The following is a 71,838-nucleotide window of genomic DNA, read 5'->3' on the forward strand; positions in this document are numbered from 1 at the left end:
TACTCTATGTTTATTATCTATGCAGTCACTTACCCCTTACATGTACAAATTTCCTTGACTAACCTGTACCCCCGCACATTGACTCGGTACCGGTACCCCCTGTATGTGACCTCGGTATTGTTATTTTATTTAGTTAGTAAATAAATAAAAAATATAGTTTATTTCATAAATATTTTCTTAACTCTATTTCTTGAACTTCATTGTAGGTTAATTAAGGGCTTGTAAGTAAAAATGTCACATGTAGGCTTAGTGTGGGCAAACCTGTGCTGGCCTTGGTGTGGGGAAACCTGTGTTGGGCTTGGTGTAGGGAAACCTGTGTTGGGCTTGGTGTGGGCTAGCCTGTGTTGGGCTTGGTGTGCTCTAACCTATGTTGGGCTGGTGTGGGCTAACCTGTGTTGGGCTTGGTGTGGGCCTGTCTGTGTTGGGCTTGGTGTGGGCCTGTCTGTGTTAGGCTTGGTGTGGGCTTGTCTGTGTTGGGCTTGGTGTGGGCTTGTCTGTGTTGGGCTTGGTGTGGGCTAACCTGTGTTGGGCTTGGTGTGGGCTAACCCGCGTTGAACTTGGTGTGGGGCAACCCGTGTTGGACTTGGTGTGGGCTAGCCTGTGCTGGGCTTGGTGTGGGCTAGCCTGTGCTGGGCTTGGTGTGGGCTAGCCTGTGCTGGGCTTGGTGTGGGCTAGCCTGTGCTGGGCTTGGTGTGGGCTAGCCTGTGCTGGGCTTGGTGTGGGCTAGCCCCTGTCCACCTTGCCCACCAAATACCCACATGGGGCCAATGGTGTCATGTTTGCTGGAAGTCTCCCGGGTGAGAGAGAGCTTTCTGTTCTTCCTTAAATTATTCAGTTTCTGTAAATGGCATGGAATCAGGAATAGAGTTTTCACTTTCATTCCAAACCAGACGGGCTCAGGCCAGGCAGGGCCTGAATTTCTGAGTATTGAGTGGGGCCGGTTTTGAGCTTGAACAAAGAACAAAAGGGCAATGCTACAGTATGCGTGTCACTAAAACCACATGTTAGCATACAGTTGCTTAGCATACACAAATGACAAACAAAGTAGCCTTCCACCACCTTCCATGTTACGTCACAACCACAGTACAATATCACCTTCTGTAGACATCTGTGTAGGTGCAAGGAGTCACCAGGCTCTCTGGTGAGAGAGAGGTGTCAGTTCTTACCTTAAATGATACATTTTCTGTAAATGGCATGGAATCATGAATAAACGCCACCTCATTTGTTGTCCGTGGTAAAATAAAGCACTTTGGACGTAAAAAAAATAAATATGTTTTAATGTTTTAATGTAGAAGCACCCAAATGATTGTCTTGTTAGTTTTGGTTGATTTCCAACATGGTGGCTCACTGTCTGGCTTGGAACTGTGTGGAAAGAGTCTTTTCCCTCTCCTTAGAAAAACCTCATAGACAGTCACATGCAAACGCACACATGAAGGCTGACAGACTGGCAGGCCAGCAGGCAAACACACGTGCATACACGCACACACAATCTGAATAGCTTCATTGTGGCCTGCACAATAGGGAGGTGTCATCATTTAGTAATATAGCAGGATCAAAGGAAGAGATGGGAAATACACTTTTCTTAAGTCACTATCAAAATAAATAAGTGTAACTGGTTCTGTACTGGTACCTTTCTGTGTTGTGTTCTGGTGAGGTGGAAGGGAAGAGAAAGTTCTGGACACAATTACATGACTGCATGTGTAACAGATGTATATTTTATTTTAACTTTTATTTAACTAGGCAAGTCAGTTAAGAACAAATTCTTATTTTCAATGACGGCCTGTTCAGGGGCAGAACGACAGATTTGTATCTTGTCAGCTCAGGGATTTGAACTTGCAACCTTCCGGTTACTAGTCCAACGCTCTAACCACTAAGCTACTATGTACTCTCCATGCGTTGTGTTTTCTCAAAATGAATCACTTCGGCCAGTGGTCCCAGTTGAGCATTTATTTCTGTTGTTAAATGGGAAACAGCACGTTAGTTGTGCAGGGCTGAACAGTATTGATAGCTGTCGATGGTAAAATCTGTAGCATGAAGAAAACTGTGTTAGCAGTGGGCTTATGTGACCATTACATCGGTGTATGCTAGCTAACACACATATTTACAGCAATCATATGCCAAAGCACATCCCAGAAAGCCCCCCAATCCCTAACAGGTACCATATACCCACACATGTATAAATCAGTAACGTATAGCAAACTTGTACACATTGTAAAATATAAATATAGAATACAGTATTCAGAACGTGACCTACCCCTTGCATCACATTTTCATACTGGGGAGACCTGACGTTCGCGATCTCCCCCTATCTGCAAGCGGGGCCAATCACAACACACCTTATTGTCATCAGAGTTGAACTAACCAATAAGAATGCTTGAACATTAAATACACATTTCTTTAGAGGCAAGTGGAAACATAACCAACCCTGTTACATTCTCCCCTGCTGAATTACACTTGCATACTACAAAGAAACATAATGATGTATGCAATACCTTGCAATACATATGTCACCAAACATTCCAGTGCAAAGACTATTCTCTAAAGAGAATTATGGGGAATTCAAAGACCCTGTAGGTAAAAATGCCTGTTACATGTTCAGTACACTCAGTGACAATAAGAACCTCAGACAGAAAAACCTTGGCCTACATGACCTCTGACCCATTACCTCAATGGGGTCTCTTGAAAGTTAAAAGTTTAAAAAAACGTTGGGGGGGGCTACAGGCTTGGATTCTAATCCTACACCCACACAGGTACTCTAATGAATTCTGTATGAAAAACCATCTGTGTCTGCATAGTCTCCATGAGTCTCACTGGGCGTTTCCTAACCCAACCAGCCCCTGACCTGACAGTCCTAACAGAGTTATCATTAAGTTTAACCTGTTCAACTACAACCAACATTGATGGGTCACTGTCCACAGTCGGTGGATAGTCAAGGTCAAGGGTTCTGTGACTGTTGCTGGAACTTGTGCCACCAGCGGCATCTTCAGAACGCCATCTTCAGATGGAGAGACGGAGCATATTGAATCAGTATACATGCATGGGGTGAATGTTATTTACTGCTGATATAGGGGGAGTAGTGCTGTTCAGGGGTTATGATATTTACTGTTGGGTTAGGATATTTACTGTTGGGTTAGGATATTTACTGTTGGGTTAGGATATTTACTGCTGATGTAGGGGGAGTAGTGCTATTTAGGGAGCTGAGACCAGTGAGAGCTGAGACCAGTGAGAGCTGAGACCAGGGCCACTGGGTTCCTGCCAGTCTCTGTGGTGTACCTCCAGTCCTGTTCCAGTCAAGTGTCTTTACCTGGGAGTGTCAAACTCAATTTAGGCCACACATGTAGATTACATCTCACATTCCAGTGTTCCTAATGGAGGTGTAGATTACATCTCACATTCCAGTGTTCCTAATGGAGGTGTAGATTACATCTCACATTCCAGTGTTCCTAATGGAGGTGTAGATTACATCTCACATTCCAGTGTTCCTAATGGAGGTGTAGATTACATCTCACATTCCAGTGTTCCTAATGGAGGTGTAGATTACATCTCACATTCCAGTGTTCCTAATGGAGGTGTAGATTACATCTCACATTCCAGTGTTCCTAATGGAGGTGTAGATTACATCTCACATTCCAGTGTTCCTAATGGAGGTGTAGATTACATCTCACATTCCAGTGTTCCTAATGGAGGTGTAGATTCCATCTCACATTCCAGTGTTCCTAATGGAGGTGTAGATTCCATCTCACATTCCAGTGTTCCTAATGGAGGTTTAGATTACATCTCACATTCCAGTGTTCCTAAAGAAGGTGTAGATTACATCTCACATTCCAGTGTTCCAAATGGAGGTGTAGATTACATCTCACATTCCAGTGTTCCTAATGGAGGTGTAGATTACATCTCACATTCCAGTGTTCCTAATGGAGGTGTAGATTACATCTCACATTCCAGTGTTAACTAAAATGTGTTAGTCATGTGATATCTCATTTGGTCCAATGGGGGGCACTGCATCATTTGTGGGGAATGAAATGTTGACTTTTGACTTGTTTAAGGTTAGGGTTAGGCATAAGGTTGGCAGAGTGGTTAAGGTTAGGGTTAAAATCAGATATTAATAGAGAAATTGTCAGAGTTTCTGACTGTGGCTATGGTAACTGGTGAAGATCCAAGCTTGTGCTTTGGCACAGTAGGCTAATACAGTTTTGAGGTGAGCTGACGACCCAGGTTCAGTTGGTACTGTGACTAATTAGAATCAATTTAATTTCATGAATTCCTCCTTCAAAAAACAGTTCCTAAACTTTGTCCTACCCTGTTGCCATAGTGATAGATGTTACATGGCACATGTTTGTTTGAGTAAGATAATAACTTTATGAGAATGTCTACTCCTTTTTGCATACCCCTGTTTGGAAACAGAATATGAAAAACAAATTCAAAGCAATGAGTATCAGTTTAAGATGTATATAGGACCAAGCAGGGGAGATAGACACAGAAGGAGAGAGAGATCTGGAGAGAGCAAGATAGACGGAGCGAGACAGACTTTCCTACAAACAACAGGTTGGGCCATGTTTAAAATGTATAATATTTTTAGCATTAATGTAGAGAAATTAATGTAACCCAGTTTTTTTTTCAATCATTCTGGTTACATTTCAGATGTAATTGGTACCTTTTGAAATCTCTTGGAACACAACTCTAAACTGAGTGTAGGAGTCTCTGATCACATCTTTAGCCATATTTCCTTTCAATTTCACACTGATGGAAACGTCTTTGTACCTCACTCTCCTAATCTCAGGTCAGTTAGATGTGAGTGTGTTTGTACGTGTGTGTGTGACACGTGTGTGAGTGTGCGTGCGTGCGCGTGTGTGTTTGCACACCAAGGTGTACTGTACTATATGTTAACAGATGCGAAGATAGTGTGGTTGGGGGTGAAAGGTTCATGGATAAAATGTCCCTCATGAATCATTATTCTGTTCACAGGATTCTACACACCTTCCTCATGTCTTCATCAGTATCACTTCATTACCAACTATATGAACTGGACTGATGCCCAGAGTTACTGCAGAGCACATTACACTGATCTGGCTACAGTAGATGACATGGAGGACCAGAACAGGCTGAGTACCAGTGTCAGTTTTGATGATTCGTTCTGGATCGGACTGAAGAAGGGAGACTCAATGAAGTGGCACTGGTCTCTGGCAGACAGACGTTTCTACAGAGAGGGGGAGACTGAGTTCAGAAACTGGGACACTGGGACGCCCCAAAATGGTAACTGTGCATTAATGAGTACATCTGGGCTGTGGAACAACGCCTCCTGTGATGACCAGCATCACTTCCTCTGTTATGATGGTGAGTGTTTACATACTAATGATGAAGCCTGTTCTAAGTGCTGGAGCTGCCAATGAGTTGAAACATAGACCCATGATAGCTTTAAGTTGTTAATCAGTTATTGATCTGTTATCAAATCAATCAGAACATTTACTATAGATGATCAGTAGATGATATTTCATTGGATATTTGTATTGATTATTACATTTGACTTTTGCAGGAAAACAAGTCACCAACCTAACATACGTCTTAATTCAGGAGAACAAGACCTGGATAGATGCTCAGAGTTACTGCAGACAGTATCACACAGACCTGGTCAGTGTGAGAAACCAGACTGAGAACACAGAGATAAATAAGAAGATAACACTGATGGGACTTCCTGTGTGGATCGGTCTGTTTCTAGACTTCTGGAGATGGTCAGACCAGAGTGACTCCTCATTCAGAAACTGGTTGCCAGGACAGCCTTCAACAGATCAGAAATACAGTTGCACGACAGTGTCTTCTTATCCCTTTTCTTATTATTATTCTAAATGGATAAATCCTCCCTGTGAAAACTACGAGCCTTTCATCTGCTATGGTAAGTTACCATATTCTCCACCTGATCTACCTGATATAATGATGACAGGAGAACTGTAATGTTGCCCCCATGATTTACTTCAGTCATTTGAATCCAAGATGGCGTAGCAGTCAGACGTCTTTGTCTTTGTCTTGTCTCGTCCCATGTTTTTCTTTGCGTTCTTTTAAATATATTTCCTAAACCTCAACTTCAAAATACTCTCCTGCAAACCGCCTCACCCAATGTGTTGTGGATCTGTTTTTTTCCCCCCAAAGTATTTCTATTTACCTCCGAACTGGAATACCTCTAGTGAAGCTAGCTGGCTAACTAGCTACCAGCTATCAGTCAGCTAACCACTGCTAGCGGTCATCAGCTAACCTTTAGCTCGGAAAGCTGTCGATAGTTCGTACAACGCGTTTAAAACCAGAGAATAACGGACCTATTTTTCTCTCCATATCCCCGAATTCCTACCACAAACTCTGAACCTTTTCATCTGGATCATCGCAGCTAGCTAACCGCAACCCGGGTTGACTACTCCTGGCTAACGTTTGACTACTCCTGGGCTACAATATCCGGACTCCTTCTACTGCCGGTATGGGGCACGGAACCCCACCGATCCTCTACGACTGGAATACCAACATAATCTGCCCTTGGATTCCAACAGGCCCCTCAGGCGTTACGCCCGCTGAAGGCCCATTCTGCTAAACTGCTAGGCATGCTAGCTACCTAGAGCTACTTGGAACTCTACTAACTCCATGACTGGTCTATTGACGTCACCACAAGAAGAGACAAAAACAGACTTACCCCCATCGCGACGTCCCCCAAAGGCTAACTTGCTAGCCCCGGTTTTCTAACTGCTAGCTTGCCTGCCCCGGTCTGCTAACTGCTAGCCCCTGCTAACTGCTTGCTTTTTAACCCAGGCTGCTTACTGCTAGCTTGTTTAGCCCCGGCCTACTAACTGTTAGTGTACGCATGCCTCTCTCTAATGGCAATATGCCTCGTCCATTACTGTCCTGGTTAGTGATTACTGTCTTATTTCACTGTAGAGCCTCTAGCCCTGTTTAATATGCCAACCAACCATATTGTTCCACCTCCGACATATGCGATGACATCATCTGGTTTAATAAACGTCTCTAGAGACTATATATCTCTCATCATTACTCAATGCCTAGGTTTACCTCCACTGTATTTGCATCCTACCATAACTTTGTCTGTACACTATGCCTTGAATCTATGCTATCGTGCCCAGAAACCTGCTCCTTTGTTCTTATAGCATTTAGCTGTACCCTTATCCTACTCCTCCTCTGTTCCTCTGGTGATGTAGAGGTGAATCCAGGCCCTGCAGTGCCTAGCTCCACTCCTATTCCCTACCTTTCAGAAACAAGTCTCTCACTGTTGCCGCTTGCTATAGACCTCCCTCTGTCCCCAGCTGTGCCCTCGATACCATATGTGAATTGATTGCCCTCCCCATCTGTCTTCTGAGCTCATGCTACTAGGTGACCTAAACTGGGACATGCTTAACACCCCGACCATCCTACAATCCAAGCTTGATGCACTCAATTCCACACAAATGATCAATGAACCTACCAGGTACAACTCCAAATTTGTAAACACGGGCACCCTCACAGTCATCCTAACTAACTCGCCCTCCAAATACACCTCTGCTGTTTTCATTCAAGATCTCAGCGATCACTGCCTCATCCGTAATGGGTCTGCGACCAAACGACCACCCCTCATCACTGTCAAACGCTCCCTAAAACACTTCTGAAAGAGCTGAAAAATCTAGACCCCTACAAATCAGCTGAGCTAGGCAATCTGGACCCTCTCTTTCTAAAATTATCTGCCGAAATTGTTGCAACCCCTATTACTAGCCTGTTCAACCTCTCTTTCGTATCGTCTGAGATTCCCAAAGATTGGAAAGCTGCCGCGGTCATTCCCCTCTTCAAAGGGGGAGACACTTTAGACCCAAACTGCTACAGACCAATATCTATCCTACCCTGTCTTTCTAAGGCCTTCGAAAGCCAAGTTAAGGAACAGATTACCGACCATTTCGAATCCCACCTTACCTTCTCCGCTTTGCAATCTGGTTTCAAAGCTGGTCATGGGTGCACCTCAGCCACGCTCAAGGTCCTAAACGACATCATAACCGCCATCGATAAGAGACATTACTGTGCAGCCATATTCATCAACCTGGCCAAGACTTTCGACTCTGTCAATCACCACATTCTTATTGGCAGACTCGACAGCCTTGGTTTCTCAAATGATTGCCTCGCCTGGTTTACCTACTACTTCTCTGATAGAGTTCAGTGTTTCAAATCGGAGGGCCTGTTGTCCGGACCTCTGGCAGTCTCTATGGGGGTGCCACAGGGTTCAATCCTCGGGCCGACTCTCTTCTCTGTATACATCAATGATGTCGCTCTTGATGCTGGTGATTCTCTGATACACCTCTACGCAAACGACACCATTCTGTATACTTCTGGCCCTTCTTTGGACACTGTGTTAATTAACTAACCTCCAGATGAGCTTCAATGCAAACGCAAGTAAAACTAAATTCATGCTATTCAACCGATAACTGCCCGCCCATCCAACATCACTACTCTGGACGGCTCTGACTTAGAATACGTGGACAACTACAAGTACCTATCTGTCTGGTTAGACTGTAAACTCTTTCCAGACTCACATTAAGCATCTCCAATACCAAACATACCCTCGTAAAACTGACCATCCTACTGATCCTCGACTTTGGTGATGTCATCTATAAAATTGCCCCCAACACTCTACTCAACAAACTGGATGCAGTCTATCACAGTGCCATCCGTTTTGTCACCAAAGCCCCATAGACTACCCACCATTGCGACCTGTACGCGCTCTTTGGTTGGCCCTCGCTTCATACTCGTCGCCAAACCCACTGGCTACAGGTTATCTACAAGTCTCTGCTAGGTAAAGCCCCGCCTTATCTCAGCTCACTGGTCACCATAGCAGCACCCACTCGTAGCACGCGCTCCAGCAGGTATATCTCACTGGTCACCCCCAAAGCCAATTCCTCCTTTGGTCGTCTTTCCTTCCAGTTCTCTGCTACCAATGACTGGAACGAACTGCAAAAATCTCTGAAGCTGGACACTCATATCTCCCTCACTAGCTTTAAGCACCAGCTGTCAGAGCAGCTCACAGATCACTGCACCTGTACATAGCCCATCTGTAAACAGCCCATCTATCTACCTACCTCATCCCCATACTGTATTTATTTATTTATTTATTTATTTATCTTGCTCCCCAGTATCTCTATTTGCACATTCATCTTCTGCACATCTACTATTCCAGTGTTTTAATTGCTATATTGTAATTACCTCGCCACCATGGCCTATTTATTGCCTTAACTCCCTTATCTCACCTCATTTGCACTCACTGTATATTGACTTTTTGAAGAGGCTCTTCAACTGAAGAGACAGGTGGTGAGAGTGAAGATGACACAAAGGGATCCACATCTGAACCTCAGAGATCCTGCTGTTCAAGACGCCATCGTACAAGAGGTGAGTTTCACCCTGTTCATGAAGAACCAACTCAGTAATGATTTAAACTGTACAGACCTCTCTGGTCTGGGTCCTAGTCTGTAGATGACCTTTTCTCCTGACCGTGATCCCGCGCTCTGTGGGTGCCTCAGGGAGAGTTGGGATATGCAACAACAAAAAACATTTCCAATTCACACATGTATATTAAAACACACGTGTACATGTGTGAAACAGGAACGTTATAAGCATCATCTCCTCATAGAGTGAAATGATTGAAGTCAAGAAAGAATAACTATTGAAGAATTAAAAATACTGTGTTTGTGTGTGTTTCTCCAGATAAGGAACAAGCTGAAGGAGCAGGGGTTACCTGCAAACACCAAAGTGACATGGAAAAAGCAGCCTGATGGGAAGGTCTTCCACAAGGAGGAAGAGGGGTCTCCCAAGAAAGAAGAGAAGGAGAAGAAGATGAAGAGTATGCTGACAAAGAGATAACTCTAATTATGTAAAATGTTCTCCTTACAGTTCTCTTTTTATTTACATTAATTATCTGTACTGGTCCAGATTGTCTCAGTTTAACTGAAACAGGTCTTTATCTGAGATACAGTTAATTGTTTTATCATACAGAATATTGTTTAATCATATATTAATTTTGTTTTACAATAGTGTGTGATTTTAAGTTACAAATCTTTAACATTGTTCATTGTTTGAATCTCTTTTGTTAGTTTATATATTAGAACCTAGTTTCAACTGTAGACTTGATGGTTCATTTGGAATATGAATAAACGACATGGTGAGAGATGCTCTTTTTCCTCAGTCATTATAGACAGTATTCAGACTTGAGATCTGATCACTGGAATTTCTGTAGATTGACATCAATGAATGATTCAGGTGAAAGTCCCAGTTGTAAGCACAGATCTCATGTCAGATTACCATCCTGGAAGTTCATTTAGATTTCAAGAAATAATCTGTCATTCATCAACAATGTTTTATGTGAATTACACATTTTTTATGACCAAATAAAGGTTTACATTGGTGTGTTTGTTACATTTGGTTCATATTTCATGTATATGTTAGTCATTAATACCCATCACAACCACCAAACAGGTGTCAACTGTAACCATGACCTGCTGACCAATGATTTGCATTTGAAAAAGACTGAAGTTTTGCATTAATTCACAGTCAATGAAAGGGGAGAGAGAGAGAGTGCAGAACACCCAATGACAGAGGGGAGGGAGGGCAGAACACCTAATGACAGAGGAGAGGGAGGTCAGAGCACCCAATGACAGAGGAGAGGGAGAGCAGAGCACCCAATAACAGAGGAGAGGGAGAGCAGAGCACCCAATAACAGAGGAGAGGGAGGGCAGAACACCTAATGACAGAGGAGAGGGAGAGCAGAGCACCCAATGACAGAGGAGAGGGAGAGCAGAGCACCCAATAACAGAGGAGAGGGAAGTCCGAGAACCCAACGCTGGAGGTGTTTATCTAGACATTTTCAAAACATCAGGACCACCTGCTCTCTCCATGACAGTTAACAGTCATTCACCAGTCAGCAGATATCAATCCAATTGATCATGAGGGATGAGATGGAACGAGCTATTTGGAGAAGAGATCCACTACCAGCCAACTTGACACAACTGTGGGAAGCATTGGTGTTGACTTGGGCCAGCATCCCTGTGGAACGCTTTTGACACCTTGTAGAGTTCATGCCTCGATGAATTGAGGCTCGATTGAGGCTGTTTTGAGGGCAACTGTAGGTGTTCCTAATGTTTTGTGCGCTCAGTGTACATTTTTACCATAGCAACACAATCATTTCCTGAATAACATTCAAATATAAACAGGGTGAAAAAATGCAATGTGTCTTAAAAAAAACAAATTTTCAGAGAGTGAGAGCTGAGACCAGTGAGAGCTTATACCAGTGAGAGCTGAGACCAGGTCCATTGGGTTCCTGTCTGTCTCTGTGTGGTACCTCCAGCCCTGTTCATGACTTTACCTGGGAGTGTCACTGTCAAATAAGGCCTCACTCACTCACCTGAACAATTCTAGATATCACTCAACCCTTTTCTGTACAATGAAGCAATTTCTGGGTAATAGACTAGAGTGGAGGAGTGTGTTATCTCCTTTGAATCAAGAGCAACATCACATGCAAATGTAACTGTTTCCTTCTCTAGTTCTGTCCAACCCCTTATCCAGTGAGATGCATGTCACGTCACAGTTTTGTTTTAACTTGAGATGAATAACAAATTCAAGCAAATGAGGAACAGTGTAAGGTTTAAATATGGATAAACATGGGATAACATGCACACAGTAGGAGGGACAGAGAGAGAGAAAGGGGAGAGAGTAATATAGCGAGAGAGAGTGAGCGTCAGAGCGAGAGTAAGAGATTTCTACAAACAGGTGAGGCCATTTTGGGTTGTGGAATAATTTTGTAATTCTAACATTTTTCATTGTTGAGAAATGTGTATAATATTTTTTAGATACTTTTTTTATTCCTAGTTTTGAAGGTTCCAGTGTAGAATAATCCACCATGTGTTCCTACTCTCTGGAAACGTTATGTTGAGGTTTTTCATCCCTACCCACTTCCAATACTTTAGAAACCTAACCTAACAATCACTGACTGTTCCTGTCTCTGAACAGGTGATAACCCTCTATGTGGGGAGCATTATCTCCACCTGTCCTGCCACGTCATATCAGTAAAGAAGGAGAAAGACAGTTTGTGTTGGTAAAGTGTTGCAACCTTGAAGTGCATTCATTTTAATCATATATCCTTTGAATTTCACAGTGATGGAAACGTTGTTGTATCTCACCCTGCTAATCTCAGGTCAGTTTTCTGTGTGTGTGTCCCAGTGATACGTCCTTGCTAATCGGCTCCATATTATCCCATTGGCCCAGTGTTGCCCAGTGTTGGCAGCTCATATCTGGTGAGGACAGACTTCACTGTTCCTGAAATAAGAAAACTCTTTGGATCAGCTGTCCGTATTGGGCCCATTTGGTTCACAAAATGATCTTGATGACCAACTTATGGCATTTTATCAGTTAAATCTCTTATGTATAGGTATTTATTCATATATCATTTATTTAGTACAAGTTAAATCAAATATTGCTAAATCATTTAATACATTTTTATATTTATGAGCCCTATTTTCTGTTAGGTGTTTTCACATATTTTGGGGTGGCAGGTGGCCTAGTGGGAATACCCATGCAGGGAATGTGCGGTCATGTATGATGGGTGTGTGTTTATGGATGTCGTTGGTGTGTGTTTGTGTGTTTGCACAACATGGCGTACTGTACTGTATGTTAACAGATCAATAGATAGTGTGGTTGGGGTTGAGGAGTTGCTGGAAAAAATATCCCTCCTTAATCATTATTCTGTTAACAGGGTTCTACACACCTTCCTCATGCCTTCATCAGTATCACCTCATTAGCAACAATACGAACTGGACTGATGCCCAGAGTTACTGCAGAGCACATTACACTGACCTGGCCACAGTAGATGACATGGAGGACCTGAACAGGCTGATTACCAGTGTCATTGACTATAAATTAAAATTAAGACACTGGATTGGACTGAAGAAGGGAGACTCAATGAAGTGGCACTGGTCTCTGGCAGACAGACGTTTCTACAGAGAGGGGGAGACTGAGTTCAGAAACTGGGACACTGGGACACCCCAAAATGGTAACTGTGCATTAATGAGTACAGCTGGTCTGTGGAACAACACCTCCTGTGATGACCAGCATCACTTCCTCTGTTATGATGGTGAGTGTTTACATACTAATGATGAAGCCTGGGGCTGCCATTGAGTTGAAACATAGACCCATGATAGCTTTAAGTTGTTAATCAGTTATTGATCTGTTATCAAATCAATTACAACATTTACTATAGATGATCAGTAGATTATATTTCACTGGATATTTGTATTGATTATTACATTTGACTTTTGCAGGAAAACAAGACACCAACCTAACATACGTCTTAATTCAGGAGAACAGGACCTGGATAGATGCTCAGAGTTACTGCAGACAGAATCACACAGACCTGGTCAGTGTGAGGAACCAGACTGAGAACACAGAGATAAATAAGAAGATATCACTGAGGGGACTTCCTGTGTGGATCGGTCTGTTTCTAGACTCCTGGAGATGGTCAGACCAGAGTGACTCCTCATTCAGAAACTGGCAGTCAGGACGGCCTTCAACAGATCAGAGATACAACTGTACTCTGATGTCGTCTTATGTTCTTGAAAATGTATTTTCTTTTTATTATTATTCTGAAAAGTATAAATATCTTAAATGGAGAAATCTAATAAATGTGTCCTGTGACGTCCGCAAACCTTTCATCTGCTATGGTAAGTTACCATATTTTCCACCTGATCTACCTGATATAATGATGACAGGAGAACTCTGTTTCCCCCATGATTCACTTCTGTCATTGTGGGATTGTATTATCTTGTAGGCCCAGCTGTGGAGACCCCTGAGAAGCCCCAACTGAAGAGACAGGTGGTGAGAATGAAAGTGACCCCGAAGGATCAAAATCTGAACCTCAGTGATCCTGCTGTTCAGGACGTCATCTTACAACAGGTGAGTTTCATCCTGATCATGAAGAACCAACTCAGTAATGATACAAACGGTATAGACCTCTTCTCTGGTCTGGGTCCTAGTCTGTTGTGGATGACCTCTCTGGTCTGGGTCCTAGTCTGTTGTGGATGACCTCCTCTCTGGTCTGGGTCCTAGTCTGTTGTGGATGACCTCCTCTCTGGTCTGGGTCTTAGTCTGTTGTGTTTGACCTCCTCTCTGGTCTGGGTCCTAGTCTGTTGTGGATGACCTCCTCTCTGGTCTGGGTCCTAGTCTGTTGTAGATGACCTCCTCTCTGGTCTGGGATCTAGTCTGTTTGTGGACGACCTTCTATCCTGGCCGTGACCCCACGTTTCTCAGAGACAGTGGGATATCCAAAAACACATGACTAATACAGAGTGAAATATTCAAATCAAATCTTATTTTTCACAAACACATGGCTAGCAGATGTTATTGGTCACAAACACATGGCTAGCATATGTTATTGGTCACAAACACATGGCTAGCAGATGTTATTGGTCACAAACACATGGCTAGCAGATGTTATTGGTCACAGACACATGGCTAGCAGATGTTATTGGTCACAAACACATGGCTAGCAGATGTTATTGGTCACAAACACATGGCTAGCAGATGTTATTGGTCACAAACACATGGTTAGCAGATGTTATTGGTCACAAACACATGGCTAGCAGATGTTATTGGTCACAAACACATAGCTAGCAGATGTTATTCGTCACATACACATGGTTAGCAGATGTTATTGGTCACATACACATGGTTAGCAGATGTTATTGGTCACATACACATGGTTAGCAGATGTTATTGGTCACAAACACACGGTTAGCAGATGTTATTGGTCACAAACACATGGTTAGCAGATGTTATTGGTCACAAACACACGGTTAGCAGATGTTATTGGTCACAAACACATGGTTAGCAGATGTTATTGGTCACAAACACATGGTTAGCAGATGTTATTGGTCACAAACACATGGTTAGCAGATGTTATTGGTCACAAACACATGGTTAGCAGATGTTATTCGTCACATACACAGGGTTAGCAGATGTTATTGGTCACAAACACATGGTTAGCAGATGTTATTGGTCACATACACAGGGTTAGCAGATGTTATTGGTCACAAACACATGGTTAGCAGATGTTATTGGTCACAAACACATGGTTAGCAGATGTTATTGGTCACATACACAGGGTTAGCAGATGTTATTGGTCACATACACAGGGTTAGCAGATGTTATTGGTCACAAACACATGGTTAGCAGATGTTATTGGTCACAAACACATGGTTAGCAGATGTTATTGGTCACAAACACATGGTTAGCAGATGTTATTGGTCACAAACACATGGCTAGCAGATGTTATTGGTCACAAACACATGGCTAGCAGATGTTATTGGTCACAGACACATGGCTAGCAGATGTTATTGGTCACAAACACATGGCTAGCAGATGTTATTGGTCACAAACACATGGCTAGCAGATGTTATTGGTCACAAACACATGGTTAGCAGATGTTATTGGTCACAAACACATGGTTAGCAGATGTTATTGGTCACAAACACACGGTTAGCAGATGTTATTGGTCACAAACACATGGTTAGCAGATGTTATTGGTCACAAACACATGGTTAGCAGATGTTATTGGTCACAAACACATGGTTAGCAGATGTTATTGGTCACAAACACATGGTTAGCAGATGTTATTGGTCACATACACAGGGTTAGCAGATGTTATTGGTCACAAACACATGGTTAGCAGATGTTATTGGTCACATACACAGGGTTAGCAGATGTTATTGGTCACAAACACATGGTTAGCAGATGTTATTGGTCACAAACACATGGTTAGCAGATGTTATTGGTCACATACACAGGGTTAGCAGATGTTATTGGTCACATACACAGGGTTAGCAGATGTTATTGGTCACAAACACATGGTTAGCAGATGTTATTGGTCACAAACACATGGTTAGCAGATGTTATTGGTCACAAACACATGGTTAGCAGATGTTATTGGTCACAAACACATGGTTAGCAGATGTTATTGGTCACAAACACATGGTTAGCAGATGTTATTGGTCACAAACACATGGTTAGCAGATGTTATTCGTCACATACACAGGGTTAGCAGATGTTATTGGTCACAAACACATGGTTAGCAGATGTTATTGGTCACATACACAGGGTTAGCAGATGTTATTGGTCACAAACACATGGTTAGCAGATGTTATTGGTCACAAACACATGGTTAGCAGATGTTATTGGTCACATACACAGGGTTAGCAGATGTTATTGGTCACAAACACATGGTTAGCAGATGTTATTGGTCACAAACACATGGCTAGCAGATGTTATTGGTCACAAACACATGGTTAGCAGATGTTATTGGTCACAAACACATGGCTAGCAGATGTTATTGGTCACATACACATGGTTAGCAGATGTTATTGGTCACAAACACATGGCTAGCAGATGTTATTGGTCACATACACATGGTTAGCAGATGTTATTGGTCACAAACACATGGCTAGCAGATGTTATTGGTCACAAACACATGGCTAGCAGATGTTATTGGTCACAAACACATGGCTAGCAGATGTTATTGGTCACAAACACATATATATGGATGGGCCGTGACCAACCGGTATAGACAAGATGCAATAGATGGTATAAACGTGTGGGTCTCTCTGTGTCTTTGTGTTTCTCCAGATAAGGAACAAGCTGAAGGAGCAGGGGTTACCTGCAGACACCAAAGTGACATGGAAAAAGCAGCCTGATGGGAAGGTCTTCCACAAGGAGGAAGAGGGGTCTCCCAAGAAAGAAGAGGAGGAGAAGAAGATGAAGAGGATGATGACAAAGAGAGAACTCTAGTTATGTAAAATGTTCTCCTTTAATTTCTCTTTTTTAGTTATATTAATTCTCTGTACTGGGATGTATTTTTTCACCCTAAATAAATGTGTTTTATTAAATAAATTGTTTAAGTATAAACATTAGTGTTTTATCATGAGATGTTTTTATTGATAATTTTCTTGACTTGGTTGTTTTATTACAGGGTTTGTTCTCAAGATAGACATTTCACACATCATGTCTGTAAATTAGTTATTTGTAGTTATGTTGATATTCAGTGTTGTGAAAAAGTATTTGTCTCCTTTCTAATTTTCTCAACTTTTACATATTTAAGATGAAGAATGTTATCAGATCTTCAAAGAAAACAGAATATTAGATAAAGGGAACCTGAGTGAACAAGTAACACAACAATTACATACTTATTTAATTTATTTCACAACAAAGTTATGTAACACCCAATGTTAATGTGTTAAAAAGTAAACTCAGGGACATTTGTGGGTTTTCAATCATGAACTGCTCATTTCAAGTCCTGCCACAACATCTCAGTTGGTATGATTAGGTCTGGACATTGACGAGGTTATTCCAAATCTACAAATGTGTTGCTTTTAAAAATTTTCATGTTTACTTGATTGTGTGTTTTGGATCATTGTCTTGCTGATACTTGATACTGAGCAGAACTCATGGTTCCTTCTACTAACGTTTTGGACTAGATGGGTCCCATTGTCTCTTCTGAAAACCAAACACTGCATTCCTCTGTAAAACACTTCATATCAATTGTCAAGCATGGTGGTGGTAGTGTGATGGTTTGAGGATGCTTTGCTGAGTTACAGCAGTTCTGCGTGGAAGAGTGGGCCAAAATTCCTCCACAGCAATGTGAGAGTGATCAACAACTACAGGAAGTGTTTGGTTGTAGTCATTAGAGCTAAAGGTGGAACAACCAATTATTGAGTGTAAAGGGGCAAATACTTTTTCACACAGGGGAATTGGGTGTTGCATAACTTTGTTAATTAAATAGACAAAATAAGTATAAATATGGTTTGTTATTTAGCAAACTCAGGTTCACTTTATCTAAATTTAGGTTTTGGTTGAAGATCTAATAACATTCAGTATTAAAATTTTGCAAAAATAGAGAATATCAGAAAGGGGGTAAATACTTTTCACAGCACTGTAAGTATCAATGTGTTTTTCTAATTGGAATGTAACTTTCTTTAATTGAAATGTATTTAGACCACAGTTTACATCCTGCATAGCCAATGTAGTCTCAGCATGTTTTTTATTGGTTAATGAAGATGTCTTTACTGATGATCAAGTAAATACCTGTTACAGATTGACAGTATCGGTCTAGAGTTGTGATTCTTCAAGTTTCAACTTATTTTTATTTGACATATTTTACCTTGATGATAAAGACATCTAGACATAATGTGTAATCAACTCCTCTCTTCAGGACTCTGATACACTGGTATCAGTTAGAACCATGTCCTGCTGACCAGAGCTCTAGTTACATTTTGCATAACTTCCTCAAATTAGACAGAGGGGAACTTTCCACATCAACCAGACCCAGGATATTTCCTGGAACACACAATGATGTGACATCAGTAATGAACCTGGTCTCAGATCTGTTTGTGGCCTCTTGCCAACTCTCATGTGTGTTGTGGTGCTGTGTGGCTCAGTTTGGAGAGCATCGTGCTTTTGTCATGGCCGACGAAAGAAGTAGACCAGTAGACCAAGTCGCCAACAAAACGCTTAACTTCTATACTGCCTCTAACAAAGTAAATTTCCCACACTGAAAGGAAGGAAAAAGGTCTACCTAAGTATGATTCCAAAGAGACAACAATAGACAGCTGTCCCTGATTGAGAACCATACCTGGCCAAAACATAGAAATAAAGAAACATAGAAAACTAAACATAGAATGCCCAACCCACATCACACCCTGACCTAACCAAATAGAGAAATAATACGTCTCTCTAAGGTCAGGGAGTGACAGTACCCCCCCCCCCCCTCCCCCAAAAGTGTGGACTCCGGCCGCAAAACTTGAACCTAAAGGGGAGGGTCTGTGTGGGCATCTATTCGCGGTGGCGGCACTGGTGCGGGACGTAGACCCCGCTCCACCTCTGGCTCACCCCGCTTTGGTGGCATCTCTGGTGTGTGGACCCTAACCGCCGACCCCGGACTAGGGACCCTCGTTGCGGGCTCCGGACTGGGGACCCTCGTTGCGGGCCCCGGAATGGGGACCCTCGTTGCAGGCCCCGGACTGGGCAACCTCGTTGCGGGCCCCGGACTGAGCAACCTTGTTGCGGGCCCCGGACTGAGCACCCTCGTTGCGGGCCCCGGACTGAGCACCCTCGTTGCGGGCCCCGGACTGGGCAACCTCACTGCGGGCCCCGGACTGGGCACAGGAATGGGGGCCGACGCCGGAGGCTCCGGACTGGAGTCCATCGCCGGAGGCTCCCGACTGTATCATCACAGGAGGCTTCGTGCTATGGATCATCACTGGATGCTTCTTGACATGGATCATCACTGGAGGCTTCTTAACATGGATCATCACTGGAGTCTTCTTGCCATGGATCATCACTGGAGGCTTCTTGCCATGGATCATCACTGGAGGCTTCGTGACATGGACCATCTCTGGAGTGGGGAGACACACAGGAGGCCTGGCTCTGGGAGCAGGCAAGGACTCACTAAGCTGGGAAGACATACAGGAGGCTTGGTTTTGGGAGCGGGCACAGGATACGCTGGGCCGTGGAGGTGCACTGGAGGTCTCGAGCGAAGAGCCTGCACAACCCGTCTTGGCTGGACTGTGACTTTCGCACGGCACGTTCGGGGCGCAGGCATAGGACGCACTGGGCTGCGCAGTCGCACCGGCGACGCAGTGCACAGAGCCGGCGCAGGATATCCTGGGCCGTAGAGACGTACTGGCGGCCAGATGCTCTGAGCCGGCACCCTCCGACCTGGCTGGAGCGTGCCTGCTCAGTTGCTGTGACTCCTGGTAGCAAAGTCGTTCCTCCTTCGCTGCTTCAGCCTGTTTCCATGGCAGGGTCTTGTCCCCTGCCATAACCTCCTCCCATGTCCAAGATGTCCTCCATTCTCTCTTCTCCCGGGCCCAGGATCCCTGCTGCTCATGGCCACGCTGCTTGGTCCTTTGGTGGTGGGTAGTTCTGTCACAGGCATCATAAGAAGAAGACCAAGGTACAGCGTGGTGAGTATAGATTTTCCTTTTATTTAAAATGTCGCCAACAAAACAAAAAACGAAGATACAACCGTGAGGCTTAACTTCGGCTATACTGCCTCTAACAAAGTAAACTACCCACACTGAAAGAAGGGAAAAGGGCTACCTAAGTATGATTCCCAATCAGAGACAATGATAGACAGCTGTCCCTGATTGAGAAACATACCTGGCCAAAACATAGAAATTAAGAAACATAGAAAACAAAACATAGAATGCCCACCCCACATCACACCCTGACCTAACCAAATAGGTTATAGCTAGATGGAGAGGAAGTGTGAGCGAGAGTTGGAAGGGACCATTCTGGTTTCCCCCCTCATTCAAGACACAACATCCCTTTCCACATGTGGAGTGAAAAGTTTTATTAGAAATAAAACGGCTCTCTAAGGTCAGGGCGTGACAGCTTTCAATGCCAGGATTGTTGGTTTGTTTCCCCTGAGGCCTCCAATATGGAAAATGTATGCTTGACTACTTTTGGATGAAAGGTTATATTATATTTTATATTATTGTCTGCATTGAATTTGGGAAAGTATTCAGACCCCTTGACTTTTTCCACAACAGTTTTTTTCCCCTCATCAATCTACACACAATAACCCATAATGACAAAGAATAAACAGGTTCTTAGATTTCTATGCAAATGTTTTACAAATCAAAAAGGAAATATTAGATTTACATAATTATTCGGACACTTTATTCAGTACTTTGTTGAAGCACCCTTAGCAGTGATTACAGCCTCGAGTCTTCTTGGAATTGACGCTACAAGCTTGGCAAACCTGTATTTGGGGAGATTCTCCCATTCTTCTCTGCAGATCCTCTAAAAGCTCTGTCAGGTTGGACGGAAGCGTCGCTGCACAAATATTTCAAGTCTCTCCATAGATGTTTGATCGGTTTGAAGTCCGGCATCTGGCTGGGCCACTCTAGGACATTCAGAGACTTGTCCCGAAGCCACTCCTGCATTGTCTTGGCTGTCTGCTTAGACCTGTTGGAAGGTGAACTTTCGCCCCAGTCTGACGTCTTGAGAGCTCTGGAGCAGGTTTTCATAAAGGATCTCTCTGTACTTTTCTCGGCTCATCTTTCCCTCGATCCTGACTAGTCTCTCACAGTCCCTGCCATTGAAAAACATCCCCACAGCATGATGCTGCCACCACCATGCTTCACCCGTTGTTATGATGCTATGTTTCCTCCAGACGTGACGGTTGGCATTCAAGCCAAAGAGCTCAATCTTGGTTTCATAAGACCAGAGAATCTTTTTTCTCATTGTCTGAGAGTCTTCATCTGCCTTTTGGCAAACTTCAAGCATGCTGTCATGTGCCTTTTACAGAGGAGTGGCTTCCGTCTGGCCACTCTACCGCATTGGCCTGACTGGCGGAGTCCTGCTGAGATGGTTGTCCTTCTGGATGGTTGTCCTTCTCCATTTCCACAGAGGACCCCTAGAGCTCTGTCAGAGTAACCATCGGGTTCTTGGTCACCTCCCTAACCAAGGCCCTTCTCCCCCGATTGCTCAGTTTTGCCCGGAAGTGATGCAGTGCCCCCCATTGGACCAAATGAGATATCACATGACTAACACATTTTAGTTAACACTGGAATGTGAGATGTAATCTACACCTCCATTAGGAACACTGGAATGTGAGATGTAATCTACACCTCCATTAGGAACACTGGAATGTGAGATGTAATCTACACCTCCATTAGGAACACTGGAATGTGAGATGTAATCTACACCTCCATTAGAAACACTGGAATGTGAGATGTAATCTACACCTCCATTAGGAACACTGGAATGTGAGATGTAATCTACACCTCCATTAGAAACACTGGAATGTGAGATGTAATCTACACCTCCATTAGGAACACTGGAATGTGAGATGTAATCTACACCTCCATTAGGAACACTGGAATGTGAGATGTAATCTACACCTCCATTTGGAACACTGGAATGTGAGATGTAATCTACACCTTCTTTAGGAACACTGGAATGTGAGATGTAATCTAAACCTCCATTAGGAACACTGGAATGTAATCTACACCTCCATTAGGAACACTGGAATGTGAGATGTAATCTACACCTTCTTTAGGAACACTGGAATGTAATCTACACCTCCATTAGGAACACTGGAATGTGAGATGTAATCTACACCTCCATTAGGAACACTGGAATGTGAGATGTAATCTACACCTCCATTAGGAACACTGGAATGTGAGATGGAATCTACACCTCCATTAGGAACACTGGAATGTGAGATGGAATCTACACCTCCATTAGGAACACTGGAATGTGAGATGGAATCTACACCTCCATTAGGAACACTGGAATGTGAGATGTAATCTACACCTCCATTAGGAACACTGGAATGTGAGATGGAATCTACACCTCCATTAGGAACACTGGAATGTGAGATGTAATCTACACCTCCATTTGGAACACTGGAATGTGAGATGTAATCTACACCTTCTTTAGGAACACTGGAATGTAATCTACACCTCCATTAGGAACACTGGAATGTGAGATGTAATCTACACCTTCTTTAGGAACACTGGAATGTAATCTACACCTCCATTAGGAACACTGGAATGTGAGATGTAATCTACACCTCCATTAGGAACACTGGAATGTGAGATGTAATCTACACCTCCATTAGGAACACTGGAATGTGAGATGGAATCTACACCTCCATTAGGAACACTGGAATGTGAGATGTAATCTACACCTCCATTAGGAACACTGGAATGTGAGATGGAATCTACACCTCCATTTGGAACACTGGAATGTGAGATGTAATCTACACCTCCATTAGGAACACTGGAATGTGAGATGTAATCTACACCTCCATTAGGAACACTGGAATGTGAGATGTAATCTACACCTCCATTAGGAACACTGGAATGTGAGATGGAATCTACACCTCCATTTGGAACACTGGAATGTGAGATGTAATCTACACCTCCATTAGGAACACTGGAATGTGAGATGTAATCTACACCTCCATTAGGAACACTGGAATGTGAGATGTAATCTACACCTCCATTAGGAACACTGGAATGTGAGATGGAATCTACACCTCCATTTGGAACACTGGAATGTGAGATGTAATCTACACCTTCTTTAGGAACACTGGAATGTGAGATGTAATCTAAACCTCCATTAGGAACACTGGAATGTAATCTACACCTCCATTAGGAACACTGGAATGTGAGATGTAATCTACACCTTCTTTAGGAACACTGGAATGTAATCTACACCTCCATTAGGAACACTGGAATGTGAGATGTAATCTACACCTCCATTAGGAACACTGGAATGTGAGATGTAATCTACACCTCCATTAGGAACACTGGAATGTGAGATGGAATCTACACCTCCATTAGGAACACTGGAATGTGAGATGTAATCTACACCTCCATTAGGAACACTGGAATGTGAGATGGAATCTACACCTCCATTAGGAACACTGGAATGTGAGATGTAATCTACACCTCCATTAGGAACACTGGAATGTGAGATGGAATCTACACCTCCGTTAGGAACACTGGAATGTGAGATGTAATCTACACCTCCATTAGGAACACTGGAATGTGAGATGGAATCTACACCTCCATTAGGAACACTGGAATGTGAGATGGAATCTACACCTTCTTTAGGAACACTGGAATGTAATCTACACCTCCATTAGGAAAACTGGAATGTGAGATGTAATCTACACCTCCATTTGGAACACTGGAATGTGAGATGTAATCTACACCTTCTTTAGGAACAATGGAATGTAATCTACACCTCCATTAGGAACACTGGAATGTGAGATGTAATCTACACCTTCTTTAGGAACACTGGAATGTAATCTACACCTCCATTAGGAACACTGGAATGTGAGATGTAATCTACACCTCCATTAGGAACACTGGAATGTGAGATGTAATCTACACCTTCTTTAGGAACACTGGAATGTAATCTACACCTCCATTAGGAACACTGGAATGTGAGATGTAATCTACACCTCCATTAGGAACACTGGAATGTGAGATGTAATCTACACCTCCATTTGGAACACTGGAATGTGAGATGTAATCTACACCTCCATTAGGAACACTGGAATGTGAGATGGAATCTACACCTCCATTAGGAACACTGGAATGTGAGATGTAATCTACACCTCCATTAGGAACACTGGAATGTGAGATGGAATCTACACCTCCATTAGGAACACTGGAATGTGAGATGGAATCTACACCTCCATTAGGAACACTGGAATGTGAGATGGAATCTACACCTCCATAAGGAACACTGGAATGTGAGATGTAATCTACACCTCCATTAGGAACACTGGAATGTGAGATGTAATCTACACCTCCATTAGGAACACTGGAATGTGTGATGTAATCTACACCTCCATAAGGAACACTGGAATGTGAGATGGAATCTACACCTCCATTAGGAACACTGGAATGTGAGATGTAATCTACACCTCCATTAGGAACACTGGAATGTGAGATGGAATCTACACCTCCATTAGGAACACTGGAATGTGAGATGGAATCTACACCTCCATTAGGAACACTGGAATGTGAGATGTAATCTACATGTGTGGCCTAAATTGAGTTTGACACTCCCAGGTAAAGACACTTGACTGGAACAGGACTGGAGGTACACCACAGAGACTGGCAGGAACCCAGTGGCCCTGGTCTCAGCTCTCACTGGTCTCAGCTCTCACTGGTCTCAGCTCCCTAAATAGCACTACTCCCCCTACATCAGCAGTAAATATCCTAACCCAACAGTAAATATCCTAACCCAACAGTAAATATCCTAACCCAACAGTAAATATCATAACCCCTGAACAGCACTACTCCCCCTATATCAGCAGTAAATAGCATTCACCCCATGCATCTATACTGATTCAATATGCTCCGTCTCTCCATCTGAAGATGGCGTTCTGAAGATGCCGCTGGTGGCACAAGTTCCAGCAACAGTCACAGAACCCTTGACCTTGACTATCCACCGACTGTGGACAGTGACCCATCAATGTTGGTTGTAGTTGAACAGGTTAAACTTAATGATAACTCTGTTAGGACTGTCAGGTCAGGGGCTGGTTGGGTTAGGAAACGCCCAGTGAGACTCATGGAGACTATGCAGACACAGATGGTTTTTCATACAGAATTCATTAGAGTACCTGTGTGGGTGTAGGATTAGAATCCAAGCCTGTAGCCCCCCCCAACGTTTTTTTAAACTTTTAACTTTCAAGAGACCCCATTGAGGTAATGGGTCAGAGGTCATGTAGGCCAAGGTTTTTCTGTCTGAGGTTCTTATTGTCACTGAGTGTACTGAACATGTAACAGGCATTTTTACCTACGGGGTCTTTGAATTCCCCATAATTCTCTTTAGAGAATAGTCTTTGCACTGGAATGTTTGGTGACATATGTATTGCAAGGTATTGCATACCTCATTATGTTTCTTTGTAGTATGCAAGTGTAATTCAGCAGGGGAGAATGTAACAGGGTTGGTTATGTTTCCACTTGCCTCTAAAGAAATGTGTATTTAATGTTCAAGCATTCTTATTGGTTAGTTCAACTCTGATGACAATAAGGTGTGTTGTGATTGGCCCCGCTTGCAGATAGGGGGAGATCGCGAACGTCAGGTCTCCCCAGTATGAAAATGTGATGCAAGGGGTAGGTCACGTTCTGAATACTGTATTCTATATTTATATTTTACAATGTGTACAAGTTTGCTATACGTTACTGATTTATACATGTGTGGGTATATGGTACCTGTTAGGGATTGGGGGGCTTTCTGGGATGTGCTTTGGCATATGATTGCTGTAAATATGTGTGTTAGCTAGCATACACCGATGTAATGGTCACATAAGCCCACTGCTAACACAGTTTTCTTCATGCTACAGATTTTACCATCGACAGCTATCAATACTGTTCAGCCCTGCACAACTAACGTGCTGTTTCCCATTTAACAACAGAAATAAATGCTCAACTGGGACCACTGGCCGAAGTGATTCATTTTGAGAAAACACAACGCATGGAGAGTACATAGTAGCTTAGTGGTTAGAGCGTTGGACTAGTAACCGGAAGGTTGCAAGTTCAAATCACTGAGCTGACAAGGTACAAATCTGTCGTTCTGCCCCTGAACAAGGCAGTTAACCCACTGTTCCTAGGCTGTCATTGAAAATAAGAATTTGTTCTTAACTGACTTGCCTAGTTAAAATAAAATATACATCTGTTACATGCAGTCATGTAATTGTGTCCAGAACTTTCTCTTCCCTTCCACAACACAGAAAGGTACCAGTACAGAACCAGTTACACTTATTTATTTTATTAGTGACTTAAGAAAAGTGTATTTCCCATCTCTTCCTTTGATCCTGCTATATTACTAAATGATGACACCTCCCTATTGTGCAGGCCACAATGAAGCTATTCAGATTGTGTGTGCGTGTATGCACGTGTGTTTGCCTGCTGGCCTGCCAGTCTGTCAGCCTTCATGTGTGCGTTTGTATGTGACTGTCTATGAGGTTTTTCTAAGGAGAGGGAAAAGACTCTTTCCACACAGTTCCAAGCCAGACAGTGAGCCACCATGTTGGAAATCAACCAAAACTAACAAGACAATCATTTGGGTGCTTCTACATTAAAACATTAAAACGTATTTATTTTTTTTACGTCCAAAGTGCTTTATTTTACCACGGACAACAAATGAGGTGGCGTTTATTCCTGATTCCATGCCATTTACAGAAAATGTATCATTTAAGGTAAGAACTGACACCTCTCTCTCACCAGAGAGCCTGGTGACTCCTTGCACCTACACAGATGTTGTCTACAGAAGGTGATATTGTACTGTGGTTGTGATGTAACATGGAAGGTGGTGGAAGGCTACTTTGTTTGTCATTTGCGTATGCTAAGCAACTGTATGCTAACATGTGGCTTTAGTGACACGCATACTGTAGCATTGCCCTGTTGTTCTTTGTTCAAGCTCAAAACCGGCCCCATTCAATACTCAGAAATTCAGGCCTTGCCCGGCCTGAGCCCGTTTGGTTTGGAATGAAAACTCTATTCCTGATTCCATGCCATTTACAGAAACTGAATAATTTAAGGAAGAACAGAAACCTCACTCTCACCCGGGAGACTTCCAGCAAACATGACACCATTGGCCCCATGTGGGTATTTGGTGGGCAAGGTGGACAGGGGCTAGCCCACACCAAGCCCAGCACAGGCTAGCCCACACCAAGCCCAGCACAGGCTAGCCCACACCAAGCCCAGCACAGGCTAGCTCACACCAAGCCCAACACAGACAGGCCCACACCAAGCCCAACACAGGTTAGCCCACACCAGCCCAACATAGGTTAGCCCACACCAGCCCAACACAGGTTAGAGCACACCAAGCCCAACACAGGCTAGCCCACACCAAGCCCAACACAGGTTTCCCCACACCAAGCCCAACACAGGTTTCCCCACACCAAGCCCAACACAGGTTTCCCCACACCAAGGCCAGCACAGGTTTGCCCACACTAAGCCTACATGTGACGTTTTTACTTACAAGCCCTTAATTAACCTACAATGAAGTCCAAGTCCTAACTAAATAAAATAACAATACCGAGGTCACATACAGGGGGTACCGGTACCGAGTCAATGTGCGGGGGTACAGGTTAGTCAAGGAAATTTGTACATGTAAGGGGTAAGTGACTGCATAGATAATAAACATAGAGTAGCAGCAGTGTAAAAACAAAGTGGGGTGGGGGGGGGTCAATGTACATAGTCTGGGTAGCCATTTGATGAATTGTTCAGCAGTATAATGGCTTGGGGATAGAAGCTGTTAAGTAACCTTTTGGACCTAGACTTGGCGCTCCGGCACCATACAGAAATCCACCCACCAGACAGGTGTGGCATATCAAGAAGCAAATCAAACGGTATGATCATTACACAGGTGCACCTTATGCTCGGGACAATAAAAAGCCACTCTAAAATGTGCAGTTTTATCACACAACACATTGCCACAGATGTCTAACGTTTGAGGGAGCGTGCAATTGGCATGCTGACTGCAGGAATGTCCACCAGAGCTGTTGCCAGAGAATTGAATGTTAATTTCTCTACCATACGCCGCCTCCAACATAGTTTTAGAGAATTTGGCTATATGTTCAACCGACCTCACAACCGTTGACCATTTGTAACCACGCCCGTCCAGAACCTCCACGTCCGGCTTCTTCACCTGCAGGATTGTCTGACGCCAGTCACCTGGACAGCTGATGAAACTGTAGTTGGCAGAACTGAATAATTTCTACACAAACTGTCAGAAATCATCTCAGGTAAGCTCATCTTCATGCTCTTCATCCTCACCAAGGTATCAACTTGACTGCAGTTCGGCGTCGTAACCGATTTCAGTGGGCAAATGCTCACCTCCGATGGCCACTGGTACGATGGAGAGGGATGCTTTTCACAGATGAATCCCGGTTTTAACTGTACCGGGTGGATCGCATGGCGTCCTGTGGGCGAGCGGTTCCCTGATGTCAACATTGTGAACAGAGTGCCCCATGGTGGCGGTGGGGTTATGGCATGAGCAGGCATAAGCTAGGACAATGAACACAATTGCATTTTATCTATGCCAATTTCAATGCACAGATACCGTGACAAGATCCTGGAGGCCCATTGTCATGCCTTTCATCCTCCACCATCATCTCATGTTTCAGCATGATAATGTACATGCACGTGTAGCAAGGATCTGTACACAATTCCTGGAAGCTGAAAATGTCGCAATTCTTCCATGGCCTGCATACTCACCAGACATGTCACCCAGTGAGCATGTTTGGGGTGCTCTGGATTGACATGTACGACAGAGTTATCTAGTTCCCACCAATATCCAGCAACTTCGCACAGCCATTATAGAGCAGTGGGACAACATTCCACAGGCCACAATCAACAGCCTGATCAACTCTATGTGAATGAGATATGTCTCGCTGCCTGAGCCAAATCGTGGTCACACCATACTGACTAGTTTTCTGATCCATGCCCCTGCCTTTTTTTTTTAAGGCATCTGTGACAAATAGATGCATATATCTGTATTCCGAGTCATGTGAAATCCAAAGATTAGGGTCAAATGAATTTATTTAAATTGACTGATTTACTTTGTTCAAATCAAATTCAAATCAAATGTATTTATAAAGCCCTTCTTACATCAGCTGATGTCACAAAGTGCTGTACTGAAACCCAGCCTAAAACCCCAAACAGCAAGCAATGTACAGAAACTTCTTTAAATGTAAGTCAGTAAACACTTTCAAATTGTTGATTGCTGCATTTATATTGTTGCTTAGTGTAGTTACAGTATATACTGTATACAGTGGGGCAAAAAAGTATTTAGTCAGCCACCAATTGTGCAAGTTCTCCCACTTAAAAAACGATGAGAGGCCTGTAATTTTCATCATAGGTACACTTCAACTATGACAGACAAAATGATGAAAAAAAATCCAGAAAATCACATTGTAGATTTTTTATGAATTTATTTGCAAATTATGGTGGAAAATAAGTATTTGGTCAATAAAAAAAAGTTTATCTCAATACTTTGTTATATACCCTTTGTTGGAAATGACAGAGGTCAAACGTTTTCTGTAAGTCTTCACAAGGTTTTCACACACTGTTGCTGGTATTTTGGCCCATTCCTCCATGCAGATCTCCTCTAAAGCAGTGATGTTTTGGGGCTGTTGCTGGGCAACACGGACTTTCAACTCCCTCCAAAGATTTTCTATGGGGTTGAGATCTGGAGACTGGCTAGGCCACTCCAGGACCTTGAAATGCTTCTTACGAAGCCACTTCTTCGTTGCCCGGGCGGTGTGTTTGGGATCATTGTCATGCTGAAAGACCCAGCCACGTTTCATCTTCAATGCACTTGCTGATGGAAGGAGGTTTTCCCTCAAAATCTCACGATACATGGCCCCATTCATTCTTTCCTTTACACGGATCAGTCGTCCTGGTCCCTTTGCAGAAAAACAGCCCCAAAGCATGATGTTTCCACCCCCATGCTTCACAGTAGGTATGGTGTTCTTTGGATGCAACTCAGAATTCTTTGTCCTCAAACACGACGAGTTTAGTTTTTACCAAAAAGTTATATTTTGGTTTCATCTGACCATATGACATTCTCCCAATCTTTTTCTGGATCATCCAAATGCTCTCTAGCAAACTTCAGATGGGCCTGGACATGTACCAGCTTAAGCAGGGGGACACGTCTGGCACTGCAGAATTTGAGTCCCTGGCAGCGTAGTGTGTTACTGATGGTAGGCTTTGTTACTTTGGTCCCAGCTCTCTGCAGGTCATTCACTAGGTCCCTGGGATTTTTGCTCACCGTTCTTGTGATCATTTTGACCCCACGGGGTGAGTTCTTGCATGGAGCCCCAGATCGAGGGAGATTATCAGTGATCTTGTATGTCTTCCATTTCCTAATAATTGCTCCCACAGTTAATTTCTTCAAACCAAGCTGCTTATCTATTGCAGATTCAGTCTTCCCAGCCTGGTGTAGGTCTACAATTTTGTTTCTGGTGTCCTTTGACAGCTCTTTGGTCTTGGCCATAGTGGAGTTTGGAGTGTGACTGTTTGAGGTTGTGGACAGCTGTCTTTTATACTGATAACAAGTTCAAACAGGTGCCATTAATACAGGTAACGAGTGGAGGACAGAGGAGCATCTTAAAGACGAAGTTACAGGTCTGTGAGAGCCAGAAATCTTGCTTGTTTGTAGGTGACCAAATACTTATTTCCCACCATAATTTGCAAATAAATTCATTAAAAATCCTAAAATGTGATTTTCTGGATTTTCTTCTCTCATTTTGTCTGTCATAGTTGAAGTGTACCTATGATGAAAATTACAGGCCTCTCTCATCTTTTTAAGTGGGAGAACTTGCACAATTGGTGGCTGACTAAATACTTTTTTTTGCCCCACTGTATATGATAGCAACAACTTGGTTGTTTTTCTGACACAATGTAACAGGAAGTCAATCCAAAAGAGTGGGCTTATTTCAGACCAAGTGAAGACTGCCCTTGGGGTCACCTGCCCTGGGGCCAATATGGAGCTGCTGAGCAAAGGTGATTCACCTCATTGTGGGCAGCCTACGTGGGGTCCAGTGTGGGCAGCCGGCGTGGGGTCCAGTGTGGGAAGCCGGCGTGGGGTCCAGTGTGGGAAGCTGGCGTGGGGTCCAGTGTGGGAAGCCGGCGTGGGGTCCAGTGTGGGAAGCCGGCGTGGGGTCCAGTGTGGGGAGCCGGCGTGGGGTCCAGTGTGGGCAGCCGGCGTGGGGTCCAGTGTGGGAAGCCGGCGTGGGGTCCAGTGTGGGAAGCCGGCGTGGGGTCCAGTGTGGGAAGCCGGCGTGGGGTCCAGTGTGGGAAGCCGGCGTGGGGTCCAGTGTGGGGAGCCGGCGTGGGGTCCAGTCTGGGCAGCCGGCGTGGGGTCCAGTGTGGGCAGCCGGCGTGGGGTCCAGTGTGGGAAGCCGGCGTGGGGTCCAGTGTGGGAAGCCGGCGTGGGGTCCAGTGTGGGAAGCCGGCGTGGGGTCCAGTGTGGGCAGCCGGCGTGGGGTCCAGTGTGGGAAGCCGGCGTGGGGTCCAGTGTGGGAAGCCGGCGTGGGGTCCAGTGTGGGAAGCCGGCGTGGGGTCCAGTGTGGGCAGCCGGCGTGGGGTCCAGTGTGGGAAGCCGGCGTGGGGTCCAGTGTGGGAAGCCGGCGTGGGGTCCAGTCTGGGCAGCCGGCGTGGGGTCCAGTGTGGGAAGCCGGCGTGAATCTGATTAAACAGTGTATTGTCAGATACATGATAACCTCCAAACAAGAAACCATATAAGTGTTTTTGTCGTAACATCCAACATAACAGAGTTTTATGTGAATAGGTTTCTCTGCATGTTACGTGTGTGTGTGTGTGTGTGTGTGTGTGTGTGTGAATGAGTGAGTGAGTGTGTTTGCATCTGCTACTTGTGTGTTGGTGCATTACACATCCAGTGTGTGTGGCTGTCTGATTGGCTGTCTGATTGGCTGTCTGATTGGCTGTCTGATTGGCTATCTGATTGGTATTGCCTCTGTTCCTGTTTTTATGTTTCTTCTGTACATGTCATTTCCTGATCTCCAGTCAAACCACAAAGCAACTCTCAAAGCACTAAGGAATCCCCTTCAATTCCAATAGTGACATCATTTAGGTGATTTAGGGCCCTGAGCAGTGACCCCATGAGAACCTGCTCATCTCACTCCTACCTGACTCTCAACCTCCCCATGTTCAGTAACAGACCTGTAAAAACCACAAACAAAGGGATGGTGGATTTGATCCGATGCTATTGATATAGCTTTTATAGTCATTCTTTACAAAGTAGTAGTTGAACATAGGAAGTAGAACTCTCTCTCTCAAGTCAGTTCAATTTGCTTTATCGGTACGATGTACACATTGCCGAAGCTTACTTTGGAGATGTACAATATTAACATAATTAATAATAATAATCAAAATTGTCAGCGGGACAACAATAACCAAGGGTCAATATAACCATACACTGAACAATAAGAATAAACATAGAGGACATGTGCAGGTTGGTTGGTCCGTCAGACACTGTCCCTCATCTTATGGCCGGCAGCAACGCAGCTCTCAGCTTCCTCCCCCAACAGGACAGGTACTCTATCATCATCAGACAGGTCTTTGAAACCTTGAATAAGGGTTTCAAATTTGAGGAAATGACAATTAATTGTTTTATATTTTTGACCTTTGTCACGAAATGCAGCTCTGTCTTGGGTTCTGCTGTTGTGCAGTGGTTGCACAGCCTTTCCTCTACAGGGAGTCAGGTTTTCCTGTGTCTACCCTTCTCAATGGCAAAGCTGTGCTCACTGAGCCTGTACTTTGTCAATTTTCTTCTTAGGTTTTGATCAGTAACCATGGTCAAATAGTTAGCCACAATGATTTAGGGCCAGATAGAACTGAATATTGTTTTGTGCTTGTGTTTCCCAGTAGGTAATGTAGTTTTGTTTTGACTGTGTTGTAATTTGGTTGATTGGATGTTCTGATCCTGAGGCTTCAGTGTGTTCGTAGACCAGGTTCGTGAACCAGCTGAATGAGGGGACTCTTATTTGCTCTGCTCTTGGCATTGCAGGGCTTGGTATTGATATGAGATGGGGTCACTGTATTTTAGATGTTTCTAAAACTTTATTTCTCTTTTGAGTTTTTATTATTAGTGGATATTGGCCTAATCCTGCCCTGCGTACATTGTTTTGTAGCTTTGATCCGGATCTCTCTCCATATGCTGTATTTTCCTTCACTATCTTTATGCAAACTATTTCGCCCTCAATGGCAGAGATCATGATAGTAGAAACCTGACAGGACCTTTTGTACTTTACGAACAGCGATGCTCACCACTAAATGCGATAAGGGACTGTTAACACAACAACAACAACAGCATCAGCAGAGATAGAGTATTGGGCTCATGACCTCCATAAGCCTATTTACAAGCTATTGATTATTACAGAAAAAGACAGACAGAAAATGTTGTATTGCTGTCCTTGTGGGGACCAAATCCAAAATCCTATTTTCCCTAAACCCTAACCCTAAATCCAACCCTAACCTTAACCTAAACATAACCCTATGCCTAACCTTAACCCTAAAACTATACCTAACTGTATTTGTACTGATGTGTATTTATTAAGGATCCCAAATAGCTGCTGCTACTTTTCCTGGGGTACAGCAACATAACCCCAGACCTTAATTATAACCCTAATTGTAACCCTAGACCTAACCCAAGCCTAAAATAGCCCTTTTCCACGAGGGGTGGAAACGATGTCCCCACCTGCCTGAATTTTCCAAGTTGAACTTTCCTTGTGAGGACTTCTGGTACCTACAAGGATGGTTAAACACATTAAACAGAACTGGACTGGAAAAAAGAGTGAACGAGTGAAGCACTACTAAAGTGACATAAACAAACACCTGCAAGGTGAGAGAAAGATGTCATGTCTTTCTGAGAGAGATGGAGAGGGAGAAAAAGAGAGTGAGAACGGAGAGGGACATAAATATAGAGGGACCAGATGAGAGAGAAAGAAAGTGAGAGTGTGGGAGAGAGAGAGAGAGAGTATGGAGAAACGGAGCATATTTCATCAGTACAGACGCAGTGGGTTATGATATTTACTGCTGATGTAGGGGGAGTAGTGCTGGTCAGGGAGTGAGAGCTGATACCAGGGTTGCTGGGTTATGATATTTACTGCTGATGTAGGGGGAGTAGTGCTGGTCAGGGAGCTGAGAGCTGATACCAGGGTTGCTGGGTTATGATATTTACTGCTGATGTAGGGGGAGTAGTGCTGGTCAGGGAGTGAGAGCTGATACCAGGGTTGCTGGGTTATGATATTTACTGCTGATGTAGGGGGAGTAGTGCTGGTCAGGGAGTGAGAGCTGATACCAGGGTTGCTGGGTTATGATATTTACTGCTGATGTAGGGGGAGTAGTGCTGGTCAGGGAGCTGAGAGCTGATACCAGGGTTGCTGGGTTATGATATTTACTGCTGATGTAGGGGGAGTAGTGCTGGTCAGGGAGCTGAGAGCTGATACCAGGGTTGCTGGGTTATGATATTTACTGCTGATGTAGGGGGAGTAGTGCTGGTCAGGGAGTGAGAGCTGATACCAGGGTCGCTGGGTTATGATATTTACTGCTGATGTAGGGCGAGTAGTGCTGGTCAGGGAGTGAGAGCTGATACCAGGGTTGCTGGGTTATGATATTTACTGCTGATGTAGGGGGAGTAGTGCTGGTCAGGGAGCTGAGAGCTGATACCAGGGTTGCTGGGTTATGATATTTACTGCTGATGTAGGGGGAGTAGTGCTGGTCAGGGAGCTGAGAGCTGATACCAGGGTCGCTGGGTTATGATATTTACTGCTGATGTAGGGGAGTAGTGCTGGTCAGGGAGTGAGAGCTGATACCAGGGTCGCTGGGTTATGATATTTACTGCTGATGTAGAGGGGGTAGTGCTGGTCAGGGAGTGAGAGCTGATACCAGGGTCGCTGGGTTATGATATGATATTTACTGCTGATGTAGAGGGAGTAGTGCTGGTCAGGGAGTGAGAGCTGATACCAGGGTCGCTGGGTTATGATATTTACTGCTGATGTAGGGGGAGTAGTGCTGGTCAGGGAGTGAGAGCTGATACCAGGGTCGCTGGGTTATGATATTTACTGCTGATGTAGAGGGAGTAGTGCTGGTCAGGGAGTGAGAGCTGATACCAGGGTCGCTGGGTTATGATATTTACTGCTGATGTAGGGGGAGTAGTGCTGGTCAGGGAGCTGAGACCAGTGAGAGCTGAGACCAGGGCCGCTGGGTTCCCGCCCGTCTCTGTGGTGTACCTCCAGTCCTGTTCCAGTCAAGTGTCTTTACCTGGGAGTGTCAAACTCAATTTAGGCCACATTCACCCCCCCCCCACCCCCACCCCCCTCTTCTATTAACTCTATGCCCCTCCCCCGCTACCACTTTTGGTCAATTTACCTCATATACCCCACTCTCTCTTCCTCCCTCTGTTTTAATTTCCTACAATTCTACACGTTTGGCCAGAGTGTAAATCTGCAGTTTTGTAGCTAATTTTATACAATCCACACATTTAGTTATATTTTAAAAGCTAATTAAAGCGAAGATTAAAGGTACATTGAATGTGAAAAAGGCACTGGATCATGTTTCAGTTGATACTGTGACTAATTAAAATCAATTGATTTTCATGAATTCTTCCTTCAAAAAACTGTTTCTAAACTTTGACAAAACGCTCAGCTGGTGTCCCTGGCTTTGTCCAAACCTTTTGCTATAGTGATAGATGTTACGAGCCATCTGTTTGTTTGAGTAAGATAATATCTTTATGAGAATGTCTACTCCATTTTGCATACCCCTGTTTGGAAACAGAATATGAAAAACAAATTAAAAGCAATGAGTATCAGTTTAAGATGTATATAGGACCAAGCAGGGGAGATAGACACAGAAGGAGAGAGATCTGGAGAGAGCAAGATAGACGGAGCGAGACAGACTTTCCTACAAACAACCGGTGAGGCCATGTTAAAAATGTGTAATACAGTGCCTTGCGAAAGTATTCGGCCCCCTTGAACTTTGCGACCTTTTGCCACATTTCAGGCTTCAAACATAAAGATATAAAACTGTATTTTTTTGTGAAGAATCAACAACAAGTGGGACACAATCATGAAGTGGAACGACATTTATTGGATATTTCAAACTTTTTTAACAAATCAAAAACTGAAAAATTGGGCGTGCAAAATTATTCAGCCCCCTTAAGTTAATACTTTGTAGCGCCACCTTTTGCTGCGATTACAGCTGTAAGTCGCTTGGGGTATGTCTCTATCAGTTTTGCACATCGAGAGACTGACATTTTTTCCCATTCCTCCTTGCAAAACAGCTCGAGCTCAGTGAGGTTGGATGGAGAGCATTTGTGAACAGCAGTTTTCAGTTCTTTCCACAGATTCTCGATTGGATTCAGGTCTGGACTTTGACTTGGCCATTCTAACACCTGGATATGTTTATTTTTGAACCATTCCATTGTAGATTTTGCTTTATGTTTTGGATCATTGTCTTGTTGGAAGACAAATCTCTGTCCCAGTCTCAGGTCTTTTGCAGACTCCATCAGGTTTTCTTCCAGAATGGTCCTGTATTTGGCTCCATCCATCTTCCCATAAATTTTAACCATCTTCCCTGTCCCTGCTGAAGAAAAGCAGGCCCAAACCATAATGCTGCCACCACCATGTTTGACAGTGGGGATAGGGTGCTTAGGGTGATGAGCTGTGTTGCTTTTACGCCAAACATAACGTTTTGCATTGTTGCCAAAAAGTTCAATTTTGGTTTCATCTGACCATAGCACCTTCTTCCACATGTTTGGTGTGTCTCCCAGGTGGCTTGTGGCAAACTTTAAATGACACTTTTTATGGATATCTTTAAGAAATGGCTTTCTTCTTGCCACTCTTCCATAAAGGCCAGATTGTGCAATATACGACTGATTGTTGTCCTATGGACAGAGTGTGTATCAGTGTATTGACGCTGTTCCTGTCTTGTTCCATGTTTGTTCCTAATTAAATGATGACTCCCGGTACCTGCTTCTCAACTCCAGCGTCGGTCCTTACAGAAACAGGACAAATATAAGCCTTATCTCCTCATAGAGTCAAAGGGTTAAAGTGAAGATCGTCTCAGTATAGCAGGAAGGAATGGTAGTTGTAGATCTTCAGAATGACTAATACAGAGTGAAATATTGTGGGTCTCTGTGTGTGTGTTTCTCCAGATAAGGAACAAGCTGAAGGAGCAGGGGTTACCTGCAGACACCAAAGTGACATGGAAAAAGCAGCCTGATGGGAAGGTCTTCCACAAGGAGGAAGAGGGGTCTCCCAAGAAAGAAGAGGAGGAGAAGAAGATGAAGAGGATGAGGACAGAGAGAGAACTCTAGTTATGTAAAATGTTCTCCTTACAGTTCTCTTTTTATTTACATTAATTATCTGTACTGGTCATATTTAATATTGTTCAATCATAGATTTGTAACGGCTTTCGTTGGTGGATGGAGAGGTGGACCAAGGTGCAGCGTGGTAAGTGGTCATATACGAGAAAAAAAAACGACAAACGAACAGTCCTGAAAGGTGAAACAAAACACTAAACAGGAAACATACAAAGCAATCTACAGTCAGGGCGTGAAAATATTGAATTTTGTTTTATTGTATATTAGTATTGTTTTATCATAGGATGTGATTTTAAGTTACAAATCTTTAACATTGTTCATTGTTTGAATCTCTTTTGTTAGTTTATATATTAGAACCTAGTTTCAACTGTAGACTTGATGGTTCATTTGGAATATGAATAAATAACATGGTGAGAGATGCTCTTTTTCCTCAGTCATTATAGACAGTATTCAGACTTGAGATCTGATCACTGGAATTTCTGTAGATTGACATCAATGAATGATTCAGGTGAAAGTCCCAGTTGTAAGCACAGATCTCATGTCAGATTACCATCCTGGAAGTTCATTTAGATTTCAAGAAATAATCTGTCATTCATCAACAAGGTTTTATGTGAATTACACATTTTTTATGACCAAATAAAGGTTTACATTGGTGTGTTTGTTACATTTGGTTCATATTTCATGTATATGTTAGTCATTAATACCCATCACAACCACCAAACAGGTGTCAACTGTAACCATGACCTGCTGACCAATGATTTGCATTTGAAAAAGACTGAAGTTTTGCATTAATTCACAGTCAATGAAAGGGGAGAGAGAGAGAGTGCAGAACACCCAATGACAGAGGGGAGGGAGGGCAGAACACCTAATGACAGAGGAGAGGGAGGTCAGAGCACCCAATGACAGAGGAGAGGGAGAGCAGAGCACCCAATAACAGAGGAGAGGGAAGTCAGAGAACCCAACGCTGGAGGTGTTTATCTAGACATTTTCAAAACATCAGGACCACCTGCTCTCTCCATGACAGTTAACAGTCATTCACCAGTCAGCAGATATCAATCCAATTGATCATGAGGGATGAGATGCAACGAGCTATTTGGAGAAGAGATCCACTACCAGCCAACTTGACACAACTGTGGGAAGCATTGGTGTTGACTTGGGCCAGCATCCCTGTGGAACGCTTTTGACACCTTGTAGAGTTCATGCCTCGATGAATTGAGGCTCGATTGAGGCTGTTTTGAGGGCAACTGTAGGTGTTCCTAATGTTTTGTGCGCTCAGTGTACATTTTTACCATAGCAACACAATCATTTCCTGAATAACATTCAAATATAAACAGGGTGAAAAAAAACAATGTGTCTTAAAAAAACAAATTTTCAGAGAGTGAGAGCTGAGACCAGTGAGAGCTTATACCAGTGAGAGCTGAGACCAGGTCCATTGGGTTCCTGTCTGTCTCTGTGTGGTACCTCCAGCCCTGTTCATGACTGTACCTGGGAGTGTCACTGTCAAATAAGGCCTCACTCACTCACCTGAACAATACTAGATATCACTCAACCCTTTTCTGTACAATGAAGCAATTTCTGGGTAATAGACTAGAGTGGAGGAGTGTGTTATCTCCTTTGAATCAAGAGCAACATCACATGCAAATGTAACTGTTTCCTTCTCTAGTTCTGTCCAACCCCTTATCCAGTGAGATGCATGTCACGTCACAGTTTTGTTTTAACTTGAGATGAATAACAAATTCAAGCAAATGAGGAACAGTGTAAGGTTTAAATATGGATAAACATGGGATAACATGCACACAGTAGGAGAGACAGAGAGAGAGAAAGGGGAGAGAGTAATATAGCGAGAGAGAGATAGACAGAGAGTAAGAGATTTCTACAAACAGGTGAGGCCTTTTTTGGGTTGTGAAATCATTTTGTAATTCTAACATATTTTATTGTAGATAAATGCTTATATTATTTATAAGATACTGTTTTTATTACCATTTTTGAAGTTTCCATTGTAGAATAATCAACCATGTGTTCTAACCCTTGTTGGCTCACTGGAAATGTTATGTTGAGGTTTTTCATCCCTACCCACTTCCAATACTTTAGAAACCTAACCTAACAATCACTGATTGTTCCTGTCTCTGAACAGGTGATAACCCTCTATGTGGGGAGCATTATCTCCACCTGTCCTGCCACGTCATATCAGTAAAGAAGGAGAAAGACAGTTTGTGTTGGTGAAGTGTTGCAACCTTGAAGTGCATTCATTTTAATCATATATCCTTTGAATTTCACAGTGATGGAAACGTTGTTGTATCTCACCCTGCTAATCTCAGGTCAGTTTATTGTATCTCACCCTGCTAATCTCAGGTCAGTTTATTGTATCTCACCCTGCTAATCTCAGGTTAGTTTACTGTATCTCACCCTGCTAATCTCAGGTCAGTTTTCTGTGTGTGTGTCCCAGCGATACGTCCTTGCTAATCAGCTCCATATTATCCCATTGGCCCAGTGTTGCCCAGTGTTGGCAGCTCATATCTGATGAGGACAGAGTTCACTGTTCCTGAAATAAGCCCACTCTTTGGATCGGCTGTCTGTTTTGGGCCCATTTGGTCCACAAAATGATCTTGATGATCACCTTATTGCATTTTATCAGTTAAATCTCTTATGTATAGGTATTTATTCATATATCATTTATTTAGTACAAGTTAAATCAAATATTGCTAAATCATTTAATACATTTTTATATTTATGAGCCCTATTTTCTGTTAGGTGTTTTTACATATGTTGGGGTGGCAGGTGGCCTAGTGGGAATACCCATGCAGGGAATGTGCGGTCATGTATGATGGGTGTGTGTTTATGGATGTCGTTGGTGTGTGTTTGTGTGTTTGCACACCATGGTGTACTGTACTGTATGTTAACAGATCCATAGATAGTGTGGTTGGGGTTGAGGAGATGCTGGAGAAAATATCCCTCATTAATCATTATTCTGTTAACAGGGTTCTACACACCTTCCTCATGTCTTCATCAGTATCACCTCATTAGCAACAATATGAACTGGACGGATGCCAAGAGTTACTGTAGAGCACATTACACTGATCTGGCTACAGTAGATGACATGGAGGACCAGAACAGGCTGATTACCAGTGTCAGTTTTGATGATTCGTTCTGGATCGGACTGAAGAAGGGAGACTCAATGAAGTGGCACTGGTCTCTGGCAGACAGACGTTTCTACAGAGAGGGGGAGACTGAGTTCAGAAACTGGGACACTGGGACGCCCCAAAATGGTAACTGTGCTTTTATGAGTACAGCTGGTCTGTGGAACAACACCTCCTGTGATGACCAGCATCACTTCCTCTGTTATGATGGTGAGTGTTTACATACTAATGATGAAGCCTGTTCTAAGTGCTGGAGCTGCCATTGACTTGAAACATAGACCCATGATAGCTTTAAGTTGTTAATCAGTTATTGATCTGTTATCAAATCAATGACATGTACTATAGATGATCAGTAGATGATGTTTCATTGGATATTTATATTGATTATTACATTTGACTTTTGCAGGAAAACAAGGAACCAACCAAACATACGTCTTAATTCAGGAGAACAAGGCCTGGATAGATGCTCAGAGTTACTGCAGACAGAATCACACAGACCTGGTCAGTGTGAGGAACCAGACTGAGAACACAGAGATAGAGAATAAGATATCACTGAGTGGACTTCCTGTGTGGATCGGTCTGTTTCTAGACTCCTGGAGATGGTCAGACCAGAGTGACTCCTCATTCAGAAACTGGTTGCCAGGATGGCCTTCAACAGATCAGGGATACAACTGCACTCTGGTGGATTCTAATCATTATTATGATCATTATTATTACTGGTATCATTCTAAATGGATAAATCATCCCTGTGGCCTCAACTATCCTTTCATCTGCTATGGTAAGTTACAACATTCTCCTCCTGGTCTTAATAATATAATGATGACAAGATAATTCTAATTCCCCCATGATTCACTACTGTCATTGTGGGATTGTATTATCTTGTAGGTCCAGCTGTGGAGACCACTGAGAAACCTCAACTGAAGAGACATGTGGTGAGAATGAAGATGACCCCAAAGGATCAACATCTGAACATCAGCGACCCTGCTGTTCAGGAAACCATCTTACAAGATGTGAGTTTCCCCCTGTTCATGAAGAACCACTCAGTAATGATGCAAACTCTACAGATCACCTCTATGATCTCCTCATAGATTCAAAGGTTTGAAGTCAAGAATGTCTCTGCAAAGCAGGAAGGAATTGTAGTTGTAGATCTTTAGAATTACTATTAGAAAGAGAAATATTGTGGGTCTCTGTGTGTCTTTGTGTTTCTCCAGATAAGGAACAAGCTGAAGGAGCAGGGGTTACCTGCAGACACTAAAGTGACATGGAAAAAGCAGCCTGATGGGAAGGTCTTCCACAAGGAGGAAGAGGGGTCTCCCAAGAAAGAAGAGGAGGAGAAGAAGATGAAGAGGATTATGACAAAGAGAGAACTCTAGTTATGTAAAATGTTCTCCTTTAATTTCTCTTTTTTAGTTATATTAATTCTCTGTACTGGGATGTATTTTTTCACCCTAAATAAATGTGTTTTATTAAATAAATTGTTTAAGTGTAAACATCAATAGTGTTTTATCATGAGATGTTTTTATTGATAATTTTCTTGACTTGGTTGTTTTATTACAGGGTTTGTTCTCAAGATAGACATTTCACACATCATGTCTGTAAATTAGTTATTTGTAGTTATGTTGATATACAGGGCTGTGAAAAAGTATTTGTCTCCTTTCTAATTTTCTCAACTTTTACATATTTAAGATGAAGAATGTTATCAGATCTTCAAAGAAAACAGAATATTAGATGAAGGGAACCTGAGTGAACAAGTAACACAACAATTACATACTTATTTCATTTATTTCATAAACAATGTTATGTAACTGTAAGGGTTTTCCTGTGGTGAAGGAGAGGCGGACCAAAACGCAGCGTGGTTATATTGATTCATGTTTAATAAAAAAGGATAAACACGAACACTACAAAACAATAAACGTGGAAAACCAAAAACAGCCCTATCTGGTGCAAAACACAGAGACAGGAACAATCACCCACAAACACACAGTGAAACCCAGGCTACCCAAGTATGATTCTCAATCAGAGACAACTAATGACACCTGCCTCTGATTGAGAACCATACTAGGCCGAAACATAGAAATACCCAAATCATAGAAAAACAAACATAGACTGCCCACCCCAACTCACACCCTGACCATACTAAATAACGACAAAACAAAGGAAATAAAGGTCAGAACGTGACAGTAACACCCAATGATCATGTGTTAAAAAGTAAACTCAGGGACATTTGTGGGTTTTCAATCATGAACTGCTCATTACAAGTCCTGCCACAACATCTCAAATGGGATCATTAGGTCTGGACATTGACGAGGTCATTCCAAAACTACAAATGTGTTGCTTTTGAACATTTTCATGTTGACTTGATTGTGTGTTTTGGATCATTGTCTTGCTGATACTTGATACTGAGCAGAACTCATGGTTCCTTCTACTAACGTTTTGGACTAGATGGGTCCCATTGTCTCTGCTGAAAACCAAACACTGCATTCCTCAGTAATTTGATTTGATTTGATAAAACACTTCATATCAATTGTCAAGCATGGTGGTGGTAGTGTGATGGTTTGAGGATGCTTTGCTGAGTTACAGCAGTTCTGCATGGAAGAGTGGGCCAAAATTCGGGGCGCAGGCATAGGACGCACTGGGCTGCGCAGACGCACCGGCGACACAGTGCGCAGAGCCGGCGCAGGATATCCTGGGCCGTAGAGACGTACTGGCGGCCAGATGCTCTGAGCCGGCACCCTCCGACCTGGCTGGAGCGTGCCTGCTCCGTTGCTGTGACTCCTGGTAGCAAAGTCACTCCTCCTTCGCTGCTTCAGCCTGTTTCCATGGCAGGATCTTGTCCCATGCCATAACCTCCTCCCATGTCCAAGATGTCCTCCATTCTCTCTTTTCCCGGGCCCTTGATCTCTGCTGCTCATGGCCACGCTGCTTGGTCCTTTGGTGGTGGGTAGTTCTGTCACGGGCATCATAAGAAGAAGACCAAGGTACAGCGTGGTGAGTATACATTTTCCTTTTATTTAAAATGTCGCCAACAAAACAAAAAACGAAGATACAACCGTGAGGCTTAACTTCGGCTATACTGCCTCTAACAAAGTAAACTAACCACACTGAAAGGAGGGAAAAAGGGCTACCTAAGTATGATTCCCAATCAGAGACAATGATAGACAGCTGTCCCTGATTGAGAAACATACCCGGCCAAAACATAGAAATTAAGAAACATAGAAAACAAAACATAGAATGCCCACCCCACATCACACCCTGACCTAACCCAATAGGTTATAGCTAGATGGAGAGGAAGTGTGAGCGAGAGTTGGAAGGGACCATTCTGGTTTCCCCCCTCATTCAAGACACAACATCCCTTTCCACATGAAATGTGGAGTGAAAAGTTTTATTAGAAATAAAACGGCTCTCTAAGGTCAGGGCGTGACAGCTTTCAATGCCAGGATTGTTGGTTTGTTTCCCCTGAGGCCGCCAATATGGAAAATGTATGCTTGACTACTTTTGGATGAAAGGTTATATTATATTTTATATTATTGTCTGCAGTGAATTTGGGAAAGTATTCAGACCCCTTGACTTTTTCCACAACAGTTTTTTTCCCCTCATCAATCTACACACAATACCCCATAATGACAAAGAATAAACAGGTTCTTAAATTTCTATGCAAATGTTTTACAAATAAAAAAGGAAATATTAGATTTACATAAGTATTCGGACACTTTATTCAGTACTTTGTTGAAGCACCCTTAGCAGTGATTACAGCCTCGAGTCTTCTTGGAATTGACGCTACAAGCTTGGCAAACCTGGGGAGATTCTCCCATTAATCTCTGCAGATCCTCTAAAATCTCTGTCAGGTTGAACGGAAGCGTCGCTGCACAAATATTTCAAGTCTCTCCATAGATGTTTGATCGGTTTGAAGTCCGGCATCTGGCTGGGCCACTCTAGGACATTCAGAGACTTGTCCCGAAGCCACTCCTGCATTGTCTTGGCTGTCTGCTTAGACCTGTTGGAAGGTGAACTTTCGCCCCAGTCTGACGTCTTGAGCGCTCTGGAGCAGGTTTTCATTAAGGATCTCTCTGTACTTTTCTCGGCCCATCTTTCCCTCGATCCTGACTAGTCTCTCACAGTCCCTGCCATTGAAAAACATCCCCACAGCATGATGCTGCCACAACCATGCTTCACCCGTTGTTATGGTGCCAGGTTTCCTCCGGGCGTGACGGTTGGCATTCAAGCCAAAGAGCTCAATCTTGGTTTCATTTGACCAGAGAATATTTTTTCTCATTGTCTGAGAGTCTTCATCTGCCTTTTGGCAAACTTCAAGCATGCTGTCATGTGCCTTTTACAGAGGAGTGGCTTCCGTCTGGCCACTCTACCGCATTGGCCTGATTGGTGGAGTCCTGCTGAGATGGTTGTCCTTCTGGAATTTTCTCCCATTTCCATAGAGGAACCCTAGAGCTCTGTCAGAGTAACCATCGGGTTCTTGGTCACCTCACTAACCAAGGCCCTTCTCCCCCGATTGCTCAGTTTTGCCCGGCGGCCAGCTCTAGGAAGTGTCTTGGTGGTTCTAATTTTCTTCCATGAGGCCACAGTGTTCTTGGGGACCTTTAACCTCTCTAGGGTATGTGGGACGGTAGCGTTCCACCTGTCAACAGCCAGTGAAACTGCAGGGCGCCAAATTCAAAACAACAGAAATACCATAACTAAAATTCCTCAAACATACATGTATTTTACACGATTTTCAAGATACACTTTTTGTAAATCCAGCCACAGTGTCCGATTTCAAAAAGGCTTTACGACGAAAACAAACCAAGCGATTATGTTAGGTCAGAGCCAAGTCACAGAAAAACACAGCCATTTTTCCAGCCAAAGAGATGAGTCACAAAAAGCAGAAATATAGATCAAATGAATCACTAACCTTTGATGATCTTCATCAGATGACACTCATAGGACTTCATTATACCCAATACATGTATGTTTTGTTCGGTAAAGTTCATATTTATATCCAAAAATCTGAGTTTACTTTGGCGCATTGTGTTCAGTAGTTCCAAAACATGATTTTGCAGAGAGCCACAGAAATTCACAAAAATACTCAAAATAAACATTGATAAACGATACAAGTGTTATTCACAGAATTAAAGACATATTTCTCCTAAATGCAACCGCTGTGTCAGATTTCAAAAAAACTTTAAGGAAAAAGCAAACCAAGCAATAATCTGAGTACGGTGCTCAGACGACAAATCAAGCCAAATTGATATCCGCCATGTTGGAGTCAACATTAGTCAGAAATAGCATAAAAAATATTCACTTACCTTTGATGATCTTCATCAGAATGCACTCCCAGGAATCCCAGTTCCACAATAAATGTTTTTTTTTTTTGATAATGTTCATCATTTGTGTCCAAATAGCTACTTTTGTTAGCACGTTTTGTAAACAAATCCAAAGTCACGAAGTGCGTTCACTAGAAGCAGACAAAATGTCCAAAAGTTCCATTACAGTCCGTAGAAACATGTCAAACGATGTATGGAATCAATCTTTAGAATGTTTTAAACATAAATCTTCAACAATGTTCCAACCGGAGCATTCCTTTGTCTTCAGAAATGCAATGGAATGCAGGTCGCTCTCACGTGAACGCGCGAGACTGAGCTTGTGGCTGCTGGCAGACACCTGACTCATTCCCCTCTCATTCGGCCACACTTCACAGTTGAAGCATCAAACAAGTTTCTAAAGACTGTTGACATCTAGTGGAAGCCTTAGGAAGTGCAACATGACCCCATAGACACTGTGTATTCGATTGGGCAAGATTCGAAAAACTACAAACCTCAGATTTCCCACTTCCTGATGGATTGTGTCTCAGGTTTTTGCCTGCCATATGAGTTCTGTTATACTTACAGTCATCATTCAAATAGTTTTAGAAACGTCAGAGTGTTTTCTATCCAAATCTACTAATTATATGCATATTCTAGCTTTCATGGCAGAGTACCAGGCAGTTTAATTTGGGCACGCTTTTCTTCCAAAATTGCCAATGCTGCACCCTACCCTAGAGAAGTTACATGCTGCATAAATATTTTAGTACCCTTTCCCAGATCAGATCTGTGCCTCGAGATTATCCAGTCTCAGGGCTCTACGGATTATTCCTTCAACCCAATGACCTGTTATTTTGCTCTGACATGCATTGTCAACTGCTGTACCTTATATAGACAGGTGTGTGCCTTTCCAAATAATGTCCAATCAATTGAGTTTACCACAGTTGAACTCCAATCAAGAACTGTAGTAGAAACATCAAGGATGGTCAATTGAAACAGGATTGACCTGAGCTCAGTTTCGAGTCATATAGCAAAGGGTCTGAATATAAATAAATCATTTGTAAATAAGGTATTCTTTAAATATTTTGTTTTTGCTTTGACACTAAGAGGTTTTGTGAGTCGATTGATAAGGATTATAGAAAAACAATTTTAGAATGAGGATGTAACATAACAAAATGTGGAAAAAGTGAATATGTCTTAATTATTTTCCCGAATGCTGAACATAAATTAATTAGGCCCTAATCTATGGATTTCACATGACAGGGAATACAGACATGCCACTGTTAGTCACAGATAACTGTTAGTCACAGATAACTGTTAGTCACAGACAACTATTAGTCACAGACAACTGTTAGTCACAGACAACTGTTAGTCACAGACAACTATTAGTCACAGACAACTGTTAGTCACAGATAACTGTTAGTCACAGACAACTGTTAGTCACAGACAACTGTTAGTCACAGATAACTGTTAGTCACAGATAACTGTTAGTCACAGATAACTGTTAGTCACAGACAACTATTAGTCACAGACAACTGTTAGTCACAGATAACTGTTAGTCACAGATAACTGTTAGTCACAGACAACTGTTAGTCACAGACAACTATTAGTCACAGACAACTGTTAGTCACAGACAACTATTAGTCACAGATAACTGTTAGTCACAGATAACTGTTAGTCACAGACAACTATTAGTCACAGACAACTGTTAGTCACAGACAACTATTAGTCACAGACAACTGTTAGTCACAGATAACTGTTAGTCACAGATATCTGTTAGTCACAGACAACTGTTAGTCACAGACAACTATTAGTCACAGAGAACTGTTAGTCACAGATAACTGTTAGTCACAGATAACTGTTAGTCACAGACAACTATTAGTCACAGACAACTGTTAGTCACAGACTACTAATAGTCACAGATAACTGTTAGTCACAGATAACTGTTAGTCACAGACAACTATTAGTCACAGATAACTGTTAGTCACAGATAACTGTTAGTCACAGATAACTGTTAGTCACAGATAACTGTTAGTCACAGACAACTGTTAGTCACAGATAACTGTTAGTCACAGATAACTGTTAGTCACAGACAACTGTTAGTCACAGATTACTGTTAGTCACAGATAACTGTTAGTCACAGATTGTCCTTAGGACCTAGTCACATTATTTGTATGCACTCATTATGCCTGTCCATACCATAACCCTACGTCCACCATTGGGCACTCTGTTCACAACGTTGCAAACCACTAGTCCATACCACACACTACCTAGTGTCTGTGGTTGTGAGGCCGGTTGGACGTACTGCTAAAATCTCTAAAACGATGTTGGAGGCAGCTTATGGTAGATAAAGTAACATTAAATTCTATGGTAACAGCTCTGGTGGACATTCCTGAAATGAGCATGTCAATTGCACGCTCCTTCAAAACTTGAGCAGAGGGCAGAGCACCCAATGACAGAGGAGAGGGAGGGCAGAGCACCCAATGAAAGAGGAGAGGGAGGGCGGAGCACCCAATGACAGAGGAGAGGGAGGGCAGAGCACCCAATGAAAGAGGAGAGGGAGTGCAGAGCACCCAATGACAGAGGAGAGGGAGTTCACAGCACCCAATAACAGAGGAGAGGGAGTTCACAGCACCCAATGACAGAGGAGAGGGAGTTCACAGCACCCAATGACAGAGGAGAGGGAGTTCACAGCACCCAATGACAGAGGAGAGGGAGGGCAGAGCACCCAATGCTGGAGGTATTTATCTAGACACTGAGTGTACAAGACATCAGGACCACCTGCTCTCTCCATGACAGTTAACAGTCATTTACCAGTCACCAGATATCAATCCAATTGATCATGAGGGATTAGATGGAACGATCTATTTCGAGTAGAAATCCACTTCCAGCCTACTTGACCACAACTGTGGGAAGTATTGGTGTTGACTTGGACCATTGTCCTTCTGGAACTCTTGATACCTTGTAATACTCTCAATTCATGCCTCACTGACCTGAACAATTCTTGAAATTACTCAACCCTTTTTTTAGGAGTTGGGTCCTTTTTGGAACAATGAGGCAATTTCTGGGCAATATGTCTATCTAGAGGACTGGGTTATCTCCTTTGGATCAACAGAACCATCACATGAACATGTTCTGTATAGCCTCTAACTGTTTCCTTCCCTGGGTCTGTCCAACCCAGTGGGATAAATGTCACATCACAGTTTTGTTTGTTTAGAGATTAATAACAAATTCAAGCAAATGAGGAGCAGTGTAAGGTTTAAATAGGGACAAACATGTGATGACAGACACACAGTAGGAGAGACAGAGAGAAAGGGGAGAGAGTTGGATAGCGAGAGAGAGATAGAGAGAGACAGAGCGAGAGTAAGAGAGTTTTCTTCAAACAACAGGTGAGGCCATTTGTGATTGTAGATATTTCATTTTTCATACATATTTCATTGTAGAGAAATGTGTATAATATTTATAAGATACTTTTTAAATTCCTAGTTTTGAAGGTTCCAGTGTAGAATAATCCACCATGTGTTCTTACTCTCTGGAAATGTTATGTTGAGGTTTTTCATCCCTACCCACTTCCAATACTTTAGAAACCTAACCTAAGAACCACTGATTGTTCCTGTCTCTGAACAGGTGATAACCCTCTATGTGGGGAGTATTATCTCCACCTGTCCTGTCACGTCATATCAGTAAAGAAGGAGAAAGACAGTTTGTGTTGGTAAAGTGTTGAAATGTTGAGGTGCATTCATGGAAATGTTACTGTATCTCAGGTCAGTTTACTGTGTGTGTGTCCCAGCAAACATGCCCACATTGGGCTGATACTTTCTTGCTAATCAGCTCCATATTATCCCATTGGCCCAGTGTTGCCCAGTATTGGCAGCTCATATCTGGTGAGGACAGACTTCACTGTTCCTGCAATAAGCCCACTCTTTGGATCGGCTGTCCGTATTGGGCCCATTTGGTCCCTAAAATTAAGTTGATGACCACCTTATTGCATTTTATCAGTTAAATCTCTTTTGTATAGGTATTTTTACATTTTTATCATTTTATTAGTACAAGTTAAATCACATATTGCTAAAGTAATGAATAAACTGTAATATTTATGAGCCCTAATGTCTGTTAGGTGTTTTCACATATTTTGGGGTGGCAGGTGGCCTAGTGGGAATACCCACGCAGGGAATGTGCGGTCATGTATGATGGGTGTGTGTGATGATGGCTGCAGGTGTGTGTGTTTATGGATGTCGTTGGTGTGTGTGTGTTTGCACACCATGGTGTACTGTACAGTATGTTAACAGATCAATAGATAGTGTGGTTGGGGTTGAGAAGTTGCTGGAGAAAATATCCCTCATTAATCATTATTCTGTTAACAGGGTTCTACACACCTTCCTCATGCCTTCATCAGTATCACCTCATTAGCAACAATACGAACTGGACTGATGCCCAGAGTTACTGCAGAGCACATTACACTGATCTGGCTACAGTAGATGACATGGAGGACCTGAACAGTCCCAGCGCACCGGAGACACAGTGCGCAGAGCCGGCGCAGGATACCTTGGGCCAAAACAACACACCGGAGACCAAGCACGCTGAGCTGCCACAATCTGCCCTGGCTGGATGCCCACTCTCACGTGGCACTTGCAGAGGGCTGGCATACAGCGCACCGGGGTATGAGCGCGCCCTGGAGACACTGTGCGCTTTACCGCATAACACCTGACCAGTCCCACGCTGCTTCCGGTAAGCACAGGGTGTTGCCTCAGGTCTATAGCCTGACTCCGCCAATCTCCCTGTGTGCACCCCCCACATTTTTTGGCGGGGGCTGCCTCTTGTGCCTGCTTCGCTGACTTGCTTCATATCTCAGCCTCTCAGCTTTAGCTGCCTCCAGTTCCTCTTTCGGACAGCGATATTCCCCAGCCTGCCTCCAGGGTGCTTTCCCGTCCAGGATTTCCTCCAAAGTCCACGAATCCTGAACCCTCTGCTCCTCCATACCACGCTGCTTGGTCCGCTTGTGGTGGGTAGTTCGGTAACGGTTGTCTGATGAAGAAGGATTGGACCAAAGCACAGCGTGGTAAGTTCTACTTGTGTGATGGTGGCTAACACATCTGATTGGCTATCTGATTGGTATTGCGTCTGTTCCTGTTTTTATGTTTCTTCTGTACATGTCATTTCCTGATCTCCAGTCAAACCACAAAGCAACTCTCAAAGCACTAAGGAATCCCCTTCAATTCCAATAGTGACATCATTTAGGTGATTTAGGGCCCTGAGCAGTGACCCCATGAGAACCTGCTCATCTCACTCCTACCTGCCTCTCAACCTCCCCATGTTCAGCAACAGACTTGTAAAAACCACAAACAAAGGGATGGAGAATTTGAGGCGATGCTATTGATATAGCTTTTATAGTCATTCTTTACAACATAGTGTTTTTTTCAAAAGGAATTGAACGTAGAAAGTAGAACTTTCTCTCTCTCTCTATCTCTCCATATGCTTTATTCTCCTTCAATCTGTATGCAAACTATTTTGACCTCAATGGAAGAGATCGTGGTAATAGAAACCTGACAGGACCTATTTTACATCACAGACAGCGATGCTCACCACTAAAGGGACTGTTAGCCTAACAACAACAACAACAGACAGAGTTCAGGCTTTTTGTTATGTGTAGCAAAAGAGGCACACGGACACACACTTGTATTGCTATCCTTGTGGGGACCAAACAATTGATTCCCATCCAAAATCCTATTCTCCCTAAATATTAACAGTAACCCTAAACCTAATAATAACCTCTAAACTGAACCCCAAACACATAACCCTAAAACTATACCTAACCGTAACTTCTATCCCTAAACCTACCGTAACCCCTAACCCTAACATTAATCCTAACCCTAAACCTACCGTAATCCCTAACCCTAACCTTAATCCTAATCCTAAACCTACCGTAACCCCTAACCCTAACATTAATCCTAACCCTAACCTTAATCCTAACCCTAAACCTACCGTAACCCCTAACCCTAACCCTAACCCTAAAATTTACTGTAACCCCTAACCCTAACATTAATCCTAACCCTAACCTTAATCCTAACCCTAACTCCTAAACCTACCGTAACCCCTAACCCTAACCTTAATCCTAACCCTAACCTGAATCCTAACCCTAACTCGTAAACCTACCGTAACCCCTAACCCTAAACTTAATCCTAACCCTAACCCTAACCATTAACCTTAATCCTAACCCCTAAACCTAACTGTAATCCCTAACCTAAATCCTAACCATAATTGTAACCCTTACCCCATATTTTACCCATCCCATATTTTGTGGGGATGGGCAAAATGTCCGAATGATCCATGTTTAGCTATCCTTGTGAGAGATTCTTGTTCCCTACAAGGATAGTTTAGCAAAAAAAACACAAACACACAGAACTGGACTGGACTGAAACAAAATGAATGAGTGATAGAGTGTAGCACTAGTAAAGTGACAGAAACAAACACGGGCAAGGTGAGAGAAAGATGTCATGTCTTTCTGAGAGAGATGGAGAGGGAGAAAAAGAGAGAGGGGGAGAACACAGAGGGATGAAGAGGGTCCTAAATGAAGAGGGATGGAGAGGGAGAAAAAGAGAGAGGGGGAGAACACAGAGAGAGGAACAGATGAAGAGTGTGAAAGGGATGGAGAGGGTCCTAAATAAAGAGGGATGAAGAGGGTCCTAAATATAGAGGGATGAAGAGGGTCCTAAATACAGAGGGATGAAGAGAGTGTGAAAGGGAATGAGATACAGTCCCTCTTGCTGCTGGTGAGTCTCTGATCCACCTCTACGCAGACGACACCATTCTGTATACTTCTGGCCCTTCTTTGGACACTGTGTTAACAACCCTCCAGGCGAGCTTCAATGCCATACAACTCTCCTTCCATGACCTCGAACTGCTCTTAAATACAAATAAAACTAAATGCATGCTCTTCAACCGATCGCTGCTGTCACGATCGTCGTAAGGAGCGGACCAAAATGCAGCGTGGTATGTGTTCATGATGGTTTTTTAATTAAAGAAAGCACTGAACACTGAATACAAACTATACAAAACAATAAACGAATAACGACCGTGTAGCTATAATGAGAACTGTGCTGACACAAACAACGAACATAGACAATCACCCACAACCCACAATGACAAAACAGGCTACCTAAATACGGCTACCAATTAGAGACAACGACTAACACCTGCATCTGATTGAGAACCATATCAGGCCAAACACAGAAACAGACAAACTAGACATCCAACATAGAATGCCCACTCAGATCACACCCTGACCAAACAAAACATAGAAACACAAAGCAAACTATGGTCAGGGTGTGACAGCTGCCTGCACCTGCCCGCCTGTCCAACATCACTACTCTGGACTTAGAATATGTGGACAACTACAAATACCTGTTTCTGAACTTTGACAAAACGCTCAGCTGGTGTCCCTGGCTATGTCCAACCCTGTTGCCATAGTGATAGATGTTACGTGCCATCTGTTTGTTTGACTAAGATAATAACTTCATGAGAATGTCTACTCCTTTTTGCATACCCCTATTTGGAAACAAAGAATATGAAAAACAAATTCAAATCAATGGGTATCAGTTTAAGATGTATATAGGGCCAAGCAACGGAGATAGACACAGAAGGAGAGAGAGATCTGGAGAGAGCAAGATAGACGGAGCGAGACAGAGTTTCCTACAAACAACAGGTTAGGCCATGTTTAAAATGTATAATATTTTTAGCATTAATGTAGAGAAATGAATGTAACCCAGTTTTTTTTCAATCATTCTGGTTACATTTCAGATGTAATTGGTACCTTTTGAAATCTCTTGGAACACAACTCTAAACTGAGTGTAGGAGTCTCTGATCACATCTTTAGCCATATTTCCTTTGAATTTCACACTGATGGAAACTTCTTTGTACCTCATCCTCCTAATCTCAGGTCAGTTAGATGTGAGTGTGTTTGTACGTGTGTGTGTGACACGTGTGTGTGTGTGACACGTGTGTGTTTGCTTGCACAATTTGGTGTACCACGTGTAAAGATGCATAGATGATTGTGGTTGCTGGATAAAATGTCTGTCATGAATCATTATTCTCTTCGCAGGGTTCTACACACCTTCCTCGTGTCTTATTTGTCAGTATCACGTCATAAACATAGAAAAGACCTGGACTGATGCCCAGAGTTACTGCAGAGAGAAATACACTGACCTGGCTACAGTAGATGACATGGAGGACCTGAACAGGCTGATTACCAGTGCCAATGACTATAAATTCTGGTACTGGATTGGACTGAAGAAGGGAGACTCAATGAAGTGGCACTGGTCTCTGGCAGACAGACGTTTCTACAGAGAGGGGGAGACTGAGTTCAGAAACTGGGACACTGGGACACCCCAAAATGGCAACTGTGTTTTTATGAGTACAGCTGGGTTGTGGAACAACGCCTCCTGTGATGACCAGCATCACTTCATCTGTTATGATGGTGAGTGTTTACATACTAATGATGAAGCCTGTTCTAAGTGCTGGGGCTGCCATTGAGTTGAAACATAGACTCATGATAGCTTTAATAAATCCTCTTACGTATTGTGGTTCCTGTACAGGAACCAAAGTCAGCGGAAATTTCAGAGCGCCACTCGTAGTACTCGATAAAACTCTAACTTTCATTAAAACACACATGCAAGGTACTCAATTAAAGCTACACTCGTTGTGAATCTAGCCAACATGTCAGATTTGTAAAATGCTTTTCGGCGAAAGCATGAGAAGCTATTATCTGATAGCATGCACCCCTCAAAATACCTGAACGAGACCTAAACAAAAGATTTTGCGGTAGCCGGCGCTACACAAAACGCAGAAATAAAATATAAAACATTCATTACCTTTGACAAGCTTCTTTGTTGGCACTCCTATATGTCCCATAAACATCACAATTGGGTCTTTTTCCCGATTAAATCCGTCAAAGTATGCCCAAAATGTCCATTTCTGAAGGCCGTCTGATCCAAGGAAAATTCAACTTTACAAGACGCAACGACACTTTTTAAAATTAAAAAAGTTGCCTATAAACTTTTACAAATCACTTCAAACTACTTTTGTAAACCAACTTTAGGTATTAATAAACGCTAATAATCGATCAAATTGATCACGGGGCGATCTGTATTCGATAACAGCAAGTCTTGAAATCATCGTCCATTTTTTTCACTTTCATAATTTCCTGGGTGCACCCCAAGACAGGAAGTGCCTATACATCATCCCACCAAGGATAAACTTGCAATGAAATGCCAGTATTGGCGACATCGGGTGGAAGCTGTAGGCGTTGTAAACGGAACTCATCTATTTTCTATCGCCTTAGACAATTCAAAGACTGGCGGATGAATATTTATTTTGTGTTTTTGGTGAACAGTTTTCCCTGGGATTTTTACTCCTGAACACGTTCTGTTATAGCCACAGACATGATTTAACCAGTTTTAGAAACTTCAGAGTGTGTTCTATACACACATACTTATCATATGCATATACTATATTCCTGGAATGAGTAGCTGGACGTTGAAATGTTGCGCGATTTTTAACAGAAAGTTGCAAAAAGCTGCCAGAATTCGCATCATCCGTAACAGGTTTTAAGTTGTTAATCAGTTATTGATCTGTTATCAAATCAATCAGAACATTTACTATAGAGGATAATTAGATGATGTTTCATTGAATATTTGTATTGATTATTACATTTTGCTTTTGCAGGAAAACAAGGCACCAACCTAACATACGTCTTACTTCAGGAGAACAAGACCTGGATAGATGCTCAGAGTTACTGCAGACAGTATCACACAGACCTGGTCAGTGTGAGAAACCAGACTGAGAACACAGAGATAAATAAGAAGATAACACTGAGGGGACTTCCTGTGTGGATCGGTCTGTTTCTAGACTCCTGGAGATGGTCAGACCAGAGTGACTCCTCATTCAGAAACTGGTTGCCAGGATGGCTTTCAACAGAACAGACATACAACTGCACTCTGGTGCATTCTAATCCTTCTTCTTCAAATCACGCTAAAATGAGAAATTATCCCTCTGATGACACCTTTCCTTTCATCTGCTCCGGTAAGTTACCGTTTTCTCCTCCTGATCTACCTGATACTATGATGACAGGAGAACTCTAATGTTGCCCCCGTGATTCACTACTGTCATTGTGGGATTTTATTCTCTTCTTGGCATAGCTGTGGAGAACACAACGACTACAGCGACCACAACTATCCCCCTGCCCACGACCACGACAACCCCCCTGCCCACAACCACGACTACCCCCCTGCCCACGACCACGACTACCCCCATGCCCACGACCACGACTACCCCCCTGCCCACGACCACGACTACCCCCCTGCCCACGACCACGACTGCCCCCATGCCCACGACCACGACTACCCCCCTGCCCACGACCACGACTACCCTGATGCCCACGACCACAACTACCCCCCTGCCCACGACCACGACTAACCCGATGCCCACAACCATGACTACCCCGATGCCCACAACCACGACTACCTCCCTGCCTACGACTACCCCCTTGCCCACGACCACGACTACCCCCCTGCCCACGACCACGACTACCCCGATGCCCACGACCACGACTACTCCCCTGCCCACGACTACCCCCCTGCCCACGACAACGACTACCCCCCTGCCCACGACCACGACTACCCCCATGCCCACAACCATGACTATCCCCCTGCCCACAACCAAGACTACCCCCATGCCCACAACCATGACTACCCCCCTGCCCACGACCAAGAAAGCTCAACTGAAGAGACAGGTGGTGAGAGTGAAGATGACCCCAAAGGATCAAAATCTGAACCTCAGAGATCTTGCTGTTCAGGACGCCATCTTACAAGAGGTCAGTTTCCCCCTGTTCATGAAGAACCAACTCTTGTGGATGTTGTGGATGACCTCCTCTCTGGTCTGGGTCCTAGTCTGTTGTGAATGACCTCCTCTCTAATTTGGGTCTTAGTCTGGTGTGGATGATGTTTTATCCTGGCTGTGACCCCACTCTCCGAAGGTGTCTCAGGGAGAGTGGAATTAGCAAAAACACATTTCCAATTCACGCACTTGTACATGTGTGAAATTGTCACGCCTGCTCCTGCTCTTCCCCTCTGGCGCATGTGGGTCGCCAGTATCCCCAGCATTACGCACACCTGCCTTCCTCCGTCACGAGCAATCAGCGATTATTGGACTCACATGGACTTAATCACCTCTGTCATCTCCCCTATATCTGTCTGTTCCCCTGCTCTGTTCCCTGCTTCAGCATTGATTGTCGTCTGTCTTTGTGTACCAGTGTGCTGACGCTGTACCAGTCTTGTTCCATGTTTACTCCTAATTAAATGTTGACTCCCGGTACCTGCTTCCCGATTCCAGCGTCGGACTTTACAGAATGCTGAAACCCCCAAATGAAGCATCTCTGAGTGCTGGCTTTCTGGTTAGTGGTGACGTCGTGTCCGGGGGCCGCCACCGATGGAACCGGGGGTGCCTAAGCCAGTTTGTCTGGCTGTCACGCCGAAGCTGGCTCTAGCGGTTCCTTGCCCCGGTTGGCTCGGAAGGCGCCAATCCCACGTCAGGCCTCAGTCGGATCGTCAGGTTTTTCACCCAACCGGCTCTTCAGGCTGGTACGCCTTCTCCGGATCATTGACTTCCCACACCTCAGCGGTATCGACAGGCCTTCCTGCCTCAGCCAGATTGTCAGGCTCCTATGCATCAGCCGGCTAACCAGACTCTCACGCCTCTGCCGGTTCGTCAGGATATCACATCCAGCCGGCTTGTACCGTGCCCGTGCCTCGGCCAGCCCGTCAGGCTCCCCCAGGCACTGTCACGCCTTCTCCCACTCTTACCTCCTGGCGCTCGAGGGCGCCAGGCTCCCCAGCATTACGCACTCCTGCCACCGTCATTACGCATACCTGCCTTTCCTCGTCAGGCGCATCAGCAATTATTGGACTCACCTGGACTTATGTCAACTCTGTCATTACCTCCCCTATACAGAGGGGCAAAACAATATTTAGTCAGCCACCAATTGTGCAAGTTCTCCCACTTAAAAAGATGAGAGAGGCCTGTAATTTCCATCATAGGTACACTTCAACTATGACAGATTTTTAATGAATTTATTTGCAAATTATGGTGGAAAATAAGTATTTGGTCAATAACAAAAGTTTATCTCAATACTTTGTTATATACCCTTTGTTGGCAATGACAGAGGTCAAATGTTTTCTGTAAGTCTTCACAAGGTTTTCACACACTATTGCTGGTATTTTGGCCCATTCCTCCATGCAGATCTCCTCTACTAGAGCAGTGATGTTTTGGGGCTGTTGCTGGGCAACACAGACTTTCAACTCCCTCCAAAGATTTTCTATGGGGTTGAGATCTGGAGATTGGCTAGGCCACTCCAGGACCTTGAAATGCTTCTTATGAAGCCCCTCCTTCGTTGCCCGGGCGGTGTGTTTGGGAACATTGTCATGTTGAAAGACCCAGCCACGTTTCATCTTCAATGCCCTTGCTGATGGAAGGAGGTTTTCACTCAAAATCTCACGATACACGGCCAAAATCTCACGATATGGATCAGTCGTCCTGGTCCCTTTGCAGAAAAACATTTCCTAATAATTGCTCCCACAGTTGATTTCTTCAAATCAAGCTGCTTACCTATTGCAGATTCAGTCTTCCCAGCCTGGTGCAGGTCTACAATTTTGTTTCTGGTGTCCTTTGATAGCTCTTTGGTCTTGGCCATAGTGGAGTTTGGAGTGTGATAATCCTTCTTCTTCAAATCACGCTAAAATGAGAAATTAGGTTGCGGACAGGTGTCTTTTATACTGATAACAAGTTCAAACAGGTGCCATTAATACAGGTAACGAGTGGAGGACAGAGGAGCCTCTTAAAGAAGGAGTTACAGGTCTGTGAGAGCCAGAAATCTTGATTGTTTGTAGGTGACCAAATACTTATTTTCCACCATAATTTGCAAATAAATTCATAAAAAAATTCCTACAATGTGATTTTCTGGATTTTTTTTCTCATTTTGTCTGTCTTATTTGAAGTGTACCTATGATGAAAATTACATATCTCTCTCATCTTTTTAAGTGAGAGAACTTGCACAATTGGTGGCTGACTAAATACTTTTTTGCCCCACTGTATCTGTCTGTTCCCCTGCTCTGTTCCCTGCTTCAGCATTGATTTTCGTCTGTCTTTGTGTACCAGTGTGTTGACTCTGTTCCTGTCTTGTTCCATGTTTGTTCCTAATTAAATGTTGACTCCCGGTACCTGCTTCTCAACTCCAGCGTCGGTCCTTACAGAAACAGGACAAATATAAGCCTTATCTCCTCATAGAGTCAAAGGGTTAAAGTGAAGAACATCTCAGTATAGCAGGAATGAATAGTAGTTGTAGATCTTCACAATGACTATTACAAAGTGAAATATTGTGGGTCTCTGTATGAGTGTGTCTCTCCAGATAAGAGACAAGCTGAAGGAGCAGGGGTTACCTGCAGACACCAAAGTGACATGGAAAAAGCAGCCTGATGGGAAGGTCTTCCACAAGGAGGAAGAGGGGTCTCCCAAGAAAGAAGAGGAGGAGAAGAAGACGAAGAGGATGAAGAAGAGGATGATGACAAAAAGAGAACTCTAGTTATGTCACATGTTCTCCCTACATTTCTCATTTTATTAACATGAATTATCTGTACTGGTCTAGATTTTCTCAGTTTAAAACAGGTATTAATCTGAGATACAGTAATCATTTGATCATATATTTAATATTGTTTTACCATACATGATATTGTTTTATCATATATTAATACTGTTTTATAATAAATGTAATATTGTTTTATCATATAGTAATATTGTTTTATAATAAATGTAATATTGTTTTATCATATATTAATATTGTTTTATAATAAATGTAATATTGTTTTATCATATATTAATATTGTTTTACAATAAATGTAATATTGTTTTATCATATATTAATATTGTTTTATAATAAATGTAATATTGTTTTATCATATATTAATATTGTTTTATCATATATTAATATTGTTTTATCATATATTAATATTGTTTTATCAAAGGATGTGATATTACATTACAAATCTTTAACATTGTTCATTGTTTGAATCTCTTTTGTTAGTTTATATATTAGAACCTAGTTTCAACTGTAGACTTGATGGTTCATTTGGAAAATGAATAAATAACATGATGTGTGATAGTGAGAGATGCTCTTTATCCTCAGTCATTATAGACAGAATTCAGACTTGAGATCTGATCACTGGAATTTCTGTAGATTGACATCAATGAATGATTCAGGTGAAAGTCCCAGTTGCAAGCACAGATCTCATGTCAGATTACCATCCTAACAGCTCTGTATTTCCTTACTGTAAATTAATTTAGATTTCAATAAATAATCTCTCATTTATCAACAAGGTTTTATATGAATTAAACTATACATTTTTTTTATGACCAAATAAAAGTATGTATGAGTGTAGGGTGTGTTTGTTTTGTTACTCATTAAGACCCATCACAACCAGCAAACAAATGTCTGCTGTAACCATGATCTGCTGACCAATGGTTTGCATTTGGAAAAGACAGAAGCTTTGCATGAATTCACTCTAAATGTCAGAGGAGAAAGAGTGCAGAACACCCAATGACAGGTGAGAGGGAGTGGAGAATTGTAAAATGGAGCCGACACAGAGTTCTTGGGAAACTTTGCAGTATTTTTTATTTTTAATGTATTATTTCTTACATTTTTAGACAAGAAAATGTTATGTCTTACAGCCGGGAAGAACTATTGGATATCAGAGCGACTGTAACTCACCAGCACTACCAGCATTACGACCAGGAATACAACTTTTCCGAAGTGGATCCCTTGTTCGCACAACCCAGGGAAATTGAACTGATTCCAGAGACCGACCAAAAACAACACTGGCTAAGGAGTGTTACTCGGAGTGGTTTTTTAGTCCGACTTAGGAGACGACACACCACCCACCCCTTCCGAGTATATTACTCGCTAATGTTTAGTCCTTGCATAATAAAGTTGACGAGCTCAGGGCAAGAGTTTCCTTTCAGCAAGATATCAGAGATTGTAACATACTTTTTTCACGGAAACATGTCTCTCTCAGGATATACTGTCCGAGTCTGTCCAGCAATCTGGATTCTCAGTTCATCGCTCCGACAGATGAGGGCTCTGGGAGAGTAGTGCCAGGAAAATAACCTCTCACTCAAAGTCAACAAAACAAAAGGAGATAATCGTGGATTTCAGGAAACAGCAGAGGGAGCACCCCCTATCCACATCGACTAGACCTCGGATTAACATCTGCTAAACAAGTGTAAGTGACCAATAAAAATGTGATTTGATTTGAGAGCACCAAATGACAGAGGAGAGGGAGTGCAGAATACTCAATGACAGAGGAGAGGGAGGGCAGAGCACCCAATGAAAGAGGAGAGGGAGGGCAGAGAACCCAATGACAGAGGGGAGGGAGGTCAGAGCACCCAATGAAAGAGGAGAGGGAGGGCAGAGAACCCAATGACAGAGGGGAGGGAGGTCAGAGCACCCAATGACAGAAGAGAGGGAGGTCAGAGCACCCAATGACAGAGGGGAGGGAGGTCAGAGCACCCAATGACAGAAGAGAGGGAGGGCAGAGCACCCAATGACAGAGGGGAGGGAGGTCAGAGCACCCAATGAAAGAGGAGAGAGAGGGCTGAACACCCAATGCTGGAGTAGTTTATGCTGATGTACACAATGAGTGGACAAAACAGTAAGACCACCTGTTGTTTCCATGACAGTTAACAGTCATTCACCAGTCACCAGATATCAATCCAATTGATGATGAGGGAAGAGATGGAATGAGCAATTTCGAGTACAGATCCATTACCAGCCAACTTGACCACAACTGTGGGAAGTATTGGTGTTGACTTGGACCATCGTCCTTCTGGAACTCTCTTGATACCTTGTATCACTCTCAATTCAGGCCTCACTGACCTGAACAATTCTTGAAATTACACAACCATTTGATTTTTAGGACTTGGGTCCTTTTCGGTACAATGAGGCAATTTCTGGGCAATATGTCTATCTAGAGGACTGGGTTATCTCCTTTGGATCAACAGAACCATCACATGAACATGTTCTGTATAGCCTCTAACTGTTTCCTTCCCTGGCTCTGTCCAACCCCTTTTCTTGTGGGATGAATGTCACATCACAGTTTTGTTTGTTTAGAGATGAATAACAAATTCAAGCAAATGAGGAGCCGTGTAAGGTTTAAATAGGGACAAACATGTGATGACAGACACACAGTAGGAGAGACAGAGAGAGAGAAAGGGGAGAGAGTTGGATAGCAAGATAGAGATAGAGAGACAGAGAGAGACAGAGCGAGAGTAAGAGAGTTTTCTTCAAACAACAGGTGAGGTTATTTGTGATTGTAGATATTTCATTTTTCATTGTAGAGAAATGTGTATAATATTTATAAGATACTTTTTAAATTCCTAGTTTTGAAGGTTCCAGTGTAGAATAATCCACCATGTGTTCTTACTCTCTGGAAACGTTATGTTGAGGTTTTTCATCCCTACCCACTTCCAATACTTTAGAAACCTAACCTAACAATCACTGATTGTTCCTGTCTCTGAACAGGTGATAACCCTCTATGTGGGGAGCATTATCTCCACCTGTCCTGCCACGTCATATCAGTAAAGAAGGAGAAAGACAGTTTGTGTTGGTAAAGTGTTGCAACCTTGAAGTGCATTCATTTTAATCATATATCCTTTGAATTTCACAGTGATGGAAACGTTGTTGTATCTCACCCTGCTAATCTCAGGTCAGTTTACTGTGTGTGTGTCCCAGCAAATATGCCCACATTGGGCCGATGTGATCTTGATAATCAGCTCCATATTATCCCCAAGACATTGACCAGGGTGGCCCAGTGTGTCCAAGTGTTGTCCGCTCATATCTGGTGAGGACAGCCTTCACTGTTCCTGAAATAATCAAATCAAATTAAAGTTCATTTGTCACGTTCGCCGAATACAACATGTTTAGACCTTACAGTGAAATGCTTAAAGGCTCTAACCAACAGTGCAAAAAAGGTATTAGGTGAAACATAGGTAAGTAAAGAAATAAACACAACAGTAAAAAGACAGTGAAAAATAACAGTAGAGAGGCTATATACAGTAGAGAGGCTATATACAGTAGAGAGGCTATATACAGTAGTGAGGCTATATACAGTAGAGAGGCTACATACAGTAGAAAGGCTCTATGCAGTAGAGAGGCTATATACAGTAGTGAGGCTATATACAGTAGAGAGGCTATGTACAGTAGAGAGGCTATATACAGTAGAGAGGCTATGTACAGTAGCTAGGCTATATACAGTAGTGAGGCTATATACAGTAGTGAGGCTATATACTGTAGTGAGGCTATATACAGTAGCTAGGCGATATACAGTAGAGAGGCTATGTACAGTAGCTAGGCTATATACAGTAGTGAGGCTATATACAGTAGCGAGGCTATATTCAGTAGAGAGGCTATATACAGTAGCGAGGCTGTATACAGTAGTGAGGCTATATACAGTAGAGAGGCTATATACAGTAGAGAGGCTATATACAGTAGAGAGGCTATATACAGTAGCGAGGCTATATGCAGTAGTGAGGCTATATACAGTAGAGAGGCTATATACAGTAGAGAGGCTATGTACAGTAGCTAGGCTATATACAGTAGTGAGGCTATATACAGTAGTGAGGCTATATAATGTAGTGAGGCTATATACAGTAGTGAGGCTATATACTGTAGCCAGGCTATATACAGTAGCGAGGCTATAACAGTAGCAAGGCTATATACAGTAGAGAGGCTATATACAGTAGCGAGGCTATATACAGTAGAGAGGCTATATACAGTAGAGAGGCTACATACAGTAGAAAGGCTCTATGCAGTAGAGAGGCTATATACAGTAGTGAGGCTATATACAGTAGAGAGGCTATATACAGTAGAGAGGCTATATACAGTAGAGAGGCTATGTACAGTAGCTAGGCTATATACAGTAGTGAGGCTATATACAGTAGTGAGGCTATATACTGTAGTGAGGCTATATACAGTAGCTAGGCGATATACAGTAGAGAGGCTATGTACAGTAGCTAGGCTATATACAGTAGTGAGGCTATATACAGTTGCGAGGCTATATTCAGTAGAGAGGCTATATACAGTAGCGAGGCTGTATACAGTAGTGAGGCTATATACAGTAGAGAGGCTATATACAGTAGAGAGGCTATATACAGTAGAGAGGCTATATACAGTAGCGAGGCTATATGCAGTAGTGAGGCTATATACAGTAGAGAGGCTATATACAGTAGAGAGGCTATGTACAGTAGCTAGGCTATATACAGTAGTGAGGCTATATACAGTAGTGAGGCTATATACTGTAGTGAGGCTATATACAGTAGCTAGGCGATATACAGTAGAGAGGCTATGTACAGTAGCTAGGCTATATACAGTAGTGAGGCTATATACAGTAGCGAGGCTATATTCAGTAGAGAGGCTATATACAGTAGCGAGGCTGTATACAGTAGTGAGGCTATATACAGTAGAGAGGCTATATACAGTAGAGAGGCTATATACAGTAGAGAGGCTATATACAGTAGCGAGGCTATATGCAGTAGTGAGGCTATATACAGTAGAGAGGCTATATACAGTAGAGAGGCTATGTACAGTAGCTAGGCTATATACAGTAGTGAGGCTATATACAGTAGTGAGGCTATATAATGTAGTGAGGCTATATACAGTAGTGAGGCTATATACTGTAGCCAGGCTATATACAGTAGCGAGGCTATAACAGTAGCAAGGCTATATACAGTAGAGAGGCTATATACAGTAGCGAGGCTATATACAGTAGTGAGGCTATATACAGTAGCGAGGCTATATACAGTAGAGAGGCTATATACAGTAGAGAGGCTATATACAGTAGCGAGGCTATATGCAGTAGTGAGGCTATATACAGTAGAGAGGCTATATACAGTAGAGAGGCTATATACAGTAGAGAGGCTATATACAGTAGCGAGGCTATATGCAGTAGTGAGGCTATATACAGTAGAGAGGCTATATACAGTAGAGAGGCTATGTACAGTAGCTAGGCTATATACAGTAGTGAGGCTATATACAGTAGTGAGGCTATATAATGTAGTGAGGCTATATACAGTAGTGAGGCTATATACTGTAGCCAGGCTATATACAGTAGCGAGGCTATAACAGTAGCAAGGCTATATACAGTAGAGAGGCTATATACAGTAGCGAGGCTATATACAGTAGAGAGGCTATATACAGTAGCGAGGCTATATACAGTAGAGAGGCTATATACAGTAGAGAGGCTACATACAGTAGAAAGGCTCTATGCAGTAGAGAGGCTATATACAGTAGTGAGGCTATATACAGTAGAGAGGCTATATACAGTAGAGAGGCTATATACAGTAGAGAGGCTATGTACAGTAGCTAGGCTATATACAGTAGTGAGGCTATATACAGTAGTGAGGCTATATACTGTAGTGAGGCTATATACAGTAGCTAGGCGATATACAGTAGAGAGGCTATGTACAGTAGCTAGGCTATATACAGTAGTGAGGCTATATACAGTAGCGAGGCTATATTCAGTAGAGAGGCTATATACAGTAGCGAGGCTGTATACAGTAGTGAGGCTATATACAGTAGAGAGGCTATATACAGTAGAGAGGCTATATACAGTAGAGAGGCTATATACAGTAGCGAGGCTATATGCAGTAGTGAGGCTATATACAGTAGAGAGGCTATATACAGTAGAGAGGCTATGTACAGTAGCTAGGCTATATACAGTAGTGAGGCTATATACAGTAGTGAGGCTATATAATGTAGTGAGGCTATATACAGTAGTGAGGCTATATACTGTAGCCAGGCTATATACAGTAGCGAGGCTATAACAGTAGCAAGGCTATATACAGTAGAGAGGCTATATACAGTAGCGAGGCTATATACAGTAGTGAGGCTATATACAGTAGCGAGGCTATATACAGTAGAGAGGCTATATACAGTAGCGAGGCTATATACAGTAGAGAGGCTATATACAGTAGAGAGGCTACATACAGTAGAAAGGCTCTATGCAGTAGAGAGGCTATATACAGTAGTGAGGCTATATACAGTAGAGAGGCTATATACAGTAGAGAGGCTATATACAGTAGAGAGGCTATGTACAGTAGCTAGGCTATATACAGTAGTGAGGCTATATACAGTAGTGAGGCTATATACAGTAGTGAGGCTATATACAGTAGCGAGGCTATATTCAGTAGAGAGGCTATATACAGTAGCGAGGCTGTATACAGTAGTGAGGCTATATACAGTAGAGAGGCTATATACAGTAGAGAGGCTATATACAGTAGAGAGGCTATATACAGTAGCGAGGCTATATGCAGTAGTGAGGCTATATACAGTAGAGAGGCTATATACAGTAGAGAGGCTATGTACAGTAGCTAGGCTATATACAGTAGTGAGGCTATATACAGTAGTGAGGCTATATAATGTAGTGAGGCTATATACAGTAGTGAGGCTATATACTGTAGCCAGGCTATATACAGTAGCGAGGCTATAACAGTAGCAAGGCTATATACAGTAGAGAGGCTATATACAGTAGCGAGGCTATATACAGTAGTGAGGCTATATACAGTAGCGAGGCTATATACAGTAGAGAGGCTATATACTGTAGCGAGGCTATATACAGTAGCGAGGCTAAAACAGTAGCAAGGCTATATACAGGCACCAGTTAGTCAGGCTGATTGAGGTAGTATGTACATGTAGGTATGGTTAACGTGACTATGCATTTATGATAAACAGAGAGTAGCAGTAGCGTAAAATAGGGGTTGACAGTTGGTGGGTGGCGGGACACAATGCAAGTAAACCGATTAGCCAATGTGCAGGGGCACTGGTTGGTCAGGCCAGTTGAGGTAGTATGTACATGAATGTATAGTTAAAGTGACTATCTGATAAACAGAAAGTAGCAGCAGGATAAAAGAGGGGTGGGGGAGGCACACAATGCACATTGTCAGGGTAGCAATTTTATTTCTTGTTCAGGAGGCCTTTAAGTCCTAGACTTGGCACTCCGGTACCGCTTGCCATGCAGTAGTAGAGAGAACAGTCTATGACTGGGGTGGCTGGGGTCTTTGACAATTTTTAGGGCCTTCCTTTGACACTGCCTGGTGTAGAGATCCTGGATGGCAGGCAGCTTAGCCCCAGTGATGTACTGGGCAGTACACACTACGCTCTGTAGTGCCTTGCAGTCGAAGGCCGAGCAATTGCCCTACTAGGCAGTGATGCAACCAGTCAGGATGCTCTTGATGTTGCAGCTGTAGAACCTTTTGAGGATCTGAGGACCCATGCCAAATCTTTTTAGTTTCCTGAGAGGGTATAGGCTTTGTCGTGCCCACTTCACGACTGTCTTGGTGTTTTTGGACCATTCTAGTTTGTTGGTGATGTGGACACCAAGGAACTTGAAGCTCTCAACCTGCTCCACTACCACCCCGTCGATGAGAATGGGGGTGTGCTCGGTCCTCCCTTTCCTGTAGTCCACAATCATCTCCTTAGTCTTGGTTACTTTGAGGGATGGGTTGTTATTCTGGCACCACCCGGCCAGGTCTCTGACCTCCTCCCTATAGGGTGTCTCGTTGTGGTCGGTGATCAGGCCTACCACTGTTGTGTCATCAGCAAACTTAATTATGGTGTTGGAGTCGTGCCTGGCCATGCAGTTGTGGGTGAATAAGGAGTTCAGGAGGGGACTGAGCAAGCACCCCTGGGGACCTCCAGTGTTGAGGATCAGCGTGGCAGATGTGTTGCTACCTTCCTCACCACTTGGGGCGTCCCGTCAGGAAGTCCAGGATCCAGTTGCAGAGGGAGGTGTTAAGTCCCAGGATCCTTACCTTAGTGATGCACTTTGAGGGTACTATTTTGTTGCTGTAGTCGATTTATAGCATTCTCACATAAGTGTTCCTTTTGTCCAGGTGGGAAAGGGCAGTGTGGAGTGCAATATAGATTGCGTCATCTGTTGATCTGTTTTGGCGGTATGCAAATTGGAGTGGGTCTAGGGTTCCTGGGATAATGGTGTTGATGTAAGCCATTACCAGCCTTTCAAAGCACTTCATGGCTTTGGACGTGAGTGCTATGGGTCTGTAGTCAATTAGGCAGGGTGCCTTTGTGTTCTTCGGAACAGGGACTATGGGGGTATGCTTGAAACATGTTGGTATTACAGACTCAATCAGGGACATGTTAAAAATGTCGTGTGAAGACACCTGCCAGTTGGTCAGCACATGCCCAGAGCACACGTCCTGGTAATCCGTCTGGCCCCGCAGCCTTGTGAATGTTGACCTGTTACATCGGCTACGGGAAGCGTGATCACGCAGTCGTCCGGAACAGCTGATGATCTCATACATGCCTCATTGTTGCTTGCCTCGAAGCGAGCATAGAAGTGATTTAGCTTGTCTGGTAGGCTCGTGTCACTGGTCAGCTCGCGGCTGTGCTTCCCTTTGTAGTCTGTAATAGTTTGCAAGCCCTGCAACATAAGACAAGCTTCGGAGCCGGTGTAGTACAATTCAATCTTAGCCCTGTATTGATGCTTTGCCTGTTTGATGGTTCGTCACAGGGCATAGCAGGAATTCTTATAAGCTTCCGGGTTAGAGTCCCACATCTTGAAAGCAGCAGCTCTACCCTTTAGCTCTGTGCGAATGTTGCCTGTAATCCATGGCTTCTGGTTGGGGAATGTACGTACAGTCACTGTGGGGACGACGTCATCGTTGCACTTATTGATGAAGCCATTGACTGATGTGGTGTACTCCTCAATGCTATCGTAAGAATCCCCGGAACATGTTCCAGTCTGTGAAAGCAAACAGTCCTGTAGTTTAGCATCTGCTTCATCTGACCACTTTTTTATAGACCTAGTCACTGGTGCTGCCTGCTTTAATTTGTGCTTGTAAGCAGGAATCATGGGTATAGAGTTGTAGTCGGATTTACCAAATGCAGGGCGTGGGAGAGCTTTGTATAAGTCTCTGCGTGTGGAGTACAGGTGATCCAGAATTATTTTACCTTTGGTTGCACATTTAACATGTTGATAGAAATTAGGTAGAACTGATTTGTTTCCCTGCATTAAAGTCTCCGGCCACAAGGAGCGCCGCCTCTGGGTGAGTAGTTTCCTGTTTGCTTATTTCCTTAAACAACTGACTGAGTGTGGTCTTAATGCCAGCATCCTTCTGTGGTGGTAAATAAACAGCCACTAAAATTTTAGCTGGAAACTATCTAGGCAAGTAGAGTGGTCTGCAATTTATCACAATATACTCTACTTCAGGCAAGCAAAATCTAGAGACTTCCTTAGATTTCGTGCACCAGCTGTTGTTTACAAATATGCACAGACCGTACCCCCTCGTCTTACCGGAGTGTGCTGTTCTATCTTGCCGGTGCAGCGTATATCCTTCTAGCTGAATATCATGTCATCATTCAGCCACGATTCCGTGAAACATAGGATATTACAGTTTTTGATGTCCCGTTGGTAGGATATTCGTGATCGTACCTTGTCTAATTCATTATCCAATGGTTGCACGTTGGCGAGCAATATTGACGGTAACCGCAGCTTTACCACTTGCCTTCTGCGGATCAGTACGAGGCATCCAGCTGTGTCCTCTGTACCTGCGTCTCTTCCTCTTGCAAATAACTGGGATATTGGCCTTGTCGGGTGTTCTGAGAATGTCCTGTGCGTCCTGCTTCGTCTAATCCGAGGTGAGTGATCGCTGTCCTGAAATCCAGAAGGTATTTTTTGCTGTAAGATACAGTTGCAGAAACATTATGTACAAAATAAGTTACAAATAACGTGAAAAACCCCCACATAACAACACAATTGGTTGTAACACTGCCGCCATTTCTTACGCTGCCATTTTACCACCAAATAAGCCCACTCCTTGGATCAGCTGTCCGTTTTGGGCCCATTTGGTCCCCAAAATGAACTTATGTATTGGCCCTGTGTGTATTGACCACCTCATGGTAATTTATCAGTTGTTAATCTTAACAATGTTCTCAAGGTTATTATTGGGTTGCTATGATAAAAAGTAATTAAGATCAACATAAACTACTTAGTCGTTGGGTACTCTGACCTCCCTCTCCTCTGTAGTTGGGTGTTTGGCCCTCCCCTATGTCATTGGGTTCTCTGACCTCGCTCTCCTCCGTCATTGGGTGCTCTGCCCTCCCTCTCCTCTTTCATTGGGTTTTGTGCCCTCTCTCTCCTCTGTCATTGTTCTGGCATGTAAAACCCTTTACACAGAGGGTTCTACAAAGAACCCAAAAGGGTTCTAGCTGTGATAAAATGTGGATCCAGAAAGGGTTATTCAAAGGGTTGTCCAATGAATACAACCACCATTGTGTGGTAGTTACAGAATGTAGCCTGCAGGTCCCAGATCTGTTGTGCTGTCTGGCAACTCCTATGGTTATTGTAATTTATAGCTTGATAAGAACCATGAACAAAAATATGAACAAATATATGAACAAATATATGAACAAATATATGAACAAATATATGAACAAATATATGAACGCTACACGTAAAGTTTTTGGTCCCATGTTTCATGAGTTGAAAAGCTTATTTATAAAAATGTTTTATTTATTTACCAACCTGTTAGTAAGCATTTCTCCTTTTCCAGGATAAAAAATACACCTGAGAGGTGTGGCATATTAAGAAACTGACTAAACAGCACGATCATTACACAGGTCCACCTTGTGCTGGGGACAATAAATGCAACTTAAAATGTGCAGTTATGTCACACAACACAATTCCACATTTTCTGAATACTTATGAAAATCAAATATTTCCATTTTTTATTTGTAATGCATGTACAAAAATGTCTAAAACCTGTTTTTGGTTTGTCATTATGGGGTATTGTGTGTAGATTGATGAGGGGGAGGGGGGGGTAAAAAGTTTTCAATCAACTTTAGAATAAGGCTGCAACGTTTAAAAAAATGTGGAAAAAGTCAAGGGGTCTGAATACTTTCCGAATGCACTGCAGACAATAATATAAAATATAATAGAGCCTTTCATCCAAAAGTAGTCAAGCATACATTTTCCATATTGGTGGCCTCAGGGGAAACAAACCAACAATCATGGCATTGAAAGCACCTTGCTCTACAAACTGAGCCACACAGCAAAACAACACACATGAGAGTTGGCAAGAGCCCACAAACAGATCTGAGACCAGGTTCATTACTGATGTCACATCATTGTGTGTTCCAGGAAATATCCTGGGTCTGTGTGGAAAGTGGAAAGTTCCCCTCTGTCTGATTTGAGAAAGTAATGCAAAATGTAACTAAAGCTCAACAGTATATGGTTTTAACTGATACCAGTGAGTCCTGAAGAGAGGAGTTGATTACACATTATGTCTAGCTGTCTCCATCATCAAGGTAAAATGTTTATCTAGATGTCCAGTAACACATTCTGATTGAGTGTCATGTCCTGCACTTTGTAAAACCCCAGGGTGCATTTTGGTTCCTTTCTAAACATAGAAGTGTGAAGCAAAGAGGACTCTGTCCACAAAATAGGTGAAGTGAACTAGCAAAGAGTTGAGTCCTCCTTCAAAGCCAGGGGCAGAGTGAATACAAAGAGAACAGAGTTATATTTCTCTATTTTATACCACAGTTCACTTTAAACAGGACTGAGATCAGTTACTTTAAACAGTTACTTAAAACACTTTGTCCCCAAAAAATGTACGTTACAGCCTTATTCTAAAGTTGATTGAATCCTTTTTACCCCCCCCCTCATCAATCTACACACAATACTCCATAATGACATACCAAAAACAGGTTTTAGACATTTTTGTACATGCATTACAAATAAAAAATGGAAATATTAAATTGACATAAGTATTCAGAAAATATGGAATTGTGTTGTGTGACATAACTGCACATTTTAAGTGGCATTTTATTGTCCCCAGCACAAGGTGGACCTGTGTAATGAGCA

General features: G+C 43.0%; 5 protein-coding genes and 1 long non-coding RNA gene across 7 annotated transcripts in view; all 6 read left to right on the top strand.

Moving 5' to 3' along the window:
* Positions 1–4,965: 4,965 nt before the first annotated feature.
* LOC118942950 (L-selectin-like) lies at positions 4,966–6,179 on the top strand. The gene is made up of 3 exons (XM_090213378.1): positions 4,966–5,334; positions 5,534–5,704; positions 6,145–6,179. Exons 1-3 carry the CDS (start codon positions 5,019–5,021, stop codon positions 6,177–6,179), a joined length of 522 nt encoding a protein of 173 aa, XP_090069504.1. The 5' UTR covers positions 4,966–5,018.
* Positions 6,180–7,311: 1,132 nt separating this feature from the next.
* On the top strand, positions 7,312–10,422 carry LOC149973266 (uncharacterized). The gene is made up of 3 exons (XR_016490384.1): positions 7,312–7,459; positions 9,296–9,399; positions 9,715–10,422. It is a non-coding gene; the product is annotated as an uncharacterized LOC149973266 (long non-coding RNA).
* A 1,241-nt stretch (positions 10,423–11,663) lies between these two features.
* Positions 11,664–13,950, top strand: LOC110500896 (putative C-type lectin domain family 20 member A). The gene is made up of 4 exons (XM_090214890.1): positions 11,664–11,772; positions 12,158–12,196; positions 12,755–13,132; positions 13,320–13,950. Exons 2-4 carry the CDS (start codon positions 12,160–12,162, stop codon positions 13,823–13,825), a joined length of 921 nt encoding a protein of 306 aa, XP_090071016.1. The 5' UTR covers positions 11,664–11,772; positions 12,158–12,159; the 3' UTR covers positions 13,826–13,950.
* A 21,987-nt stretch (positions 13,951–35,937) lies between these two features.
* On the top strand, positions 35,938–59,619 carry LOC149973267 (macrophage mannose receptor 1-like). 2 transcript variants are annotated; one of them, XM_090214892.1, is made up of 6 exons: positions 53,450–53,564; positions 53,660–53,798; positions 53,961–54,335; positions 55,583–55,945; positions 56,611–56,729; positions 59,319–59,619. In XM_090214892.1, the coding sequence occupies exons 2-6, from the start codon at positions 53,762–53,764 to the stop codon at positions 59,490–59,492; spliced, it is 1,068 nt and encodes a 355-aa protein (XP_090071018.1). In that variant the 5' UTR covers positions 53,450–53,564; positions 53,660–53,761; the 3' UTR covers positions 59,493–59,619. The 2 variants fall into 2 exon arrangements, with proteins under 2 accessions (XP_090071017.1, XP_090071018.1); XM_090214891.1 differs by lacking the exons at positions 53,450–53,564; positions 56,611–56,729; positions 59,319–59,619 and adding an exon at positions 35,938–36,024 and having other exon boundaries at positions 55,583–56,057.
* Positions 39,224–42,064, top strand: LOC110500897 (putative C-type lectin domain family 20 member A). Its single transcript, XM_036958261.2, has 6 exons — positions 39,224–39,314; positions 39,711–39,749; positions 40,410–40,778; positions 40,975–41,346; positions 41,454–41,578; positions 41,780–42,064. Exons 2-6 carry the CDS (start codon positions 39,713–39,715, stop codon positions 41,939–41,941), a joined length of 1,065 nt encoding a protein of 354 aa, XP_036814156.2. The 5' UTR covers positions 39,224–39,314; positions 39,711–39,712; the 3' UTR covers positions 41,942–42,064.
* Positions 59,620–62,146: 2,527 nt separating the features above from the next.
* Positions 62,147–71,838, top strand: part of LOC118936467 (putative C-type lectin domain family 20 member A) — a 14,268-nt gene continuing 4,576 nt past the window's right edge. The window contains exons 1-2 of the mRNA XM_090214893.1: positions 62,147–62,256; positions 62,629–62,667. Coding sequence (XP_090071019.1) covers positions 62,631–62,667 — 37 coding nt within the window. The 5' untranslated portion in view covers positions 62,147–62,256; positions 62,629–62,630. The remainder of the gene's footprint in view (positions 62,257–62,628; positions 62,668–71,838) is intronic.

Source organism: Oncorhynchus mykiss, chromosome 21 (assembly GCF_057628025.1).
Source record: "Oncorhynchus mykiss isolate SJ-2025 chromosome 21, ASM5762802v1, whole genome shotgun sequence".
Taxonomy (NCBI): domain Eukaryota; kingdom Metazoa; phylum Chordata; class Actinopteri; order Salmoniformes; family Salmonidae; genus Oncorhynchus; species Oncorhynchus mykiss.

Coding starts and splice junctions, on each gene's coding strand:
- LOC110500896 (XM_090214890.1), top strand. CDS start 12,160: ATGGAAACGTTGTTGTATCTCACCCTGCTAATCTCAG. Junction 12,197..12,754: donor TCTCACCCTGCTAATCTCAG/GTCAGTTTTCTG, acceptor TTCTGTTAACAG/GGTTCTACACACCTTCCTCA. Junction 13,133..13,319: donor TCACTTCCTCTGTTATGATG/GTGAGTGTTTAC, acceptor TGACTTTTGCAG/GAAAACAAGACACCAACCTA.
- LOC110500897 (XM_036958261.2), top strand. CDS start 39,713: ATGGAAACGTTGTTGTATCTCACCCTGCTAATCTCAG. Junction 40,779..40,974: donor TCACTTCCTCTGTTATGATG/GTGAGTGTTTAC, acceptor TGACTTTTGCAG/GAAAACAAGGAACCAACCAA. Junction 41,347..41,453: donor CTATCCTTTCATCTGCTATG/GTAAGTTACAAC, acceptor ATTATCTTGTAG/GTCCAGCTGTGGAGACCACT.
- LOC118942950 (XM_090213378.1), top strand. CDS start 5,019: ATGAACTGGACTGATGCCCAGAGTTACTGCAGAGCACATTACACTGAT. Junction 5,335..5,533: donor TCACTTCCTCTGTTATGATG/GTGAGTGTTTAC, acceptor TGACTTTTGCAG/GAAAACAAGTCACCAACCTA. Junction 5,705..6,144: donor GGGACTTCCTGTGTGGATCG/GTCTGTTTCTAG, acceptor TTCCCCCCAAAG/TATTTCTATTTACCTCCGAA.
- LOC149973267 (XM_090214892.1), top strand. CDS start 53,762: ATGGAAACTTCTTTGTACCTCATCCTCCTAATCTCAG. Junction 53,799..53,960: donor CCTCATCCTCCTAATCTCAG/GTCAGTTAGATG, acceptor TTCTCTTCGCAG/GGTTCTACACACCTTCCTCG. Junction 54,336..55,582: donor TCACTTCATCTGTTATGATG/GTGAGTGTTTAC, acceptor TTGCTTTTGCAG/GAAAACAAGGCACCAACCTA.